The sequence below is a fragment of the Eulemur rufifrons genome, chromosome 29 (assembly GCF_041146395.1).
Source record: "Eulemur rufifrons isolate Redbay chromosome 29, OSU_ERuf_1, whole genome shotgun sequence".
Lineage (NCBI taxonomy): Eukaryota > Metazoa > Chordata > Mammalia > Primates > Lemuridae > Eulemur > Eulemur rufifrons.
In genome coordinates, this window is record NC_091011.1 from 10,010,277 (window position 1) to 10,082,365 (window position 72,089).

The following is a 72,089-nucleotide window of genomic DNA, read 5'->3' on the forward strand; positions in this document are numbered from 1 at the left end:
AAATTAAGACATTCTCAGATAAACAAAGGTTGAGGGAATTCACCAAGACAAGACCAGCCCTCCAAGAAGTACTCAAAGGAGAGTTACACACGGATCAGCACAAGAAAGATCCACGAATGTAAAACTACTCAAGAGCTAAAGATCAAATTCCAGATACCACAATGGCTCAGGGGAGAAAACATCGCAATGAAGTTCTACCCAACAAGCTGAACAAAAAACTGTCTCACTTATCAGTTTTCTCAATAAATGTGAATGGCTTGAATTCCCTGCTCAAGAGACATAGACTGGCCCAATGGATAAAAAAACACAATCCAAGTATCTGCTATCTTCAAGAAACCCACCTAACCTGCAAAGATGCATTTAGACTTAAAATAAAAGGATGGAAATCGGTATTTCAAGCAAATGGTAACCAAAAGAAAGCTGGTGTGGCAATCTTAATTTCCAATAACTTAGCTTTCAAACCAACAAAAATAATAAAAAACAAAGATGGCTACTACATACTGGTCAAGGGCACAATTCAACAAGAAGCCATGACAATAATCAATATATATGCACCCAACCTAGGTGCACCTAGATTCATAAAGCAAACCCTACTAGATCTGAACCAAATGATAGATAACAATGCTGTAATACTGGAGACTTTAACACCCCACTGACAGTACAGGACAGATCCTCTAAACAGAAAATAAACAAAGACATAATGGACCTAAATAGAATGCTAGAACAAATGGGTATGGCTGACATCTATAGGACATTCCACCCAAAGTCCACAGAATATACATTCTTCTCATCAGCTCACGGGACATTCTCTAAGATTGACCATGTCCTAGGACATAAAGCATGTCTTAAAAAATTCAAAAAAATAGAAATTATACCATGCATCTTCTCAGATCACAGCGGAATAAAATAACAATGAACACAAACAGAAGCCCTCACTCTTACTCAAAGTCATGGAAGCTAAATAACTTTCTCCTGAATAATTATTCTATAAAGGAAGAAATGAGGATGGAAATCAAAAATTTCTTTGAATTAAATGACAATGGAGATACAACTTATCAAAATCTATGGGACGCAGCTAAAGCAGTCCTGAGAGGGAAATTCATATCCATAAATGCCTATACCAAAAAGACAGAAAACCTGCAAATAGACAACCTCACAAATAGACTCAAAGAGCTGGAGAAAGAAGAACAGAAGGACCCCAAAACCCAGCAGAAGGTGAGAAATTACTAAGATCAAATCAGAATTAAATGAAAAGGACAACAAAGAAACTATAAGGGAAATTAATAAAACAAAAAGTTGGTTCTTTGAAAAGATAAACAAAATAGACACACCTCTGGCTAGACTAACCAAGAGCACAAAAGTAAAATCTCTAATAACCTCCATTAGGAACATGAAAGGAGAAATCACAACCGATGCTACAGAGATACAAGATATCATCTATGAATTCTACAAAAATCTTTATGCACACAAACTGGAGAATGTGGAGGAAATGGACAAATTTTTAGAAACACATAGTCCTCCCAGGCTCAACCAGGAAGAAACAGAGTACCTGAACAGACCAATGTCAAGAACTGAAATCGAAACAGCAATAAAAAATCTTCCCAAAAAGAAAAGCCCTGGTCCAGATGCGTTCACACCTGAATTTTACCGTACATACAAAGAAGAACTGGTGCCCATCCTACATAAACTATTCTCCAATATTGAGAAGGATGGAATTCTCCCCAACATGTTCTACCAAGCCAATATAACATTGATACCAAAACCAGGAAAGGACGCAACAAAAATAGAGAACTACAGACCAATTTCTCTCATGAATATAGATGCAAAAATTTTCAATAAAATACTACCAAATCGAATCCAAGTGCTTACCAAAAAAATAATCCACCACAACCAACTGGGCTTCATCCCCGAGATGCAGGGGTGGTTCAACATACGTAAATCTATAAATGTAATTCACCACATAAATAGAAGCAAAAACAAAAACCACATGATACTCTCATTAGATGCAGAAAAAGCATTTGACAAAATTCAACACCCTTTTATGGTAAAAAACGCTTAACAAAATAGGCATAGATGGAACCTACCTAAAAATGATACGAGCCATATATGACAAACCCACAGCCAACATCATTCTGCACGGGGAAAAATTGAAAGCACTCCCACTTAGAACTGGAACCAGACAGGGCTGCCCACTAGTCCCCATTACTTTTCAACATAGTATTGGAAGTCCTTGCGAGAGCTATCAGGCAAGAGAGCAAAATCAAAGGAGTCCAAATAGGGAAGGAAGAGATCAAACTCTCACTTTTTGCTGATGATATGATGCTATATCTGGAAAACCCCCAGGATTCAACCATGAGACTCCTGGAATTGATTAACGAATATAGCAAAGTCTCAGGCTACAAAATTAATATATACAAATCAAAGGCATTTATATATGCCAATAACAGTCAATCGGAAAACCAAATTAAAGACTCAATACCCTTCAAAATAGCAACAAAGAAAATAAAATATCTAAGTATATACCTAACTAAAGAGGTAAAGGACCTCTATAAGGAAAACTATGAAACACTGAGAAAAGAAATAGCAGAACTTGCAAATAGATGGAAAAATATACCATGCTTGTGGATCGGAAGAATCAACATTGTTAAAATACCTATACTACCCAAAGTGATCTACAGATTCAATGCAATCCCTATTAAATTACCAACATCATTCTTCACAGACGTAGAGAAAATAATTATACACTTTGTATGGAACCAGAGAAGACCCCGTATAGCAAAAGCAATTTTAAGCAACAAAAACAAAATGGGAGGTATTAATTTGCCAGACCTCAAACTATACTACAAGGCCGTGGTTCTTAAAACAGCCTGGTACTGGCACAAGTACAGGGACACAGACCAGTGGAACACAACAGAAAATCCAAATATAGAACCATCCTCATATAGTCACCTAATTTTTGACAAAGCAGGAAAGAATATACTCTGGGGACAAGAATCCCTATTCAGTAAATGGTGCTGGGAGAATTGGTTAGCCACTTGTAGAAGACTGAAACAGGACCCACAGCTTTCACCTCTCACAAAAATCAAATCACGGTGGATAACAGACTTAAACCTTAGGCGTGATACAATCAGAATTCTAGAAGAAAATGTAGGAAAGACTCTTACAGACATTGGCCTAGGCAAAGAATTTATGAAGAAGACCCCCAAGGCAATCACAGCAGCAACAAAAATTAATGAATGGGACATGATTAAATTAAAAAGCTTCTGCACAGCCAAAGAAACAGTCATGAGAATAAACAGACCACCTACAGAACAGGAAAAAATATTTGCATACTACACATCACATAAAGGACTGATAACAAGAATCTATTTAGAACTCATGAAAATCAGCAAGAAAAAATCAAGCAACCCTATCAAAAAGTGGGCAAATGACATGAATAGAAACTTCTCGAAAGAAGATATAAGAATGGCTAACAAACATATGAAAAAATGCTCAACATCCCTAATCATCAGAGAAATGCAAATCAAAACCACAATGAGATATCACTTAACCCCAGTGAGAATGGCCTTTATCAAAAAAACCCAAAACAACACATGTTGGCGTGGATGTGGAGAGACAGGAACACTCATACACTGCTGGTGGGACTGCAAACTAGTGCAACCCCTGTGGAAAGCATTATGGAGGTATCTTAAACAGATTCAAGTAGACCTGCCATTCGATCCAGCAATCCCATTATTGGGCATATACCCAAAGGAAAAAAGGTCATTCTGCAACACATGTACCCGAATGTTTATAGCAGCACAATTCACAATAGCAAAGATGTGGAAACAACCCAAATGCCCATCAATACATGATTGGATTAGTAAGCTGTGGTATATGTATACCATGGAATATTATTCAGCTATAAGGAATGATGAAGATACGACATCTCTATGGTTCTCCTGGAGAGAGTTGGAACCCATTCTATTAAGTGAAGTATCCCAAGAATGGAAAAACAAGCATCACATGTACTCACCAGAAAACTGGTTTCCCTGATCATCACCTAAATACACATCTGGGAACGACACCAATCGGATATCAGACTGAGGTGGGGGTGGGGGAGGAGATGGGGGTATGCCTACACAATGAGTGCATTGCGCACCGTTTGGGGAATGGTAACGCTTGAAAGTGCTGACTCGGGAAGGGGGGGTGGGGAAGGGAGGGATATATACTTACATGATGGGTGCAACGCGCACTATCTGGCGATCAGACACGCCTGGAGCTCTGATTTGGGGGGAAAGGCGGTACATGGGCAACGTATGTAACCTGCAATTCTGTATCCCCCATAACAATAAGATGAAATAAAAAGAAAAAAAGTATCCAGAGACACTAGTAGGTAGGTGACAAGACCATGCCATTAGGTAGTGGGCACAGGAAAGCAAAGAGGGGTACACCCTTGTGAGTGTGTACATGTGTGTTTGTGTGAGTAGAAATAAAATGTGTGATTTTATGGTATGATAAATTTGAGGTGCTGATGAGAAATCAATGATATTCAAACAAATGCAATCTTGAAACCTCAAATGGACATTTGCTAGAGCTGTAGTTTAGAAATCCCCTGCCTCCTGGTGTTCGAGGAAGCTACAATTAAGGCTGAACTGGCCCAGGGGTAGTTGGAATAAAAAGGAAGAGAAACATTAACAGATTCTTCGAAATCTGAAAAAGTTAACTCCTCCAGAATAGCGATCTGAATGCATCATAACGTTCTCTAAAGGGTCACATATTAAGACATTATTAAAATCTATAAACTCCATAAGAAAGTCCTCTATGTTTAAGGTAAAATAATAGTAAGAAAGAGAAACTTGACAAACTATACCCTGAGCAGTTGATCAAGGCCAACACCAACAGGAAAAATCTTGTTGATAGTATGTGTCCTTGGAATTATGTGATGAGAATGTCATTTTATCTCTGTGGTCTTCCTCCCAATAATCCTTAACCCCAGTCTAATTATGAGAAAAACATCAGCCAAATACCAAGTGAAAGACATTCTACAAAATATTCAACCATACTCTTCACAAATGTCAAGGTCTTTAAAGACACAGAGAATCTGAGAATGTGGCACGACCAAGAGCAGCCTACAGAACATATCAACTACATGTAATATGGTGTACTGGATGGGATCCTGGAATAGAAAAATGACATTGGAAAAAACTACAGAAATCTGAATAAAGTATGGACTTTAGTTAATAATAATCTAACAATATTGGCTCATTAAACATATCAGAAAGATGTTAATAATTTTTAACTTAAAAAATACCCTATATCTTCATAAAGGTCACTGTGCTAAAAAATTTAGAGTTTATTTTTCATTTCATTATATTGTCACTCTCTGAAAATTAGGACCACTTACTCCAATGGACTTGTTTTTTAACAAAATGAATTCATGTCATGATTCTGAATGTTCTCTGAAAAATCAACTCACAAAAGGCAGATTAATTGGAGAAAAGGCATATGAATTTATTTAATGTGTGTACATGGGAGCCTTCAGACTCAACTCTCCAATGGGATACAAAGCATATATACCATCCTGAAGTTACAGAAAGAATGGGGGCTTCGATCTGGGAAAAACAGGCTATGAGAGGGGGGAAGAGGAATTCTGTTCAGTGGCAATAAATGATTATCAGTGAAAATTCAGTGGGCTTGAAGAACATACAACGGACTGGCGCAAAGTATATTGGACCTGCAGAATGGACAATGTTTGTGACAAAACTTTATCCAGGTTTGTCGACAGACTTTAGTCTTCCTTCCTGCAATATGAGTTCAATTAATGATAGCTCAGGGAAGGGACTGGACGGCATTGTTTTTCCTATTTTGTAGGTCTGGACATCAGGCAGATAAGGGAACTTTGGAGAACAACTTCATCTTGTGCTTTGGGAGAGACAATGGGGGTGGGATCATCGGAAAGAACTTCAGGCTCCTTTTTTAGTTGGGTATGTACAAAGCACCATAGTTTGGGGTATCAGTTTCTGAGCCAGAATGTATTGAGTCCCTATGTATTGAGCTCATACTATATTGTAGGCTTTCTGCCAGTTTACTGGAAATACTTGGCAATAAAGATCAGACTTTGTATGAATAATTTTAATACAAATTAGAGATACCATATCCGAGGGAACAATGAGGCTGTAAGACAGGCACAGATTAATGCTACACATTTTGGAGTAAATATTAGTGGGAAACCCTCGTAACACAGATGGCATTTAAGTGGGTGATGAAAATGGGCATGTATGAGGAAGCAGTTAAGGACATACTAGGAGGAGAAATCACATGAACAACGTGGAGAGGAAGAACCAGACAAACTGACCCCAGATAAGGATAAGGAGAATGTGTGGCTGGAGAGAAAGGTAGGAATGACGGAGCTGAGGAGGTGAAATGTGAAACTCCCTCAGGGGGCAAGATTCCAGTGCCAAGTGCTCTCCAGTTTCGGTTTATTGAAGTAAATGGGTCACAGTAGATGTTCCAGAAGTTGGCATATCCTACAGTAAAAAGTCTGATGTTAGAACCACACACATTCCCTCTATGAACTAGGTCAATGCCTCCAAATCTTAAAAATAGAAAAATAACACATAATCATTCCCTTTCTTCCAAGGAATAAAGTCTTTTCCAGCTTGAAAGTCTCTTCCAGCTTGAAATATGATAGGAAACAGAGAGGATTGCCTGGGAAGATCCCAGTAAGCAGAGCCAGGACTCTGGAATTAAGGAAATGCTGTAGTTGGATGTTTGTCCCCTCCAAATCTGATGTTGAAATTTGATCCCCAATGTTGAAGGTAGGGCCTAACAAGAGATATTTGGGTCATGGAAATGGATCTCTCAGAAATAGATCCTTGCTCTCCCTGGGGGGAGGAGGAAGAAGTCTTCTCTTTGTTATTATAGTTCCTGAGAGAGCTGGTTGTTAAAAAGAGCCTGGCACCTCCCTATCTTTCTTTCTTTCTTCCTCTCTTGCCATGTGATCTTTGCACACGCTGGCTCTCCTTTGCTTTCTGTCATGAATGGAAGCAGCCTGAGGTCCTTACCAGAAGCTGGAATTACCCCATGCTCCTTGTACAGCCTGCAGAACCATGATACAAATATGCCTCATTTCTTTATAAATTAGCCAGCCTCAGATATTCCTTAATAGCAACACAAAACAGACTAAGACAGGAAAAGACTGCCAGTCAGCAGAAAGTGGGAAAGCTACGTTTGAGACAAGGAGAAGTGGGAGGAGAAAGGGACCTGCCTTAACAGTGTATATGAATAGTTCTGGTGGGCAGATGGTAGAATTATGCTGAACACACTTTTAACTTTGACTCAAACTTTACAAAGCCAATTCATGTAATCAAAACATTTGTACTCCTGCAATATTCTGATATTTTTTTTTAAACAGAAAGTTGGAAACCATGCTGCAGATTGCTGGCTAGTTAACTAAATAAATATGGTCACCACCTGATTAAATTGAAAAGCTTCTGCACAGCCAAAGGAACTGTCACAAGGGTAAATAGACAACCTACAGAATGGGAAAAAATTTTCACATGCTACACATCTGACAAAGGACTGACAACTAGAATCTATTTAGAACTCAGGAAGATCAGCAAGAAAAAAAATCAAACAACCCTATCAAAAAGTGGGCAAAGGACATGAATAGAAATTTTTTAAAAGAATGGCCAAATATTTCCATTTCTTTAGTGAATTTTTCCTCCAAATCCTGTATTTTTTTTTGTGTTTTCCTTGTGTTGTTTATCCATAGATTCTTGTATATTATTCAGCTTGTTTATGATCCATAATTGGAATTCTTCCTGTGACATGTTGGTGTTTTGAGTCTGGTTTGTGTCAAATGGTTGAGAGCTGGTATTTCTCTTTGGCGGTGAGCTTTCTGTTTGATTCTTTGTGCTTCCTGTGTTTTTTCGCTGGGCCCTTCCCATCTAGATTAATTGTTGGATCTTTTCTTATAGATTTAGTCTGGTTAACAGCACTCTTTGTGCTCTATTCTTAGGCTGTGGAGCAGTCTAGGTATATTGCTTCCTTTGGCAAGAGGGGAAGACTGTTGTGAATTGTTTAGAGATTTTTCTATTTCAGTTGGGGGACTGCTTCTGATGGGTCCAATCCTAGAGGATTGGAGTGATCCAAGACTGCTTTGGAGAGTTAGGACACTGTGTTGTGGTCTTTCAGAAGGCAGGCAGGGTCCACACTAGTAGTAGACCGAAATTCTCTTTGTTTGTTTGTTTCCCTTTGGTTCTTCCTCTATAGGGGTGGTTTCTGTCTCTATCTGCAGGAAAGATACTAGCTGTGGGGAGTGGATGGTGCCATTGCTCGCTCAGCGCTCACATTCTCTAAGATTGACCATGTCCTAGGACATAAAGCATGTCTTAAAAAATTCAAAAAAATAGAAATTATACCATGCATCTTCTCAGATCACAGCGGAATAAAAGTAACAATGATCACAAACAGAAACCCTCACTCTTACTCAAAGTCATGGAAGCTAAATAACTTTCTCCTGAATAATTATTCTATAAAGGAAGAAATGAAGATGGAAATAAAAAGTTTCTTTGAATTAAATGACAATGGAGATACAACTTATCAAAATCTATGGGACGCAGCTAAAGCAGTCCTGAGAGGGAAATTCATATCCATAAATGCCTATATTCAAAAGTCAGAAAACATACAAATAGACAACCTAACGAATAGACTCAGAGATGCTGAAGAAAGAAGAACAGAACGACCCCAAACCCAGCAGAAGGTGAGAAATTATTAAGATCAAATCAGAATTAAATGAAAAGGACAACAAAGAAACTATAAGGGAAATTAATAAAACAAAAAGTTGGTTCTTTGAAAAGATAAACAAAATAGACACACCTCTGGCTAGACTAACCAAGAGCACAAAAGTAAAATCTCTAATAACCTCCATTAGGAACATGAAAGGAGAAATCACAACCGATGCTACAGAGATACAAGATATCATCTATGAATTCTACAAAAATCTTTATGCACACAAACTGGAGAATGCGGAGGAAATGGACAAATTTTTAGAAACACATAGTCTTCCCAGGCTCAACCAGGAAGAAATAGAGTACCTGAACAGACCAATATCAAGAACCGAAATCGAAACAGCAATAAAAAACCTTCCCAAAAAGAAAAGCCCTGGTCCAGATGCATTCACACCTGAATTTTACCATACATACAAAGAAGAACTGGTGCCCATCCTACATAAACTATTCTCCAATATTGAGAAATATGGAATTCTCCCCAACACGTTCTACCAAGCCAATATAATATTGATACCAAAACCAGGAAAGGACGCAACAAAAATAGAGAACTACAGACCAATTTCTCTCATGAATATAGATACAAAAATTTTCAATAAAATACTAGCAAATCGAATCCAAGTACTTATCAAAAAAATAATCCACCACGACCAAGTGGGCTTCATCCCAGAGATGCAGGGGTGGTTCAACATACGTAAATCTATAAATGTAATTCACCACATAAATAGAAGCAAAAACAAAAACCATATGATACTCTCATTAGATGCAGAAAAAGCATTTGACAAAATTTAACACCCTTTTATGATTAAAAACGCTTAACAAAATAGGCGTAGATGGAACCTACCTAAAAATGATACGAGCCATATATGACAGACCCACAGCCAACATCATTCTGAATGGGGAAAAATTGAAAGCACTCCCACTTAGAACTGGAACCAGACAGGGCTGCCCACTGTCCCCATTACTTTTCAACATAGTATTGGAAGTCCTTGCGAGAGCTATCAGGCAAGAGAGCAAAATCAAGGGAGTCCAAATAGGGAAGGAAGAGATCAAACTCTCACTTTTTGCTGATGATATGATGCTATATCTGGAAAACCCCCAGGATTCAACCATGAGACTCCTGGAATTGATTAACGAATATAGCAAAGTCTCTGGCTACAAAATTAATATACACAAATCAGAGGCATTTATATATGCCAACAACAGTCAATCAGAAAACCAAATTAAAGACTCAATACCCTTCAAAATAGCAACAAAGAAAATAAAATATCTAGGTATATACCTAACTAAAGAGGTAAAGGACCTCTATAAGGAAAACTATGAAACACTGAGAAAAGAAATAGCAGAACTTGCAAATAGATGGAAAAATATACCATGCTTGTGGATCAGAAGAATCAACATTGTTAAAATACCTATACTACCCAAAGTGATCTACAGATTCAATGCAATCCCTATTAAATTACCAACATCATTCTTCACAGACGTAGAGAAAATAATTATACACTTTGTATGGAACCAGAGAAGACCCCGTATAGCAAAAGCAATTTTAAGCAACAAAAACAAAATGGGAGGTATTAATTTGCCAGACCTCAAACTATACTACAAGGCCGTGGTTCTTAAAACAGCCTGGTACTGGCACAAGTACAGGGACACAGACCAGTGGAACACAACAGAAAATCCAAATATAGAACCATCCTCATATAGTCACCTAATTTTTGACAAAGCAGGAAAGAATATACTCTGGGGACAAGAATCCCTATTCAGTAAATGGTGCTGGGAGAATTGGTTAGCCACTTGTAGAAGACTGAAACAGGACCCACAGCTTTCACCTCTCACAAAAATCAAATCACGGTGGATAACAGACTTAAACCTTAGGCGTGATACAATCAGAATTCTAGAAGAAAATGTAGGAAAGACTCTTACAGACATTGGCCTAGGCAAAGAATTTATGAAGAAGACCCCCAAGGCAATCACAGCAGCAACAAAAATTAATGAATGGGACATGATTAAATTAAAAAGCTTCTGCACAGCCAAAGAAACAGTCATGAGAATAAACAGACCACCTACAGAACAGGAAAAAATATTTGCATACTACACATCACATAAAGGACTGATAACAAGAATCTATTTAGAACTCATGAAAATCAGCAAGAAAAAATCAAGCAACCCTATCAAAAAGTGGGCAAATGACATGAATAGAAACTTCTCGAAAGAAGATATAAGAATGGCTAACAAACATATGAAAAAATGCTCAACATCCCTAATCATCAGAGAAATGCAAATCAAAACCACAATGAGATATCACTTAACCCCAGTGAGAATGGCCTTTATCAAAAAAACCCAAAACAACACATGTTGGCGTGGATGTGGAGAGACAGGAACACTCATACACTGCTGGTGGGACTGCAAACTAGTGCAACCCCTGTGGAAAGCATTATGGAGGTATCTTAAACAGATTCAAGTAGACCTGCCATTTGACTCAGCAATCCCATTACTGGGCATATACCCAAAGGAAAAAAGGTCATTCTTTAACAGAGACACATGTACCCGAATGTTTATAGCAGCACAATTCACAATAGCAAAGATGTGGAAACAACCCAAATGCCCATCAATACATGATTGGATTAGTAAGCTGTGATATATGTATACCATGGAATATTACTCAGCTATAAGGAATGATGAAGGTACAACATCTCTATGGTTCTCCTGGAGAGAATTGGAACCCATTATATTAAGTGAAGTATCCCAAGAATGGAAAAACAAGCATCACATGTACTCACCAGAAAATTGGTTTCCCTGATCATCACCTAAATACACATCTGGGAACGACACCAATTGGATGTCAGATTGAGGTGGGGGGCGGGGGAGGGGATGGGGGTATGCCTACACAATGAGTGCATTGCGCACCGTTTGGGGAGTGGTAACACTTGAAGGTGCTGACTCGGGAAGGGGGGGTGGGGAAGGGAGGGATATATACCTACATGATGGGTGCAATGCGCACGACCTGGGGAACAGACACGCCTGGAGCTCTGGCTTGGGGGGAAAGGCAGTACAGGAGCAACGTATGTAACCTGAAATTCTGTATCCCCCATAACAAGAAGAAATAAAAATAAAATAAAAAATAAATAAATAAAAGAATGGCCAAAAAACATATGAAAAAATGCTCAACATCTCTAATCATCAGGGAAATGCAAATCAAAACCACAATGAGATATCACTTAACTCCAGTTAGAATGGCCTTTATCAAAAAGTCCCATAACAATAAATATTGGCGTGGATTTGGAGAGACAGGAACGCTCATACACTGCTGGTGGGACTGAAAACTAGTGCAACTTCTGTGGAAAGCAATATGGAGATACCTTAAACAGATACAAGTAGATCTACCACTTGATCCAGCAATCCCATTATTGGACATCTACCCAAAAGAACAAAAGTCATTCTATGACAAAGACACCTGCATCCGAATGTTTATAGCAGCACAATTCACAATTGCAAAGATTTGGAAACAACCCAAACGCCCATCAATACATGAGTGGATTAATAAAATGTGGTATATGTATACCGTGGAGTATTACTCAGCTATAAGAAACAATGGTGATATATCACCTCTTGTATTTTCCTGGAAAGAGTTGGAACCCATTCTACTAAGTGAAGTATCCCAAGAATGGAAAAAAATAAGCACCACATGTACTCACCATCAAACCGATTTCACTGATCATCACCTAAGAGCACATTTAGGAATAACATTGATCGGGTGTCGGGCAGATGTGGGTGGGGGAGGGGATGGGTGTATACCTACATAATGAGAGCGATGCGCACTGTCTAGGGGATGGACATATTTGAAGCTCTGACTTGGGGCGGGGGCGGGGGTGAGCAAGGGCAATATACGTAACCTAAACTTTTGTACCCCCACAATATGCTGAAATAATAATAATAATAAAAGAAAAATAAATATGGTCACCAGGATGTAGGCTTTTCCCAAGTTGTCCCAAGTTTGAGTGTTTCCATATTGAAGAGAGAAAGCTGGAAGTACAACATGGGACTAATATTTTTTCATTAATGTTTTCCTTGAGATAATCGTAGGTTCAAATGCCTATGTAAGAAACAATGCTAAGATATCAGGTGCTGCTTTTACTTAGTTGCCTGGATAGTTTTACAAGAACGTACCAAACTGCTTTTCACAGTGGTTGTAACATCGTATATTCCCACCAGCAATGTATGAGTAATCCAGCTTTTCCACATCCTTTTCTGTATTCAAAATTTTCACTATTTATTTTAGCAATTCTTACAGCTGTGTAATAATATCTCATTTTCACTGGCATTCCCTGTAGTTTAAAGTTGTTAAGCATCCCTTCATGTGCTTATTCACCACCTGTTGTCCTGTTTGGTGAAATGCCCCTTCCCGTCTTATCTTTTTTTTCCATATTTGGACATGGACTGGTTTTGTTGCACTTTGTTTTGTTTTGTCTACTCCTGATTTCTGAGGGTTCTTTATGTATTCTAGATGCTAACTTTGTCAATATGTAGGTTGCAAATATTTTTTTCCCAGTCTGTAGCTTGTCTCTTTTCCTGAGAGAAAAAGATTTTGATTTTGATGAAATCCAACTAATTCATTTTTCTCTTATGCTTTTGGTGTCAAATCAATGAACTTGGCTCTGCCTTGGATTCCAAAGATTTCTCCTATTTTTTTTTCTATAAGTGTTATAATGTTAGGTTTACATTTAAGTCTGTATTCCATTTAGAGATAATTTTTGCATAAAGTGTGATGTTTAGGTTGAAAATCAGATTTTTCCCATGGGTTCTGATAGCTCCAGGAGCATTTTTTGAAAAGGATATCCTTACTCCGTAAGAGCACATTTTCACCTTTGTCAAAAACCATTAGGACATATTCGTGTGGGCCTATTTCTGGGTTCTACGTTCTGCTTAATTGATCTAAGTGTCTGTTCTGCCTATAGCAACCCTTCTACTTGAAAAACTTACATTAACCATTTTTTAAGTTAGATTTGCTTGCAACAAATTCTTTTAGTTTTCTTTCATCTGTGAATAGTGAATGTCTTTATTTTTCCCTTGTTACCTGAAAGATTACACACAATATAGAATTCTTGGTTGACTTTTTTTTTAATACTTGAAAAATTGTGTGACACTTTTTTCTGACCTCTATGGAAAATAAATCAGCTGTTATTTGAATTGGTATTTCCCTATAGGTAATGATCATTTCTCTTTGGCTGCTTTCAAGATTTTTCATTTGCTTTTAGTGTTCTAAAGTTTATGATCTGTTCTTTGTGTGGATTTCTTTGAGTTTATCTTCCTTAGAGTTTGCTCAACTTCTTGGATTTCTAGGCTTGTGTATTTCTCCAAATTTGGGAAGTCTGACCCCATTATTTCTTTGAATACTGTTTCAGCCCCAGGTCTCCCCTCTCTTTCTGAGATGTCAATGAAACAAATTTTAACTCTTTGTTATTATCTCAGAGCTCCTTCATACTCCTCATTTTCTAGTCTATTTTATCTTTTTTTGTACAGATTATTTAAATTCAATTGATCTATCCCCAAGTTTGTTGATTCTATTCTCTGACATCTCCACTCTACTATTAAGATCATCAAACTCTTTTTTTGGTTTTGATTATTACATTTTTTAATTCTATGATTCTGATTTGGCTCTTCTTTAATAATTTTTATAATATTTCTTTGCCAAGACTTCCTATATTTTATTTGTTTCACAGAACTTTTAATTTTTTTATTGAATTGTTTATTATGATCGTTGTTTTAAAATTCTTAACATCTTATTCATCTCAGTGTTGATGCCAATTGATTGTCTTTTCTCATCCAAGTTGTGATATTCCCATTTCTTGTTATGCTGGAAGATTTTCTATAGTATTTTGGATACTTTGCCATTATTTTTATGAGACTCTAGATTCCCCTCTACCCCTTCCCCCCTCCTTTTTTTTCACTTTTCCTGGCAGTCACCTGTTTAGGGTTAACATGCTTCTATTGGTAAAGGAAACCTGAGGAACGTTAAGCCAAAATATTCTCATCAGCATCCAATCAAATGTTTCTATGCCCATGGTTAGAGTCTTACTTTTTCCCAATCAGTGCTATAATTTTAACACAGTCAATCTGATAAAACTCCAGATCAACTTGTACAGTACTTCAACAAACCCAAAGATCAAATTTTGGTGCAGATTTTTAGAAACATTGAACCTGAAGCTACGAGAGATATTTGATGTTGTGGGACATATGTAGAAATTCTCTAGTTTTCCGACCATGCCTTGCTCTGGAAATTTAAACACTCAAAATTGTTTCTTTTTTTTTTTTCTTATACTCTCCTGAGTAGTGAGAATAAGTTTGCCTACCCAGTTCCTTATAGTCTCAACACCTCAACAGTAAATTTCTTACTACAATAGTCACTTTGTCTACCAAAGCTTGCAGTAGTTCTTTATTCCAGGCAAGCTAAGGTGATAATTAACGTGGCCATATGCTTACAACTGCCAGTGTCAGTTTTCCACTGCGGTAAAATCAATCCTGCCTTCAAAACCAACTTGGTTAGATCACCAATCCTGAATTCCCATTTTTTAGGTTCTTATTACCTCCAAATTCCTCCTGAAACCAAATACTGTATTTGTGAGTGCTCATTTAGAGAAACAAAAGCCTCTCTAGATATTTTGAATAAAGATATAATTAATACAGGCAACTAACGTCTTATATAACCATTGGAAAATCTGTGGGGAAAAGGTCAAAAAGCCATTTTGAAAAAACCTAATATGCAAAGAGTGTAGGTAGGGAAACCAATACCAGTGATTCCAGCTGGTAACAGAGCCAAAGGGGAAGATTATCAGTGGGACTTCTGGAGTCACTGAAAGCCACAGTCACTGACCTTAGCTGCTGCCTGGAGCTGGTGCTGGAGGAAAACGCTTCTCCTTTCTTTTACCTTCGAAATAGGGTATGGACGCCTCACATGGTTGAAATAAGAAATTGCAAACTCAGACAGAGATTCTGAGAAACACTGATCCAGGATCCACACCTGCCATGTGAAAGCAAACACAGGATGCGAAGGAGTTAATGCTGTATTCTCAACAGGGCGTCCAGCACTAGGGACAGTGGGGTGGCTGCCTTGGGAACTTGGAATCTGCAGCCTTTCTGCAGCTTCTCTTGCTGTCACTCTTCCCATGGCAGGAAACACTGACATCTATTTTTCTGCCATTTCACATTTAACAATTTCTCCCATGCTTTTATTCATATTTTACATGAATGAAATGTAAATACTTTACCTGCTTTTTTCCCCTCTCCCTCTTTCTTAGACTTCAAGATATATGCTTTCATTCATTACTTAAATTTGAAAAATATTGAGAAAAGACTCTAATTCCTTTGGATAAATCCTACCCTTCTTTTCAGCACAATTCTTTCCAAAACTGGAGCTCTGATTATATTACTTTTCAGAAATCCTGTAAAGTCTCTTTTACTCTAACACTGCTTGTCTGACACCAAGGCTCTCTCCAATCTGACCACTACTTTTTATATAAGCATATTTTGTTTTTTATTGCTCTTCCACACATGCTCTAAATCAAGTATACATGAGTCAATTACTCAATACTATCTAAAAACTTGTTCTTGCTCCTAATGACACAGACTTTGCACATGCTCTCCTCTCCAGGGGCATTTCTAATACTATTTATTGGTATTGACTTTGAGCCATACCCTGGCCATAGTGCAGTAGGATATACAGACAAGAAAACAAGCAATTACAACTCAATAGCCAAATGCAATGATAGTGAAGAATACAGTGTGATGGGACATGAAGAGGACATATGGCACCCTCTTGTTACGAGTTACAAGTACGGCCTTTTGGTCAAGGCAATGCCAGTCTGGCTTGTGATGAATCTGCAGTAGAGTGTCAGGCAAGAGACAGGATGAGAATTTTAGGAATAAATGTTAAGACAGGCTGGGCACGGTGGCTCACGCCTGTAATCCTAGCACTCTGGGAGGCCAAGGCGGGTGGATCATTTGAGCTCAGGAGTTCGAGACCAGCCTGAGCAAGAGCGAGACCCCGTCTCTACTAAAAAATAGAAAGAAATTATATGGACAACTAAAATATATATAGAAAAAATCAGCCGGGCATGGTGGCACATGCCTGTAGTCCCAGCTACTCGGGAGGCTGAGGCAGTAGGATCGCTTAAGCCCAGGAGTTTGAGGTTGCTGTGAGCTAGGCTGACGCTATGGCACTCACTCTAGCCAGGGCAACAAAGCAAGACTCTGTCTCAAAAAAAAAAAAAAAAAAAAAAATGTTAAGACAAGAGGAAAGGGAAAACTTAGTATGCTCAAAGGATAAGTAGATTAGGATAAAAGGAATAAAGAAGTTCCTGTCTACATACAGAAAGAAATGAGGTTGGAAGGACAAACAACAATCATAATGTGAATGAAAATAAAATCTTAAGATCCCCCCCTGCCCGCGGCTGACTGAATGGACCCCCTCTTGGCCAAGGGGATACCCAGCACTGTATTACAGACATGTGTCATCAGCCGCCCTCCCTTCTTGGAGCCATCCTTTGTAACTCATTAACAGGCCTAAGTGTATGCAAGACAAACCTACAGGTCCTCAATTCACTTAACAAATCACTGAGTCTGGATATACAGCTGCTGACTTGTCTCTGATTAACGGATTTCTTTATATTTTAACTTAAAACATTCCAAGGCTTTAGACAAAGCTTCATTTATTTAACCAACTACAAATCAAAGAGTCTTTAAACCTACCTATAATCTGTAACATCCTCCCCCTTTGAGATCTCCCACCTTTTCTTTATAGCCCAAACCAATGTACACCTTGCATGTATTGATTTACGAATTTACGTGTTACTTCTGTCTCCCTGAAATGTACAAAACCAAACTGTGACCCAACCACAGTGAGTGCACTTGCGCATGGCTTCTTGGGGCTTGGCTCCAGGTCATGGTCCTCAAACTTGGCTCAGAATAAGCCTCTTTAAATTATTTTATACAGTTTGGCTTCTTTTCCATTAACAATAATATCAAAGATTGTGTGGTCCTACTTCAAAGCCTGGGCTTTATCTCAAGGATAATAGACAGCTTTTAAAAAATGTTAATCAGGAGGATGACATAATAAAATTAGAATTTTATGAATTGACACAAATAATCCTTCAAAGAATAAATTGAAAAAGATTGAGCTTGGACACTTAGGAGATTGTTCTATTAATCATGAGCACTGTTAAAGGGAAAATTATTCAGTGATATGTGTTGAAATGTGGTAAAGAAAACTTTGTTTAGTTCCATTGCAATTGGCACAGGGACAACAGACATGGGATTTTGCAGTGGGGGAGAGAGGCTGGGCCAACTCCCAGTGCAGCGCAGGGAAGTAGGAATGTTAGCCAAGGAGCAGGATGGTGGCTGGTACATGGAAAATTACTATGAGGAAACACCATGGATAAGGGGGAATTCTGGCTAAACCAACCCAACAGAGTTCTTGCTGAAGATAGGCCAGTGTGATCAGACATCATGTGAGAGATAGCGGAGGGTGAGGAATCTTATCAGATATCAAGGGGGATCAGATACCAAGGGTGCAAGGTTTTTGCTAAACTGACATAGCAAGGTTTTTGTTAAAACTGTTTTTTTATGATTCAGTGCACAAATGAGCATAGGAGAAGGTTCAGAAGCCTGACTAAATTTTGGTCAAGCAGAGAATCTTTGACAGAGCCTGTGCTAAAATATTTGAGAGGAGAGAATCATCAAAATCTTTGGGAGATAAAATAGACGGGACCTACAGTGAAGATGGGGGTCAGAACTGTGCCCCTGTGGAGACGCTGGACCAGCTGTCAGAGGGAACTACCGATAAACAGCTTGTGGAGAAGCTGAACTCAGCATGGGACCAGTTGAGTTTAAATAGGTTTATTCTGAGCCAATATGAGTGACTGTGGCCCAGGGCTACATAGTCCCAAGAGTTCCGACAAAGTGTTCTCAAGAAGGTCGGGTTACAGCTTGGGAGACAGAGATTGCAGGAAACATAAATCAATGCATGGAAGATACACATTGTTTGGCCTGAACAGGAGGATACCTTGAAGCAGGGGCTTACAAGTCATAGGTGGATTTAGAGTCTTTAATTGACAGTTAGTCGGCAGAGTTAATCTTTGTCTAAATGCTTGGAGTCAGTAGAAAGGAGTGTTTTAAGATAAGGAGGTCTGCTAATCAAAGAGCAAGACATAATATACCTACTCAAAGTGATCTGTTAAGCACATTGATGGCCTGCAAGGGTGACTTGACCTTTCCCCTGCATGGCCTTAGGTCCTTGCCACAAAGACTCTGTTTTGTCAGCCTTGTGATCTCTATTTTAACATCAATGCTGGTCAATTGTGTCTAAACTCCAAAAGGCAGGTCGGTTCTCCCTTTTCCTCATGGCCGGGAACTCAGTTTTAAGGTTTTTCTGGGGTCCCCTTAACCAAGAGAGAGTCTGTTTGGTTGGTAGGAGGCCTTAGGGTTTTGTTTTCATTTTACAAGTCTGAAGTTTTTGTGAGCACTCCTAGTGACGATATCCAGTAGCTAGTTGAACATGAGTATGGAGCCAAAGAGAGAGGGATAAAGTGGAGATATTGATTTGAGAATTACTATAGACGACAGACTAAAGCTCACAAATAGCCCACTAGCGTACCCTTAAAGAAAATGTATATTTAAAATCAGTAGAAGAAGAATGCAGCAACGCAGACAGAAAAGATGTGAAGAAACAGGATAAAATGATTTGGAGGAATCCAAGGCAGGAGAGTCATTCCATAAGGGAGGAATGCCTGACACTCGGATGCAGCAGAGAAACCTGAAAAAGTGCCACTGAATTCAGCAACCCTGAGACCGTTCATGACCCTGGTGAGAAGAGAAACAGTTAAATAATATAAACAGATTCTTCTCTAGCATCTCTATCTACCATGCTTTTATTTATGACACATTCCAAGCCCAGGCATTTGTTAGAGATGCCAGAACAGTCATGCTTCACTACTAAGGCTAAACCAGATCCACTCTAACAAAGCTTATAATCTTTAAGTAATTCAATGCCTGTCAAAACAAAATTCAACACACTTTAAAGCAGAGAATCACAATCCAGTCACTCAAGAATGTAACATTCACAAGTTCCAGCCTCCAAGTGAAACTTATTAGACTTGTGATGAAGCAGAGAACTGCGAGCCATAGCCACGAAAAATACCAGTTAATGGACACTGTAATAAAACCAAAAGTGCCCGAACTGATGGAATTAGTAGGCAAGGACTATCATACAGCTATTTCCAATATGCTCACCTAATTAAAAGATAAACATAACAAGAGAAATTGAAGATATAAAAAAGTCAATGAAACTTCTAGAGATAAAAAATACTATATTTGAAATAAAAAAATATAACTGGATGGGACTAACAGCAGATCAGTAGCTACATAAGAACAGAGGAAAAAAGACTAAAACATTTTAATACACGCACCTTCTTGAGTTGCAGCCAATACCAAGAAGCCTAAAATAGTTATATTTGGAATCCCAGAATGAAGGAGAAAAAATATTTGAAATAATGGCCATTTTTCTCCCAATTTGATGAAAACTTTATTTCTGCATATACAAGAATTTAAGAGAACCATAAATAAGATAAACACAAAAAGTACCATAGCTAAAAACACTATCATAAAATTATGGAAATTCAGAAATAAAGAAAAAAAAAATCTTAAAAGAAACCAGAAAAAAAATAAGCATTACATACAGGTGACTAATGATGAAAACGAACACTGGCTTCTTCACAGAAAACTTGTCAACCAGGAGAAAATGAAACAATATTTTTAAAGTGCCAAAAGAAGAAAAAGAACAAAGAAGTGTATGTCTGATGAAATTATTCTTTAAAAATGAAGTTTGAATTAAGACATTTTTCATACCAAAAAAAAAAAAAAAAACTAATGGAATTTATAGCGTCAGTACCTCTCTTATGTAACAATGCACCAGCCAGAGATCCTAGCTGGTCTCACAAGGCAAAGACCAAAAAATATATATAAAACGAATAAAAATTTTTATATGACATCATTGCATATATAGAAATTCTGTGGAAAGTATTCAAGATTATTAGAAATAATATGTAAATTTATCAAGATTACAAGATTCTAGGATAATATTAATATATAAAACTCAATTGGTTTTAACAAAATAACACCAATTTTAAATTTTTAAAAAAGATACTCTATACAATAGCATGATAATATAAAATATTAATATATAGGAATAAGTTGAACAAAATATGTGCAGACTTCCACAGTAAAAATTATAAAAGTTTATTGAGAAAAATCAAAGATTAAATTAAAATTTAAATAAATTAAAATATTTGAAAGACTGAATTAATTAAGATATGCTTTGTTCCCAAAGAGATTTCCTTACTCAACATATCTCTAATAAAAATGTCAGAATTGTAATAGTATAAATTGATAAGGTAATTTAACATTATATGAAAATGGCAAGGTTTCAGAAGAGCCAAAACAACCTTAGTAAAAAAGAATAACTTTGGATTATTTACACTGCATAATTTTGGATCTTATAATGAAGCTTCTGTGTGATATTAGCACATCAACGCAGTGACATGAAGGGTCCAGAAATAGACAAGAACACACGCGATCAATAGTTTTTACCAATGCTGCCAAGCCTTTGTTTACAGAACTCAGCAGTAGATGCCCATTCCTAAAGTTGAGCAAGATGCCCAATACATGACCACAGCTCCAGGAATATTTACTGAAATGGATGGAACTAGAACATGAAATAAACGAGAAAGGAAGAAGCTTGTCCCTTTAAGTAATAGGTGTGTGAGATGGGGAATGCGAAACTAGGAAATCCCAAAGGAATGTAGCCAGTGGGTCATGGGCTGCCGGGCCCAGGGCAGGGAGATCGAGGCAGCCTCAGCTGCAGGCCGCCTGGGGCCGCACCCTGGGAGTCTCCGCTGTGTCCCTTTCCCTCCTCACAGCTGCTTGGCTGAGACTTTCAGGCCTGAGAAGTCAGGAGATTTCTTGCAGGGAGGAAGCGGGCGCACACCTGCTTGCGGAGGGAGACAATGGAAGTTCAGGTTTCCAGTCTCCTTTCTTTCCTGTCATTTCCAGAAAGGATTTAGTAGCAAAAAAAAAAAAAAAAGGCCTGGTTGGAGAAAAAGGAAACCTGGATTGCGTTTAAACATTTGGCAAAATGCTCCAGTGAAACGATCTGGGCTTGAAGATATTTTGGAGTGTAATTAATTGCAAATTCAATTTCTTTAACAGTTACAGGGCTATTCATATCATCAGTTTTAGATTGGGTGAGTTCTGGTAGTTTGTGCTTCTGGAGGAATCGGTTCATTTCTTCTACACTGTCAAATTTATATGTGTAGAGTTGTTCCTAGTATTCTCTCAATTATTCTTTTAATGCCTGCAAGGCCTCTAGTGACATCCCCTGATTGAGTATTCATCTGTGTGATTTGTGTCCTACCTCTTTTGTTCTTTTCCAGTCTTACTAGAGGTTTGTCAATTTTATTGATTTTTTTAAAAAAACCCTTTATTTTCTCTACTGCTTTCCTACTTTAGATTTTATTTGGTATGCTTATCTCTTTATTATTCCTGCATTCTACTTGCTTTAGATTTATGATGATCTTCTTTTGAAGTTTCCTCAGGTAGGAGCTTACATAGTTAATTTGAGTTTTCCTCTTTTCTGAAGTTTAGTGATATAAATTTACATCTCAGCACTGCTTTAGCAGTATTTTCTATGTATTTTATTTCCATGTATTTTATTTTCAGTCAGTTCAATATATTTTTCAATTTGCTTCCCGAGAGATTTCTTCTTTGAACAACCCATGGATTATTTAGAAATATGCTGTTTAGTTTACAAGTATTTGAAAATTTTCCTGCTATCTTTCTATTAATATTATAAATTTCTAGTTACACTTCTTTGTGTTTGAGAATACACTGTATGATTTCAATTTTGTCAACGTTGTTGAGATTTGTTTTATGGCCCAGGATATTGTCTCTCTTGACATTTTTCTCTGGATACTAGGAAAAAATGTATGTTCTGTTCTTTTGGGGTGAAGGGCGCTATACATGCCAATCAGATCCTTTTGGTTGACAGTACAGTGAGTTCTTCTATATCTCTGATGATTTTCTGTATAATTCTTCTGTCGATTGCTAAAAGAAGGTTGTTGAAGTGCTCAATTGTAATTATATATTTGTGTCTTACACTTTTCATTTATGTAAGTTTTTCTTTTGCATATTTTGCAGTTCTGTCCTTTAGTGATTATGCTATGACTTTTTGAAGATCAGTCCAGAATGTTCTTCTTTGTCTCTGGTAATTTTCTTTGCTCTAATGTTTATTTTATCTCAGGTTGTATAATCATTCTCTCTTTCTTTGATTTAATATTTATTTTCTCTAATATTATATAATCATCCCTTTTTCTTTTGATTGATGCTTGCATGATATATCTTTATGCATCCTTTATTTTCAACCTGCTTATATAGTTTCTTGTAAACAGCATATAGTTGGTTCATGTTTTAAAATCCATTCTGAAAATCTGTATTTTAATTGATATATCGAGACCATTTATACATAATGTAATTTTTGAGAAGTTAAGGCTTAAATGTGCCAATTTATTTTTTGTTTTCTTTTCTCTCTGTTTTTAATTTCTCAGCTTTCATTTTCCTGAGTTTTTATGTGACTTAAAGATTTTTAAAAATTCCATTTTTATTTATCTGTAGTGTTTTCAAATGAACCTCTTTGTATATATTTTAGTAGTTTCTCTAGGTATTATATACATAAGTTATTAGTCTCCTGGTGTCATCCTATTATTAGTTTGAGAAATCTTCTCTCTCTGTAGTTTTTTATGTTCTTCCACTTATAACATGTGTCTTAAATGTTTCTTTACATTTATTGAGAACCACATCAGATAGTGTTTTAATTTTGTTCAATCCACCATTATTTGGAAAACTTAAGAGAAAAAGGAAAGCATATTGTATTGCTGCATGTTTGTTTGTTGTGTTTTGTTCTTCCTGCAGTTCCAGGTTTCCTCTATTTATTGTTTCCTCTCTATTTTTAGAACTTCCTTGAGCCATTCTTTTAAATTAGGTTTGATAGTGACAAATTCTCATAGTTTTCCTTTATCTGAGAATGTTTTGATTTCCCCTTCATTCATGTTTCCACAGGATATAGGATTCTGGGCTAATAGTTCTTTTCTATCAGGAGCTGAAAAATACTGTGTCACTTCCTTCTGGCCTATGTAATTTCTGATGAGACATCTACTGGAATATGGATTGATTTTATGCTATACTTAAGGTGTTGTTTTGTCTGATGGTTTTTAGACATCTGATTATGATGTACCTTGGTGTGGATTTTCTTGGGTTTATTATGATTGGGCTTCCCTTAGTCTCTTGAGTCTGTAAGTTTATATCTTTCGCCAAAATTGGAATGTTTCCGGCCTTTATTTCTTCACATACTTTTCAGGCTCTCTCTCTGCTTCTTTCATTTTTGTAGTCCAATGATATAAGTATTATATATTTTATTATTGACCACAGATTCTTGAGGCTCTGTTCATTTTTTAAAATCTATTTTCTTTGTTGTTTAGAATGGACAATTTCTATTGTTCTGTCTTCTAGTTTATTGTTATCTTCTATTACTCTGTCCCTCCATTCTGCTGTTGAGTACACCAATAGAAGTTTTTGTTTTAATTATTATATTTTTCAGTTTTACAGTCTAGATCCTTCTTTATATTTTCTTATCTCTTTGCTAAGACTTTCTGTTTATTCATTTGTTTCAAATATGTCTGCAATTGCCCATTAAACCCTTTTTGTGTTGGCTGCTTTGAAATCCTTGTCAAACAATCCTATCATCTCTGTTAACATCAATTATTGTCTATTTTTGTTAAGTATAAGACTGCCTGCTTTTAGATATTAGGAGTGATTCTGATTGACATTGTAGACATTATGTTATGAAACTCTGGACCTTATTGTTACCTTCTGTGTTAGCTGGATTTCTCTGACATCACACGGGCAGAGAAACTGGGAATGGGGTCACTGTCTTTACTGCCAGGTATGGGTAGAAGTTCTAGTTTCACCTTTTATCTCCATTTAAAACCAAAATGGAGAGTTCTCTTCTTTCCTTCTAGGTGGATGTAGGAAATCTGGTTTCCTTTATATAAGGTCTCTACTGATCACTGATATCTTACTGGTTTAGTAGGATAGATATACATTGTTGCTACTTCTCATGTGACCTCCACAGACACCATAGCTGTGAGAGATGGAGGTTGACCTCACTACAGCTGAGTGGTGGTGAAGTCCTAGATCTCTGTTGGGTCTTCTCTTACACAATTCTAGCAAGGAGGGGAAGAGATGACACATTACTGCAGGTTTAGGGAGGAGGTTCAGGCCCCCTACATGGTCTCCATTTAACTCTTTGTGGGTTAGTGACCATCCAGCAAGGATGAATGCTCTGCCTTCCTACTTAGCTTCAGCAACACGACCCAGAAAAAGACTGGAACATCTGGTTGTAGTCTGATGAGGCATTTGGCATGGCTGGAATGAAAGAATGTGGCACTACCATCTTTTTGTAGAGTTTGTAGAGGATATAGTATAAATGGGTTTTTTGTTTGTTTGTTTGTTCGTTTTTGTCTTGCTAAGCTGCCCCTTCCCTGATCCTTGAACTAAAGAGAGTGTGGTTTTCTTTGACTTTTTATCTATGCCCATGAGCATTTATGGTTGCTGGCTTCTTTAGTTCCAAGTTAAAAACATATGAGAAAAACAAAGCTCACAGGCTTCACCATCATGTCCTTCCTGGGTTCTTGAGGTCCTAAAGTCCTTGGCCAGCCTGCCTTCTTCTCTCCAACTTAACAGTCTTCTTATGTTGGTTTTACATATAATGCCCAGGGATTTTAGTTGAATTTAGTGGAGAACAGGAAAAAGTATCTACCTGTATCTGTCCAAAATCAGAAGTCCCACTCTCTACCTTGTAATTGAGGTGTCTAGATCATTTACATTTGACATGTTTATTGGTATGACTGGGTATAAATCTGTGATCTTGCTATTTACTTTCTGTTTTTCTCATATATTCTTTCTTCTATTTTCCTCTTTTTTGCTTCTTTTGGATTAATTTAATATTTTTAATAGCACTTATTTATTAGAACAGTGTTAGATTTACAGAAATATTGAGAAGATAGTACAGAGAGTTTCTATATATTTGGCACCTCCTTTCTGCTTATTAACATGTTACATTAGTATGACTTATTATAATTAATGAAAAATTATTGATACATTATTGTTAACTAAGTCCATTGTTTATTTATTTTTTCTCAGTTTTTACCAAATGTCTTTTGTTTGTGTTCTCAAATCTCACCCAAGACACCATATTGAATTTTGTTGTCATGTTTCCTTAGGGTCCTTTTGGTTCTGACAGTTTTTCATAATTTCCTTGTTTTAATGATCTTGGTAGTTTTGAAAAATATTTGTCAAATGCCCCGCTACTAGAATTTGTCTAATGATTTTCTTATGACTAGATTGGAGATGGGATTTTAGGAAGATCCCAGAGGCAAAGTGCCCTTTTCATCATAATATATCGAGAGTACATAGTATAACACAACTTATCTCTATTGATGTTGACTTTGATCACCTGGCTTCGGGTAGTGTTTGTTAGGTTTCTTTACATGTAAGATTTCTTTTTTCTCCCACTTTCTCTACTGTATCCTTTGGAAGGAAATCACTATGCATAAGATGCACTTAAGAATTGGGAATTTATCCTCCATGTCCCTCAGATTAGAGTATCTACATCATTTACTTGGATTTGAGTTATATGTACCTTTGAACCCCACTTTTTTGTTTTAGTGGTTTATTTATAACAGAATAGATATACACATAGATATTATTTTATGCTTTAGGTTATAATTCAATACTACTTTATTTATTTTGTTGCTTAAATTGTTCTAGCTTTGACTATTAGTTTCTGGATTAATTCTATTGTGGTCTGAGAACATATTTAGTGTTTGTATTCTTTAAAACTTGTTCAAGAGTATTTTATAGCCCATGATGTGGTTTATCTTGGTGAATGAGAGTTCTGCTATTGTTAGATGAATATTCTATAGATATCAATTAAATCAAATTGATTGATGGAGCTGTTTAGATCAAAACAAGCATCCTTATTTTCTGCCTGCTTGATCAATTACTAAGACGAATGGTAAAATAATCAACTATAATAGTTGATTTATCTATTTCTACTTGTAGTACTGCCGGTTTCTGCCTCACATATATTGACACTGTTGTTATGTACACACACATTAAACATTGTTATGTCTTATTGCAGAATATTTTTGTCATTATATAATGTTCCTCCATATTCTTGACAATTTTCCTTGATTTGACATCCACTTTGTCTAAAATTAATTTAGCTATTTAAGCTTTGTTTTGATTAGTGTGAGCATGGTATAGCTTTCTCCATTCCTTTATATTTAGCCTATTTTTGTCTTTCTATAGTGGGTTTATTTTATACAACATATAGTTTGATCTTTCTATTATCCATTATGACAGTCTCTGCTTTTAATTCATATATTTACATCATTCACATTTAAGGTAATTATATATACATAGTTGGTTTAATAGCTACCATTTTCTATTCCTTGCACTTGTTCTTTGTTTCTTTTTTCTTCTCTATTTTTTTGTACCCCCTCTGGTCTTGAGTATTTTATATGATTCCATTTTCTCTCCTCTCTTAACATATCAATTATATTTCTTTTTAAAAATGCTTTCAGCAGTTGCCCTAGAGTTTGCAATATATTATATATTTACAACTAAACAAAGTTCACTCTCATATAATACTATAATACTTCATGGGTAGTGCAGGTACCTTATTCCAGTGTATTTCCAATCACTCCCTCCTGTCTCTTATAACTGTGTTGCCATTCATTTTATATATATATATATATATATATATATGCACACACACATACACACACACACACTATAATCAACTAAATGCATTGTTACTATTACTACTTAGAACGAACAGCTAACTGTGCAATCAATTAAGAATAAAAAATACAAACAAAATAACAAACAGTTATTACTATCTATTTCTCTTTAACGTTTGAAGGATCATTTTATGAAATATAGAGCTCTAGGTTGCTAGTTTGTTTTGTTTTGTTTTTCTAACTTTAAATATTTCACTCCACGTTATTCTTGGTTGCATGATTTTTGATGAGAATCCAATTTAATTCTTACCTTTGTTCATATATATGTTAAGTGTTTTTACCCCCTCTGGCTGCTTTCAAGATTTTCTATTTGTCTTTTGTTTTCTGAAGTTTCATTTTGATATGCTTAATGGTAGCTTTTTGGTATTTATCATGTTTTGTATTCTCAGAGCTTCCTGGTTCTATGGTTTGGTGTCTGTCATTAGTTTTGGAAAATCTTAACTCATCATTATTTCAAATATTTCTTCTGCTCTTTTTTCTCTTCTTCCAGTATCCCAGTAACATATGGTAAACCTTTTGAAATTATCCTACAGGTCTCGGACACTGTGTTCTTTTTTTTAATTCATTTCTTGAATTTAAAGTTGGAAATCTTTTGGTGACACACTTTCAAGCTCACTGATACTTTGCTTGCCATGTCCGGTCTACTGATGAGCCCATCAAAGCCGTTTTTCATTTTTGTTATGGAGTTTTTTATTTTTAGCATTTCCTTTTGATTCATATTTAGAGTTTCCATCTCTCTGTTTACAGTATTCATTTGATTTTTCCTTTGCCTATTTTTTCCTTTAGAGCCTTCAACATAGACATAATTATTTTAAATTCTTTGATAATTCCAAAATCTCTATCAGAATTTGATTCTGATGCATCTCTTCAGATGGTGTTTTTTCTTGCTTTTTAGTATACTTTGCATCTGTTGCTGTTGTTGTTGAAAGCCAGACATCATATGTCAGGTAATAGGAACTGAAGTAAATAATATTCTAGTGTGAGATTTAAATTAATCTGGCCGGAAGGTGGGCTGAGTTTAATATTTGCTGTACATGTAGCCATCAGAGGCTTCAATTTTTCTGCTGCTCTTCTAGAGTCTAAGCCTTGCAGTTTTTTAGTTAAAATCCCTTGTTATTATATTGGAGCCCTGTTGATATTATGGTATGGTGCGAGGGGTGGGGGAAGTATTATATAATTATATAATTGTCGGTTTTTTAATGTTTTTGTGCCCCTAGGAAATGACCTTCACAACTTTTTCTCTAGTGAAACAGCTAATGTACACCATAAAAGAAAGGAAATATTCCAAATACTGTCATTTTAAAATCATGTCTGAAAGCATCATTGATATCTATGAACTGAGGTCATTTTTAAAGAGGACACTATTTTAAATTAAAATTGGAAAGACAGTTTTTACCCATAGCATAGGGGAATTTATTATGAGGACACTTTCGCATTTTGCAGGGCAGGAGGTGTGAATAGGCTATATTTCAGTGATAATTCAAAAAGAATACATAGGAAGTCACACTCAAACTTCAGCTTAAATATTTGGTGAGTGCCCTGATGAAGCAGACAATCCCCACAACAATTTTTTGAGGTAGTTATTATTACTACTTCCTAGATACCGAAACCCAGAATCAGACGATGTTTACACCCTAAGAGGCAGAGTTGAGCCCAGAGGACTCTGAAATCCGTGCATTTCCCGCTGTACCAGGCCCCTTCCATTCTGCTACGCTGCGCCCTACCCTTTGCCAGGTATCGACCACCACAGTCCTGGGGAATAGCTGTATCAGATCTCAAAAATGCAACCAGTGAAAGAAATTGCAACTTCTCTCTTTTGAGGAGACAGCGATGTACTTTAGATAGGATGATGTGATCTTCCCAGGAGACAGGTGCCTCCAAAATCACTGCTGTTGACCACGATTGTAGTTTATTAACCAGCCCAGATGGCCAGAAGTGCTTTCTTTCTATTATGTTCTTTGATGCCCAGTTCCAAGAAAAATAATAATTCTACACACAAAAAAAATCAGTATATGTGATTTTAGTTCCACATGAAGAAAAAGGAGAGTTAAGTTACATTAATAAAAGGTGCTTTCCTTGAACACCTATTTGGCAACAACTTGGAGAATTTTCATAATGCTTTGAATAATTAAGCACACCCTCCTTGGTACAAGATATTTGAGCTGATAAACAGGGATTGTGTAATACTAATTTGCTTTGCTTACTCCAGAGTAGTATATCATCTGTTTTCTCCACCATTCTTCTTAAAAAATGAGAACAAAAATAAGAGATTTGCAAAAGAAAAAAAATTATAATTAATTTGTTGATTGTGACCTAAATATAGGCAAAAAAAGTCTTGTTTTATACTGCAAAGCTGTACAGTTTTACACAAGCACTGTCCTTGAACAGCTATTGTTTTTTAAATTCATCAAACAGAATATTTCCATCTGTCTCGGAAGGGTATTGATGGTTCATTTACCTTTTGAATAAAATCAAAGGTGGAAGTGGGGTTTAGAGGGACTATAAAGGCATCTGATTAAAGCATTACTCAGAATTTGGCTTATTTATTAGAATAATATTCTCCATTCTTGATCCATTTAAGTGATGATGTAATTTGCTTTTGCTCAATATAACTTAGAGGCAAAAAGTAAGGTGAAATGTCTCAAAGCCAACAGTATAATCTACAAGAAGCAGCAGAAGAAATAAAAGTGACGATGTAAATAGATGCTTCACTTGTAGCCAGTATGACAGGACACTAAATCTAAAGTCCAGCTGAACTACTTCCCTTTGATAGATGTTAAATTCTAAAAAGAACTTTAAAATGATATATTTTAATGTATTTGAAAATAACATTTTAAAAATATTTTAAAATAGCATACTTTCTAAAATTATTAAATATTCATACTATATTTCTAAAAATATATTATTTTCCAAGAACAGGCATTGAACTCTGAAATTTATATTGATGCTATAAATGAAAGTGCAGCTGGAAAGAAGGACTTTGGGGGGGTTTCTTTGGAGAAAGTGCTGCCGAGACCTTTTCCCTCGCCACCAAGGCAGAAGCGTACACGCTGTCTGCTCCCTTCAGCTCTCAAGAGAAAGTCTCGAGGTTGATGACCAGGAGAGCTTTGATATGGTGACCAGCCATCTGCTTTGCTCAGGACTAAGGGACTTCCTGAGACATGGGACTTTCAGTTTCAAAACTGTTAAAATCAGGGACAAAACAAGAGGGATCAATTGCCTTCAAATTGGACCTGGAAATGAGGAGGTACCAGAGTCTGACCCATGACTGAATGCTGCCCAGCCATCCCGCTAGGAGTCCCTGCTTCACGTAGTCTCCCAAGCCCCTGGGCTATACTTTGAGCCTTTCTCCTTTCTTCAAACTTCCAATTCGTCCTACCCTCATTAGATGACTAGCTTGCTTATTTCACTGAACAAACGATACAATCAGAAGAGAACACCCACCAGAACTTCCGCAAGTCTTTACGCCATATCTGAACTGAGTCCTCTGCCCTCCCTCCTGCAGCCCAGGAGGACCTGTCTGTGCTCCCCCGATGCCTGTGACACCCCATTACCACTCCCCTAGCCAAAGACACATGCCAGCAATTCTCTCCTCTCTCTCATAGCACCAGTTTTGTTTTGGTTTTTGTTTGTTTGTTTGTTTGTTTGTTTTTTGTAGCATTTGCTTCTAGGTGGTTCTCATCAGCAAAAAAACATGTTGCTATCTCACCCATCTTAAAACACATACACAAACACACAAGATTCCATTTTCCACCCCACTTATCTCCCTGTGTCTCTGCTTCCCCTTAAGGAACTTCTGCAAATTTTCTATTCTGACTATGTGAGTTTTTATTCCTTCCATTCTTTGTTAGCATTACAGTCAGGCTTTTGTCCCTGATGTGCCACCAAAATTACTCTTGAGTAGGCCATTAATGATCCTGATTTTGTTGATCAAGCCTGGGTCCTCATCTTCTGTGCCATATTTGACACATTTAACCATTCCCTCCTCCTGAAAATACTTTCTGAATTGGTTTTGAGGAAAGCATATTAATCTTACTAAGAAATCTACATGTAGTAAGCACCTATTTTGTATGCAGCCCTAATTAGTTATTCTGAGTGACATCTTTAGAGCATGAAATACATTTTCTGCTGCCAACCTATAGACTCTCTACAGATGCTTCCCTGGCAGGTCCTTCTCCTGCTTTGCAGGAAAGAAAAAGCTTAACTTTGACTTAAGATCAAAGTGTTAATAAATGTTTTGAACTGAGCATATTAACTTCTGAATCAAGAATATCTTTTGCAAACTGAAATTACCATGCAATTCCCTATTGCTTTCAATAGGGACATTCTCAGAGCTTGCAAAAGTTTTTGTCCAGCAGCTCAGAAAAACTTCTGACACTGAAAGATATTAATATTTAAAAAGGACAGTGACAGGTAAAAATAAAATTGAAGTTTGACAGCATTCCATATGTCATGCTATTCTACTTATTGTTTACAATCCCATTCATATCCTTCTAATACAATAAATATAGATTCATAAAATTATGTATTTGATACATGCCAGTGATGTCAAACAGGAATGGTGTCTTGTTTCTGACATCCCCTGTTCTGACATAGTCCTGTCCTTAAACACATCTTTCAACTCTGTAGTAATGGGCCAGATTCCTCTAGACAGCATGCTCAGCCTTGCACGGGCTGTGCTATGTGGAGCGGACTATGATAGTTAATTTTTGTATAAACTTCTCTAGGCCATGTATCCAGATGTTTATAAAGTCAAATATCAGTCTTGACATTGCAGTGAAGGTATTTTTTACATATAAGTTACATTATTTTCTTCCTTTCTTTCTTTATCTCAACAGACATAGGGGGCACAAATGGTTTTTTGTTACATAGATAAATTGTATAGTGGTGAAGTCTAGACTTTTAGGGTACCTATCACCTGATTTATACCCAGTAAGTAATTGTTCGGTTTATTCTCAGTGCCTCCCCGCCTTCCTTTTGATTCTCCAGTGTCCACTGTGTCACTCTGTATGACCATACATACCCATAGCTTAGCTGCCACTTAAAATGAGAACATGCGGTATTTGATTTTCCATTTTTAAGTTACCTTACTCAAAACAATGGCTTCCAGTTCCATCCAAGTGGCTACAAGAGACTTTATTTTATTCTTGTTTTATGGCTGAGTAGAATTCCCTGGTGTGTGTCTATGTGTGTGTGTACACACATAGACACACACCCCCCATGTTTTGTTTATCTCTTATCAATTGATTGGCACTTAGGTTGATCCCATATCTTTGCAATTGTGAATTGTGTGGTGATAAACATACAAGTGCAGGTGTCTTTTTGATATAATGGCTTCTTTTACTTTGGGTAGATACCCAGTAGAGGGATTGCTGGATTGACTGGTAGGTCTACTTTTAGTACTTTGGGAAATCTCCACACTGTTTTCGATAGAGGTGGTGCTAATTTACATTGCCACCAACAGTGTATAAGCATTCCCTTTTTACTGTATCTGCAACACATCTGTTGGTTTTGACTTTTTAATAATGGCCATTCTGGCAGAGGTAAAGTAGCATCTCATTGTGGTTTTAATTGGCATTTCCCTTACAATTAATATTGTTGAACATTTTCTCATATGTTTTTTTGGCCATTTGTTTCTCTTCTTTTGAAAAATGCTGTTCATGTCTTTTGCCCACATTTAAATGGGATTATTTGCTTTTTTTTCTTGCTGATTTGTTTGAGTTCCTTGTATTAGTCCTTTGTGAGATGTATTGTTTGCAAATATTTTCTCCAGTTCTGTAGGTTATCTATTTACTCTGCTGATTATTTCTTTCATCATACTAAAGCTTTTTAGTTTAATTAAGTCCTATTTATTTATTTTGTTTTTGTTGTATTTGCTTTTGGGGTCTTAATCATAAATTGTTTGCCCAGGCCAATGTTGAGAATCATTTTTCCTACGTTTTTTTCTGGAATTGTTATGGTTTGAGGTTTACATTTAAGTCTTAGTTTTTATACATGGTAAGAGATAGGAATCTAGTTTCATTCTTCCACGTGTGGCTGTCCAATTTTCTCAACACCATCTATTAAATAGGGTGTCTTTTCTCCAGTGTATGTTTTTGTGTGATTTGTCAAAATTCAGTTGGCTGTAGGTACATGGATTATTTCTGGATTCTCTACTCTGTTACATTGGTCTACGTCTCCATTTATACCAGTACCATGCTGTTTTGGTTACTGTAGCTTGTACTATAATTTGAAGTTGGATGTTGTGATGCCTCCAGATTTGTTCTTTTTGCTTAGGATTGCTTTGGCTATTTAGGTTCTTTTTTGGTTCCATACAAAATTTAGAATTGTTTTTTCTAGTTCTGTGAAAAACAATGGTATTTTTATAGTAATTGCATTGAATCTATAGATTACTTTGGACAGTATGGTCATTTTAACAATATTCATTCTTCCAGTCTATGAGCAGGGGATTTTTCCATTTGTGTCATATATGATTTCTTTCATAGTGTTTTGTAGTTCTCCTTGTAGAGGTCTTTCACCTCCCTAGTTAAGTATATTCCTATGTATTTTTTTTTTTTTTACAGCTGCTGTAAATGGTATCGAGTTCTTGATTTGATTCTCAGCTTGGCTGTAATTAGAATATAGAAATGCTACTGATTTTTGTACATTAATTTTTTATCCTTACACTTTATTGAATTCAGTTATCAATTCTAGGAGTCTTTTTGGAGAAGTCTTTCAGATTTTCTAGGTATAAGATCATATCATCGGCAAACAGAGATAATTTGTCTTCCTCTTTTTCAATTTGGAAGCCCTTTATTTCTTTCTCTTGCCTGATTGCTCTGGCTAGGACTTCCAGTACTGTGTTGAATAGGAGTGGTGAAAATGGGCCTCCTTGTCTTGTTGCAGTTCTTAAGGGGAATGTTTTCAACTTTCCCCATTCAGTATAATGTTGGATGTGGGATTGTCATATATGACTTTTATTTTGATGTATGTTCCTTCTATGTCGAGTTTGTTGAAGGTTTTATTATGAGGTGACGCTGACTTTTATTGAATGCTTTTTCTGCATCTATTGAGATAACCACATGAGTTTTAATTATGTTTATGTGGTGAATCACATTTTTTGATTTACATATATCGAACCATCCTTGCATCCCCGGGATGAAACCCAGTTGAGCATATTACATTATCTTTTTGATGTGCTTTTGGATTCATTTTGCTAGTAGTTTGTTGAGGATTTTTGCATCTATATTCATGAGGGATATTGGTCTTTAGTTTTCTTTTTTTGTTGTGTCCTTTCCTGGCTTTGGTATCAGGGCAGCCCCCTCAATCATATGAGCTAATTCATTAAAATAAATCTCCCCACCCCATTGGTTCTCTTTTTCTGAAGAACCCCAACCAGTACAGATGGTTGTGTGTGTGTGTGTGTGTGTGTGTGTGTGTGTGTGTTGCTGGACATATGCTTTTTAAGCACCTGATTGAGAGTTCAGTTTCCTTTGGAAATAGTTTCTCTGCTAAAGCTTTTCAAAAGGAAGTTCATTGAAGAAAGCTCTTGGTGTCAACATTCAAGGAGATTTGAAGCCAATGGGGAAAGGGAAGTTTAGAAATGTAATGTCGTCACAACACAGGAAGCTTTCAAACTGGAATGGCCTCAGAGGTATCCTCCATGAGGCAAGGGGCCAGGCCTTTATAACCACTGCCATCAACCAGTCTCAGGATGTGGGTGCCTCTGGGGAGAGACAGGATCTTGAACTCCCTTTGGCTCAGGCAACTCCTGGAGAAGACCTGGGCTGGGCTGTCATCTCTCACTACTTTCAGCAACTGGGATAACAAGTGCTGTGCTCCTAAATGGGGGCTCTGGGTTGTGCACCCCATCATCCACGACAAAATTTTAGGATTCCAATGCACTAACTGATACAGACATGTTTGTTGAAATTTATTTAGCCATTTAGTAGAAACTTAAAATTTGTTTATTCAAAGAATTTTGGACACACCAGATACTTATAAAAATAGTAGAGTTCACCCAGCTTCCCCTAACATTGACATTTTACATAATAACAATACATTTATCAAAACCAAAACACCAACATCAGCACAACACTATTAATGAAACTGCAGACTTTATTCAGATTTCCCCAGTGGTCCCACACATGCTCTTTATCTGTTTAGGATGATCAAGGATATCACAAGTAGTTGTCCCCTCAGTCTGGAGAAAGACAAAAAGCATCAGGACAGTTAAGGATGATGTTATTCAGACCATTGCAATAGGAAGAACAGTCACCAGTGAAAAATTTCAGAAAAAGAAGTGGGTCTGGGATCTTATAGTGGCAGGCGGACAGGTCATGATGATCATCAAGGACATTGGAGGTGAGAATTTCTGGGAAGATGGGGGCTTGCCCCACCCTCATGGTTCTAGAAACACAGGGCTTGGGTGAAACTCAGCATGGTCCTCTCCTCCTTGCTGTGAGAACTCCTTGGTCTTCCTTTATCTTTCATGACCTTGAGTGCCAGTCAAGTATCTCATAGAAAGTTCCCAATGTGGGTTTCCCTGGTGTTTGCCCATGATTAGATGGGGTGAGGACCACACACATGAAGTGCCCTTCTCAACCCAGCTTTGCAGGTGCATGGTATCAATGCATCTTATTATAGGCGATGATGATCTTGGTCATCTGGTTAAGGTGGTGTCTACCAGGTTTCTCCACTGTAACATGACTATGGTCTCATTTCTTAAGCACTTTTTTTTTTTTTTTGGAACATCAGTTATGCTCCAGATACCATGTAGGCCCTGAGGCTTTGGGTTAGAATGAAACCTGCTTGTTGCCTCCAAGTAGCTCCTACAGTCCCATAGGGAGACAGAGAGGTGTGTAAATCGGGGGGAGGGCAAAAACAGTCTAAACTTGGGATGGAATGTTCTCAGCCATCAATTCCCAATGGAATCCAAGGGTACAGAGTGCGAAGGTCCACAGCAGATCCTCCTAACATAGTCGCTGTTAACCAGGGGCCCATTGCAGTTGGCATCAATCAAAATCAACACTGTTTCCTACATCTGTGCAGCTGTAGATTGTCAGAAGATTTTAAAAGTAGAAAGCAACTTTCCAAATGAAATAAAGCAGAAAACTTACCTTTTACAACCATGGCTATGTTAGGGGAAGTATGGAATCTAGCCTGAGGGAGGCGAGATTTCCACTGAAGAAACAAATGGAGCAGCATAATGACAGAGGTGGGAACGTTTCCCACAGAGAAGCACAGACAGGGACCCAGAACCAGTGTTTGCAAATACTGATTTTCCCTGTGCATACAAGGAGTTAGGTTTGTATTATAAGGAAAAGAGCAAGGAGTACATCAGGGAAGTCGGGAACATTCCTAATTCCTTCCCACCTTCACATCCCTTAGACAACACAAGCAATCTCCATGTTGCATCATTTTTATTTTCTACACATGCCTTCAATCCATTTTTCCTTCCCTATCTATTACGTTAGTTCTCACCCTCACTAACCCCACCTCTGTGGAGCGTCTGGAATGTTCTTTGTAAAGCATGCTCTCCCCCGCCACCCCAAATATTTTCCCCAATGCCTTCCTGAAAAAACACCTAAGTCCCTTGCCCCTCTCCAGCTCCACAGCACACCCTTCCCCGGCCCAGCCTCTCCACCCCAGCAGCTCTGCATGACTGAGATTTCCTCCCGCCAATGCTGCTCACCTCCACGTGTTCATCATTTCATTCCTGCCAACCAGACTGCCTAACACAACCCCTCTTCTATGAACCTATTTCTAGTTACCTTTTAAACTTTCCCTCAGGGCTGCTGACCCGGCTTTCTCTGGATTGTCATGCCAAGTGTGGCCTTTGGGGACACTGGCCTCTGTCACTCATCAACCATGTGACATCGTTGACAAGCAACTCAATCCCCCTGAGCCTCAAGTTCCTTATCTAGAAATATAAGGAAAGTAATAGTATGTACTTTTGATGGTGGCGGAGATAATCTAGGTGCAGAGAGCCTGACACATGCTGAATAGCAGCATCATCTCACTCCTGGCGTTGCTGCTGTCAGTTCCTATGACTGTCTCCCACACTGGACTCTGGAATCCCAAAGGGCAATACTCATGCCAGAGTCACCTTTGAATCTCCATTAAAGAACACAGTTCCTGCTACATGGTTGCATTCAATAAATATCTAAGAAAGAAAAATGGAAGAAAAACAAAGAATTAATTATATTTTTTGTAACACTATCAAACCAAAGTTTCTTATATGCCTATACAGACTACTCATAAAGTCAATTTCATGTACAAATGTGAATCACTGGTAAGCAGTGTTGATCAACATTGGACATACTGAGGTCCAATGTAAAAGATTATTGGATTTAAGGGAAAGAATCAGAATAGAAATAATTGCTAAACTCTGTTTTCCTTTAACAATGTCTTTCCGTAAATATTTATTTAAAAAAATAATGAGGCAGTGGAAGAACTTCTGAATGGAAAAAGCTCTGCTAAGCCAGAAATGCCAAAAGATTTCTAAATTCTAGACCTTCTCTCAAGAAATGTCTCAATCACTGTAAAATAAGCTTTGGAAAATGCCTAATGTTCATCCAGACACATTCCTTGATGCTAGAATGACTTCAGGTTCTGTTTGACCTTTAGTCCAGGGTTCCCTATAGAGAACAGCTGCACAGCGATTCCTGAGCTGTCACCCAGGAGAGCAGGGAGCTGGGCTCAGTGTCACCCACGCCCTGCTGGTCAGCCAGCCTGGTGCAGGGAAAGTGGGCTCCAAGAGAAACGCATCACAGAGCTCAGTTCTTGCTAAAAGATGTTCTGCACTGCAGAAAGATTCACTCCATAATGTAAGAAATCCCATAATGCATTTAAAATGTAATTTTGTTTGTGCATATTTGATTTCTGTGGAAAATTTTAGAGTTGGGCATTTCTAATTTAACTCTATCAATATATAATAAGCAGTTACTAACAGCATCCTACTATCCACGTTATCCCTCATTTATACAATTGTCCCTATGTCAGAGTGTTAACATAGAGTAAATATTTTCCACCTCTTTTTGCTTTCTTCTATAATGAACCCCTTGAAGGAACCGTTTATGTTCTATGCCTCCAAGTTTGGGGGGAGAGCATTCTCCCATCCCATCACGCTAGGTTTCCTTCTTTCCAGTGAAAATGCTCTCATCAGAGTCACTAATAAATTTCACTTTATCAAAACTAATGAGAACTTTTTATTATACAGTCTTCATGATACAGGCCTTTGGGGCGCATTTGACATAGCAGACGCATCGCTTTTTGCTTTGCTGGCTTCACCGTCAGGACCACTTGTCCTGGCTGGGTTCTCCCGAGCCTCATTCCTTCCTCTACCCAATTCCTGAAAATGTGCAGGCTCAGTCTCCCCCTGTTCTCACTTCCCTCTCTGCTTGGAAGCCAGCGCTGTGTGCTGATGTTGTCCTAATTCTCATATTTCCTGCCCAATATTTCTCCTGCACCAGATTAGCACATGCAACTGTCTACTGACTTCTCCACATTTGGCTAATAACTGCTCATCCTTGACACCCCAAATCGAATGCTTATTTCCCCACACCCTTCGTGCTCATGCATGTTCCTGCCCCCAGGTCCCCCGACCAGAAACGGCTTTCCCTGGAATTTCCAGTCCTCAGGGACTCCTCTTCTTCTCTGGTCCCCGACACACACACATCTCCAGCCTCCTAGTGGGACCTGTCCACACTCACTGGGGTGCTGCAGATTAGGGGGTCCGGGCCCCCACACTCACCTTGCCCCTCCAGTCACTTCAGAACAACTTTCAGTGGCTTTTTATCATTGTTAGAATAAAATCCAGTTTGGGCATTTGTGTCTTTTAAATAATTTCTCCATTTTGACACTTACGGTGTCAAGTTTATTGGCATAAAATTTTTCCTAATATCCCCTTATTTTCATTTTCATGTCTGTAAGATCTCTACTGGTGCCCCTTTTACATTTCTCTCTCCCTTCTTCCATCTCCCTTTTCACCTGCCTCCCCTCTCCTAGCTAGAGATTTGTCAATTTTACTCACCTTTTCAAAGAACCAGCTTGGAGTTATTCCTGGATTTCTCCAGCAGCTCGTTGCTAAATGCCATGGGTTCTTACAGAGAGGAGGGGGGTCTGGAGTCTGCTCGTCATGACCCTCCAGGAGCTGGCCCAGAGCACCTGGCATCCCCGGCTCTGTGCATGGCCTGCTGGGCCCTCTCCTTGTCCAGCGCGCATTTCCCCAGCTCTGTCTGCTTATCTAAATCACTCAGTGAAAATTGCTGTGTGAATACCTGATGAAAACATAAAGGTGAAAAACTGTCAACCAGCCAAATGCTACCAAACATCAAGGGTGACAGTGTTCTTCAGACTGGAAATCCCTTTCCCACCCATCTCCTAGGCATTCTTCAAGACTCAAAATATGAGACGTCACCTCATCCAGGTGACTTCCCAGATTCGAGCCATCGAAGGCACTCTCTTCCCTCTTGGATGGGCAGCGACTCCCAATTATCCATCTCGAATGGCACTTTCACCTTCTGCTGCTCCTCACCGTGTCTCTCGTGGGGCGGGCACCGTCTGAAGGCGGACATTGTCCATGTGTAGGTGACCTTGCTCAGCACACAGCCAGCCCATGGGGTGGCAAAAAAGAACAAAGAAAAGAAATCAAAGTCACCAGGCTACTGGCTTTGAATGTCAGCTTTGTCGCCTATAATCTCTGTGACCCCTGAGCACACTCATCCTATTTTTCGTGCCTCAGTCTCCCGTCTCTCAAATACAGTCACCTGTACCCCCCTAGCAAGGCGGTGGGAGGACTGTGAATTAAGATGGGAAAGCCACGGTGCTGGTCTGACGGAGAGTCAGCATTTAACAAACGGAGCTCTGCTTTGTGAAATAAACCGCCACGTTTTTGGCCACACTCACTGAGTTAAAAACAATTTTGCCGGGAACTTTGCTCTCCTTTGACCATGCTACCCCATCCAGCTGCTCTGTGAAGGGGCTGGAGTCATGATTAAAGCAGAGGACGCCGCACTAAATCTGGGTTCTGGAGTCAAAGTCCTGGGTTTGCTTTGCAACTTGGTGTCCTCCTTTCCGGAACAATTTTTTTTTTTCATGAAAATTAAGATGATGAAGACTTCTTTGCAGTGTTCCCATAACCTTCCTCCTGTCTCTTGAGAACTTAGGCCCACGCCTGAGGATCTGCCTGCAGCCCACCTGCCCTCCCCCACCCCCGCAGCCCGGGGATGGCTGCCTGGTCCTCTACAACTCAGGCTGCAACCGAAGACAGGCTTCATGCAGACTTTTAGCTGCAAGCATAAGGAATTCACACAGGTGACCTCAAGGACGTGGGGTTGGAAGTGTTTGTGAGAGCACCCCTGGCACTTGGCACTAGAATTGGTGGGAATCACATGCAGACCAGGCGTGTGGGAACCGGCCCTGGAGAGTGGGAGTGGGAGAAGGATGGTCACTCAGGATCCCAAGCAGCCCCAGGGTGACACTTTAACCAAGTTACCCACTACTAGCAATGCTTAAAAACTCCCCTAGTCTTTATTTCTATTTCTGATCCTACAAAAAACTTACTAATTTTCTAGCTCAAATATCAAGGAGGGGAGAGACACTAAGTGTGTGAATTTATGCCATTCATCTGTGGGCAGAGGACCCCCCCTCAGAGCCCCTCCCAGGCTCCCTGCCAGCACCCATGGGTCCATTGGCTGAGCTGAGTTCGTGCCCCCCACCTACGATTCCGCCCTGTCAGCCCTGCCTCCCCCGAGCCCAGCAGGACGGGAGCTGGGCGAGCCGGGCAGTGAGCCAGCGCACACTCCGTGTCTCATGTAGGCCTGAAATACGGCACCATTACGCTGCAGGCTGGGGGAGCCCTCATTTTTCACCTTGGGTCTCAATTCATTATGGTTAAATTGGTGAATAATTTATCACAATTTCATCCAGCCCTATACCACGCCAGGCAAAGCCATCGGTGCTGAGAATACCACAGAAAACAAAAGACGCAAGACTTCCTGTCCTCCTGGAGCAGGCGTGCTGGGGAGGCAGGGAGACAGGCAGTGAAAGAGGTTGGAACAAAACAGTGTAATAATACATATGGAACAAGAGATGGGATGGGTGCTAGGGAGAAAACAATTAAGGAAGGGTCTGAAACGCTGGGCGGGGTGGAGATTAATTCTAGAAGGGTGGGTGGAGAAGATATTGCTGAAAGGAGACTTTTAACAAATTTATTGTGGTAAAAACACTTAACATGAGATCTACCCTCTTAAATTCTTAAGTGCACAATACAGTGTGGTTGATGACAGGTACGACGTTGTACAGCACATCTCTAGAAGCTCCTCACGAGCTCAGCTGAAACCAGGACTATTGCACAGTGGCTCCCTGTCCCAACCCCCGGCCCCTGGTAACCATTGTTCCATGCTTTGATTCTAGGAATTGGGCCCTGTTAGATTCCTCACATGAGTGGAGCCATGTGGGCCAGCTTGTTTCACTTAGCTGGTCACAACGTCCCTCGAGCTCACCCATGTTGTCTCATATGACAGAATTTCCTTCTTTTTGAAGGCTGAATAATGTTCCATTGTGGGAATGTGCCACATTGCAACATTACCCACAATAGCCACGATGTGGAAACAGCCAAGGTGCCCGTGGACGGATGAAAGGTAATGACAAGGAGACTGAGTAGAGGCCCGTTGGAAATTCGGGGCAGGCCGTGGGGCGGCACAGGAACAGCCTGCAGTGGAGGGGAGGGGGCAGTGCCGGTGCGGAGGGAGGGAGGGAGGGTGCGTGCAGAGGGTGGGGCCTGGGGGGCCCACCTAGCTCCTCCTCTGAGCAGGACCCTTCTCTCCTGAACAGAGGAGTAACTTGGCCAGAGTCATTTTGTCACAAGATCAATAATATAAGAGAACTGGAAGCTTCTAGTTCATTTAAGAGCCAAAAAGTTCTTAAATGGGAAACTGGGAAATTATGACACTGTTTCTGGTAAACTAGAGTTTAAACTGTACCCCTGAGGAGAAATTGCTACACAGAGCTCACATCTAAAGTGACACACGATTAGTTTGGTCCTGAATTCGGATGACTGATGAACACTCCTTGCCAATGCCAAAGGTTGTGCATCCGGCTCCCAGGTGAAACTTGGCAAAGTCAGTTTTCTGTCTGCGCCCAACTCCCCGCTCTGGATGGCTCTGCCCACCTCCAGGGCCCCTTGCTATGCACATATCTCATCAGGAAATGTCACCTCTTCTAGGGAGACTTCCATAAACCCAGAGGCACAATGAATCTCTCCTTGATGTTTGCAGGAACTGCACCCCACTTTGTCACAACACTGCACTAGAACTGTCCCCGCCTCCTCCACTGTGGAGCCTCGGGACAGGGCAGGTCTTATTCATAAACACAGAGCAGCGCCTTTGGTGACATATTCGAATCAATGGGCAGTCTTTGCAGCCTCACTCCTCTTGCTGTTGTCACATCCAACTGGTTTATGTAAGTGCCATAGGAAAAAAAGACCTATTTTTCAGCCCCTGCAGAAGCAGAGGGAGAGATCAAAAAGCAGCTGGAGAGGAGCATTTCAGAAAGGTTGACGGTAAACTCCACCTCTCATTCCCTCACATCCTCATCCTGTGGGCTGACGTTGAAGGATGAGGAAATCCCACAGGGCCGGGATTTGGGGAATGGGGTATATCACACGTTTCCCAGGAGCTGAATATATATTCCTCCGCCCCCCTTATTGTTTCCAGCTATTTCAGTAGTAACAATAAAATTCATTTTTGAGCTTCAGATCATCTATAGAGTGCTAATATTGTAAAAGACATTCCAAGAATAGTGAGTTGGAAGGTTTTAATTAATTGTGGGATAACTGTTCTATATTAAAACCTGGCTTTTTTTAGAAAAAAAAAAAAAGATAATTGCAACAGATGAATGAAACATGTTCATTAAGTATGAGGCAATGGAAATACTGACACAGTTGTTACAGAAGAGCAACTTCCTTCCTTAGAGAGTAGTCAGGATTTATAGACAAAAAAGTTATTGTTTCCCACACACATGGAAATCTTGAAAAGTTAAAATCAGATAAAAGGAAGATCATGACATAGAGTTTTTAAAAGGATGCAAAACCATGGTGGCAAAAATTTATGCAATAGTTTAACAGAAATATTAACAAACAATATTCATTTTCCTATGAAATACATAAGACAATAATAACAGAATAATAGGGGGGGAAAGGGTGCTTCAAAGACACTAGACTGTAAGAAAAGCAAAATCTCCACCAGAACATGTCCTGGGCCCCATTAAGAGGACAGCAGTGGTGGCTTTCCACATGGATCTGAAAAACCCAGACACAGAGATTGTCAATGTGAAACCAATCAAGACATCAAAAGTGGTATGGGGCAGACCCACCTAGAATATAATGGCCTTTTCCCCTTATAAATCTGTCTTACAGGGAGACAATCAGACTACCAAACTACATTTCATCCTAAACCCAGGTCATGAATACTTCTTTCACTGGGAAGGAAGATTTAACCTCTCAGACCTGAAGTTTCATGAGGGGTACAGCCATCCCTTAGACCCAGCAAAGCAACACCTTTCCTTATCTTCCTAAATTTCTGCTTTTTAAAATCATTTAGTATTTTACTTCTAAAAGTCTTTCTTTAAATGTTCAGTTGAAGAACTATCTCTTGCTCAGCCTCCCACGTGAATCCAAGGCTGTGGCTGGCAGTACCTCAGTGCGGCAGCCGAGGACGTGCCTGAGGCAGACAGCCCCACTGGCCATGGCCCTGGCCTCCCCACACCACGCGGCCCGGCTGGTTTCTGAGCGTCTGGGCACCTCCGCTCTCCAGTATGTAAAATGGGGATGAGAATGGCATTCACCCACCACACAGCATGGTTTATGAGGATTAAGTAAATTCACACTTGCACAACTTGAGAAGAGGCTGAACATTTGCTATATTGATGACAATGATCATTATCAACTGACCAGCCACTAGATTAGAAGTAGACAGGGAATCTAGTTCTCCTCCTTGAGTCAGGGCTTACACACAAAAACCTGAGTGCCAAGTGGCAAGCAGAGGCAGGAGGACAAATGAGAGGCTGGAGATTCCTAGATTCTCAGGGCGGATTGGTTAGATTCTCCACTAACTTCTTCTATTGGATTAGATTATTTAGTTCATTAAAAAGAATCTTGTGCTCATGATGTATGTAGCTCATTCAGAGGAAAAGACAGAGGTTCAGGGAGTCACAGCCTGGCCCAGTCCCACTGTTCCTGGGGCCCACATGTGCGAGTTCAGGGCTGCAGGTGTATGGTAGTAAAGAAAAATGGGACATGCACGTCAGATTACGGCTGCGATGAGAGCACACAAGAAAACAACGCAGTTCACCTGGAGCATTAACAGTGTCTAATCTTGTTGGGGACATTGATGAAAGAGCCAGAATCTGAGAAAAAGGGAGTGGGAGCTCTTATCAGCCATAGGGACAGAAGAGGAATTGGGTGGCCCGTGGGAACACAGCAGCGTGGACTCAGAGCCGGGCACAGCCGCACGCAGGAAGAGGCACGGCAGTGAGAGGTGAGGACGGGGCTTTGCTCTTCAACTCCAGCCCGCCAACGTGTGTTCGGATGGTGGAGAAGAGTCCAGAGGGTCCCCGGCACCTCTGCTGAGCCTGGGCGTAGCAGGGAAGCCCAGCCACTGCGTGCCTGAGGACCTGTCTGTAGGAAACGTTTCCGAATAAAGCACCAGCAACGCTTCCCACACATTTTTCCCACAACAGAAAATCAGCTCGAGGTCCCGCTGCAGCGTCACGCTGCAGATTAAGCCGGGAAGTCCGGCGCGGGCAGGAGGGAAGCGTGCGCGCTGCAGTCTGCAGGCCGGAGCCTGCGTTTCCAGCAGGAGCTCCCTGGAGACCGCGTCGTGAATGGGCCTTTGTTCCCGCTGCGGGCTCTGGTCCCGGCCATTCATGGGCTCGGGAATGAGGAAAGGTGGGGACGACCTGCCTGGATGCGGATAAGTCTTCATTACCTGCGGGCACAAAGGGCTCCTTTCTGAAATCCTCTTATGTAAGAGGCCGTGCTGGCGCGGGGAGCGCCCAGACATTCACAGGAAGGTCAGATAACAAGAGCCACTCCGTCAGTGGGGCTGTGACTGGGAACAAGGCCGCAGGATCGTGCGTTAGAGAAGACGTCTGAATGCGGCCTGAAGTCCCCTTGTTCTGCTCCTGACACCCTTCCCGCGCTGCTGGGTGAAGCCGGTTGCCTTGCTCTGAGTGAGCCCAGCTGGCCTGTGTCCTGCAGCCTCATTCATGAGCCCCAGACGCCCTCTTTTGTGAGCCCCAAGGCCATTCTCACCCAGGCAGTGAGACGGACGCCGGCCATGAGAGGAGGCCGTCCTTGGCCCGTGTGCGCTGGACTCCTCCGTCAGGACGTGTTGGCCAAGCACTGCTCCTCTGAGCCTCTCTCCATCTCTCTCTCTCTGTCTCTTTGTCTCTGTCTGTCTCTCTTTCTCCTTTGGTCTGTCTTTCTACCTCTCTCTGTCTGTCTTTCTCCCTCCCTCTCTCTGTCCCAGAAAAGACTCTCCAGAAGATTTATTGGAATCTCTTTACAAGCAAAGGCCAAGAAACCCCTCTCCTGCCTCTGAGAGCAAAATGTACCCTGGCTGTGGAGGTTCCAGCTCTAGGCGAGTCCTGGGTTGGGGACCTGTTGGGAAGGATTAGCAGCCAACGGTTCAGATCAAGGAGCCCCATGCTTGATAGAGGCCTAGAGCGGAATCTCCCCCACACCACCCACTGGGCCAAGGAACAGGATGTGTCCTGATAGGAGAAGACAAGGATGCAGGAGAGAAGAGGAGCCCCAGGGAGCGCATGGTGCAGGCCTGGAAGAGACAGTGGGGCCAGGGTCCCTGGGGGCACACCGCAGCCCACCGTCTGGAGGGACACACTGCATCAGTCTGGGCTCCAGTGCTGCAGAGGGTCTGCCTGGAGGTCTCTTTCCTGCTCTGGGCCCGGCACATCTGGATATAGCTTTGTACACACCAGAGTGTTGAAGGTTGCTTGATGTCAATGGTAATACACAGGCAGAAAAAGTTGTGATCACCAAATCACTTTATCCTACTTTATTTTCATGTTTTAGCTGTGTATGCGATGGCAAGAAACTGATCAGAAACAAAACAAAAAAGTCAGTTGAATTTTCTTTCTGAGAACACCGGGCTCACCATTTGATGCTCTTTTAGTGCAAGGAGCAGCTTCTTATCTCAGTCCTGGCCCTTAAAGACCATAGTTGGAGCCACCAGACCCCCCTTGCCTCTGCTTATATTCTAATCCAGACTATCTAATGATTTCTTTTTGCTAGGGGTAGACAGTTTCCTCTACGGTAGGTCAGCTATTTGGGGGTTGCTTAGTTTTGTCTAATCAGAGGGACACGGCCACTATTGGCTTGACTTGGAAGCTGGAGACCCAAAGTTGCCAGGCCTGTACATGTATTAACCATGTCTTTTATTTTCTGTATTTTCTGATGCTTTGACACCTGAGGCCTTGCTGACCCTGAGGGACAGCCCTCCCTTGGTTAGCCAATCCCTAGAGAGAGTAAACAACTCGCCCCAAAATGCAATTTTCAAACACCAACCAACTAATCCAGAGCCCACACCCCAACCACCCCCTTTATGGCTCTCACGCTCTGGGCTACTGCCTTCCTGCCCTAATCACTTCAGGGCTGGGTACCAGACAACTGGGGACAAGCCCTATGCCCTAGCACTCTGAAATTATTCAAACCATCCGATCTTACGCCTGTTTTTCCTGCCACACCTGTTACTTCCCGTAGAAATCACAATCGAAGCTCTTGCCCACATTTTTCCTGGCTCCCTCTGCCCCCTGGCCAGCCCTGGTGCTCCCCATGTGGCCTCACAGGGCTTGGCGGGTCCCTTTCCCTTAGGAACTATGAGGAACAAACTGTCACCCAATGACAACCACCTCCTGATCTGTTGGCCTCAGTATCCTTGAATAATAAAAATCCCACATTTTGAAACAATGGACAAGGCTACAGGACACCTCCAAGCCTCCCTCTCTGCAGCTTTGTCTTTGGGCCGGTTGCTGGGTATGGACGGCCACGAACAGCCGCCTCAGGGCTGTGTCCCTCCTCCACCTTCCTCACCCCCACACTTGGAACAGCCATGCAAGGCCTTCCTGACACCCTAGGACCCCCCGCGACACACCCTCGCCTTGCACAGGTCTCTGCCACCGCACCTTCTCTTTAGTGGGCTATCGGGCTCCTGCTGCATTTGTCTCCTGAAAGTACTAGCTGGTGACAATAGGAAAGGACAATAGGGAGAGTTTTAGTGGGAAAACTTGAAAAGGATGGACCTCCCCCCAGTTCCATGTCCAGACTGTGCAGAGACACCCGAGCTCCTGGGTAAGAGTAACAATGTCTGCTGCAGCCGTATCCGGTCGGCCCCAGCTGGGGAAAGAGACCTTCTGGAATTGATGGTGGACGGAAAGCTCATGGGCGTTGGCCGAAGCCCCTCCACGGGGGCGCTCTGCCAGCCGGGCTGACCCCTCCTCACACACCAGGCAGCCACTGCCGGGGTCTCTACCGAAAGCGGCTGGGTTCTAGCCTCTGATAGAATGGTGCCCAGACGCCTTCGCATGTTGAGATTATTGTATGATTATAATGCAGTGACTTCTTAAGGAGAGTGATGCATTTCCTGATGTTCTTTAAATTGTTTTTAAAGGCTTAGTATCCCCTTCCCCACTGTCTCACACTGTTGATTTTTTTTAACCAGAAGCCCTCTGCTCCCTTCTTCTTTACAAAAGCCTCTAACGTGGCTCCTGTATGGGGACAGGGGTATGACAAAGGCAGCGGGAGGTGGTTCCTGTGAGGAGGAGGGCGTGGTCCTGCCCATGGCCAGGGTGTCATCAATGCCGTCCGACCCGCCTCAGCCGGGGCTTGGCACGGGAGTGAGCATGTGGCCTGGTCAGTTAATAGGACATAAGGGTAAGCTTTGGGGCTTCTGCCAAATGCCTGGCTCCCTGATAAAAGGAGCGAGCGCTGAGATGGCAAAGCCCCCATTTTGTCCCACGGCCTCCCTTCCTGGGGCACTGCCACGAAGGCAGGGTGCTTGAGCAGGCTTCTTGAAAGTGCGACGCTGGGACGTCTTCTTGCTGGGACGCCTGCAGCCCATGGGGCCACCCTGGAGGTAAGAGCAGCAGCTCGGGTTTCAGCCCCTGTTCGCTGGGTCCTGTGATATTTGCAGCCATACGCATCTTAACACACCCAAGCGTGATTTCTGTGACATCTTATTCTTTCACAGCGGGAGCCTTTAACAGCCATTCTCTTTACGCAGAACTCCCTGGACTGACTTCTGAACCGCACAGCGGCCGCAGGGCTGTGCCAGCTCACTCACAGCGCGGGGCTGACTGCCCCTGAAGGGCACCTCCACTTGTCTCAGTTGAGTTTCTGTATTTACATGTCTCCACCCAACCGTGAGCCCCTCCAGGACAGAAGGAGGTGGTTTTATCTCAAATCACCCCCTGAGTGTGGGGCATGGCACAGGATCCTGCTTATAAAAACCTGACGGATTTAAACTTCTGTTCCTAGAAATGAAACCTAGTTCCCCAAAGAAATTGCCTGCCTCAGACAGTGACATTTGATTTCGAAGTTGAAAGTTCAGCAGTGTATACCGTAGGAGCAGCTGGGGCTGGCCAGAGGGAAGCACAGTGTGAGGTCATGCTGTGCTCATCCCCAAGGAGCCACCAGCACCAGCTCCCTGGGCCCCCACATCCGGGGCTCCTTCCCACTCAGTCTACATGGGACAGAAATGCATCTCCCCTTCACCCCCGAAAAGTTGTGCTGACCTCCTATGCCAGTTTATTGGGATGGAATTTCTTCTCCTTAAACCATTGAACCAAAGATGGAAATGCAAACCTGTACTGCCTGGGAAATAATGCAAATCCTCTCAACTCTGTCCAATGCTCGCTGAAACTGACACCGCCTTCCCCAATTCATTTATTTTTATTTCCATAGCATTTCCTGGCAATGGCCAGGAATTTATAGTAAAATTCTGGGAAACAGGAGGCCGGATTCTGTTGGTTCCAGGCGTGTCTGGGGCAGGCTCTCAGGCAGACACATCCAGGGAGGCCGCGGCTCTCTCGCAGGGTCGGTGGGTGGGCAGGGCCTTCCCCACTTACTCACTGTCTCACCTCTCAGAAATGACCTCTGGACATATTCTCTGAAAACAGTGCACTAAATAAGTGAGCTCTTTCATTACACATATGAAATGCATCATGTGCAGGGTGAAGGAGTCCAGGAGATGCCACCCCAATATCTACTGTTTTGTTTTGTTTTGTTTTGTTTTTGTTGAGACAGAGTCTCACTTTGTTGCCCAGGCTAGAGTGAGTGCCATGGCGTCAGCTTAGCTCACAGCAACCTCAGACTCCTCGGCTTAAGCGATCCTACTGCCTCAGCCTCCCGAGTAGCTGGGACTACAGGCATGCGCCACTATGCCCGGCTAATTTTTTCTATATAGATTTTTAGTTGTCCATATAATGTCTTTCTATTTTTAGTAGAGACGGGGTCTCGCTCTTGCTCAGGCTGGTCTCGAACTCCTGACCTCGAGCGATCCACCAGCCTTGGCCTCCCAGAGTGCTAGGATTACAGGCGTGAGCCACCGCGCCCGGCCTCTACTGTTTTTATATTTAATTACTTCAAACTGAAAGCACTTAAAAAACAGCAACTGCAAGGAGATGCTTTCTCTGAACTCCCTTATCTGCCCCAAGACAAATCCCCCAAAAGGAACTCAACTGTCATCAGTCCCGTCCCTGGAGTGTCATCCACCAGGGAAGGTTAACTCTCATCACGAGAGAGGAGGCCAGGAATCCACGCCACACCCAAACTTTGTCACAAACCATCATCCGGTCTTCTAAGGCTCCATTGATATTTGCCCCAAAATCATTTACTCTCCACCAGTTGCCTACCTTCCACTCCCCCTCCCCTGTGAACAGGACATGTAAGCTCCTAAATCTCACTGGCTTGGGGCATATTTGCTTTTCATGTGTTACGTGCCCCCTGTGCACGCAGCAAACATGCACACCTTTTCTCCTGTTAATCTGCCTGCTGTCAGTCTATTTCAGAGGCCCAGTTACCGAGCCCTCAGAGGGTGGGAGGGACGTCTTTCCTCCCCTGCAGGGGAAGAGAAGAAGAAGGCTCCCACTGATGCAGCAGCGACAGGAGGACAGCGCCCATGGAGCAGCTGGGGGGCTCTGATGCTGGGGGAGGGCTGGGAGCTGCCAGTGGGAGATGTCACTTGACAGGGTCCCCAAGGAAAACTCACCACCAAACAGAACAGAGCAGGGCAGGGGAGAGAAAAGAGTGGCTCTAACGGGGTGGGACGTGTGGAAGAACATGGCTGTTGAGGAAAGAGGAGCTGCTCACTAGTTAGGAAGGGGGTGTCTGGGACAGGGGGACATGCCCAGCACAAGTGGAGGGGCCAGCATGGCAGAGGTGAGCATTCGGGGGAGTCCTGGGGCCTGGCCCAGCACCCCAAGACCTCAGAAGTTGACTGTATTTGGAGGCAGGGCCTTTAAAGAGGGGATTAAGGTAAAATGAAGTCATTAGGGTGGGCCCCAGTCCAATCCGACTGGTGTCTTTGTAAGAAGAGGAGATGAGGACACGGACACACACAGAGAAGACGGGGTCTACAAGCCCAGGAGAACACAAACCTGCCCACACCTTGATCTCAGACTTCCGGCCTCCAGACTGTGTGAGGCTACATTTCTGTGGTTTACGTTGCCCACTCTGTGGCCCTTTGTCGTGGCAGCCCTGGCTGACCACTGCAGGCCCTATTCAGCCACCTTCTCACGTGTGAGCTAAGCTGGAGCCCACTTCCGTTCCGTCCAGTGAGGGAGCTGCCGTGTCTGTCCCCAGCTGTGGTTCTCCGAGAGACCGAGTTTCTCCATTTCCCTGGAACTGAGTGGGTTTTGTGAAGCTGGGCCTGGGATGTGTGGACTTGCCTGGCCCAGCGCTCCAGAGCATTCCACAAGGAGGTCGAGGTGCAGCAGGGTTAAGGCCATGATCAAGTGAGATCAAGAAAGGTGCAAAGAGGAGACAACATTGTTACAGAAACTCGTGCAGGGCGGCTGTGTCAGCCGGCGCCTTACGCGGACCAAACAGAGCACTGTGCTCCTGTCAAAATGTCAGCTCAGTCAGCGGTTTCCTGCGTCCTGGGCATCCCGGGAGAGGACTGAGCCCAGGGCCACAGGGCCAGCACTCCCCACATGGGCGTGGTCTGTGTGTCTGGTCATTCCAAACCCAGGGCGTGTGGACCCGGGTCTGCATCCAGGGAGCTTTGCCGGCCACAGCACAGCAGGGTGGTTCTGTGGTGCCAGAAGGAGAGGCTGCTGTGCCTCCTAAGTGGGTCTCGTGGGAAAGAATCAGGCAAACTTCCTGAAGCAAACGTCATCTCCACTAAATCCTGAAAAGGCCAGGATGTGGTTGGGCAAAGCAAGGGAGGGATGAACCCGCAGGTGGAGCCGCACATTCAGAAGCAGGTGAGGCTAAATGGGGCACTTTGAGGGGTGCTCTCAGCTTGCTCAGTGTGAGGACAAATAGGATTTCCTCCCCAAATGCATGACTTGGCCATCCCAAAAGTGCCCCTGGGGCACCTCCCCCTGCCTACTCCTGCAGCTCCATAGACTCAGCTCACTGTTGCAGGACTGGGACTTGGCCACAGCCCTACACAGCCTGCTTTCTCCCTGCCAGCAGGTCCACGTGACTCAGGGAGGCTGCTTCTGCCCAGCTTTCAGGACTGTTCTTTAGAGCTGAGTCTATGACATCATTCTGCCTTCCGCAGATGGTGATGGTAGAGGGTCTTTGATTTAAGGACTACTCTTTCTTCACTCCTTGGATACAAGTTGGTGATGATGGGCTTTTGGGGACCACGGCTGCTCTCTAGGAGCCAGAAGGAGAGGAGGACAATGTGACAAAACCAACATGCTGAGGGTGGAAGGCACCCTGGAGCCCGGTGCCCTCTGGGCAGCTGGAGCCCTGCTCCAGACTTCGCTGTGCAGGAGGGTGCCAGCCGCTGAGGACCAGGCGGCGCTGGTCTCTCTCCTGCCCCCTGCCCCAGGCAGGTGCCACCCCGACGGGGATCCATCCTAGGGGTCAAAGGCTCCTCGAGGGTGGATCAAACGTCTTGCTTGTTCAGTGCTTCCCTATTAGTATTCATGAGATGAGTGCTCCATGGATGAAATGGCTTCATCAGCGGCTCACAGGTCCTGTCCTGCCCCATCCCCACGGTGTCACACGAGAGGTGGGTGCAGCACAGAGCTGATCTGCCCCTGGGTGGGCTGAGCCTCAGGCTCCTCAGCTGTTAGAGGAGTTGGTGGGACTAGAGTGTTGCTATGCTTCCTTCCAGCTCACACTCTGAACTTTAGAGTAATTTAATGAAAATGCTGGGCTTCTTCTGGGCCTCACCATTTTCCTCCACTGGGAAATGGGTTGAGAAATCTGTGCTTGGTTTTAATTACAGACTTCGCCGTTGTCTAACATAATCACTGCCTTTTTACAAGCACATGTTCCTCTGTAGTTTACAACTTTCTTTCCTTGTCTTTGTCTCTTCCTCCCACCCCCTGCCCTCACAACACTGTCGGTGATGGGCCCATGCTTGTCCCCACGTTCTGGTGAGACAGCCACGGCTCAGACCCTTTCAGGGAGTTCCCCAAGGTTGTGCATCTGACACCAAGTCAGACATGGGCTCCGACTGACCCCACATGTTAGTCCTCTGTAGGCTGCCAAGAGCAAGACTCGCCTTTCTTAACGAGTATCCCAGAGAGGGCAGCGGTTGGGTTTTACCGTTCTGCGATGCTCCCTGGAGGAGCGTTATTTAGGTTGCATTGTAACAGGCTCAGCTCCTGTTGAGAGTGGTGGCGATGCACAGGCCAGCACCCCAAGCTGGGTTTCCAAGGAAGCAGGTTGAGAAAACAAACAGAGATGAGGAAGGTGGGGAGAGAGGCATTTAGGGTCAGGGGGAATTCCCAAGCCTGAGGGGATGGCTGCACAAAGGCACCAGGAAAGTGACTTGAACTGCACCAAAGAGCAATTCTCGAAGGGCCTGGACTTGAAAATGTTCAAACAAGGAAATAGTGAGGAGCTTTTGCAGCCCAGGCCTCTGTTTTTACGGGAGACCAAGGCTGCTGCAGGCTGGAAAGTCCTCTCGGTCTGGTGGTCTGTGATCAGGGTGATGCGAGAGTGAATGTGACCCAGGGCTGCCCGGGGACCACTGGAGACCCTCTCTCAGGGCCATGCAGGGCCCTTGAGCACCCGGGAAAGGTGATGGTCAGAGGGGCCTGGGTAAAGTCGCTGCTGTCTCCCTAGGAGTGAGACCACCACTCGGCCCTCCCTTCGCCCATCCGCTGGTGCTGTAGGAGATTTCCGACCGGTTAAGCTTAAGTTTCGTTTTGCTGCTTGCCGATAGTCGGGATTCCGTCTGCTTCAGTAGGAGCCCACCCCTGCCTCACAGCTTCCCAATTCATCATTTTAACAACTGCCTTCCTTTTTCATAATTTGTACGTATGATCAGCGTCCCCCTTGACCCTGAGCTCCTTGAAGCCTCAAAACAAATTCATCTAAAAGCCTTTTTCTCTTGCCCCACCCCATAGACTTTGGCAAAATGCCTGGCACGTATTAAATGCTCATTAAAGGTTTCTGCAAAGTAGAAAAATATAAGAATGTGGTTCTGAATCATTTCTCTCTCTCTCTCTCTCTTTGAAGACATGAATAGAAATCATTTAATTTGAAATAGGTCCCCCCAGGCAGTTGCACGCTATGACAATTCCTGAAGATATGTAAAGGCATCATCTCCACTCTCCTGAGAGGAGGGGCACGAAAGACTAACAGAATTCCTCTTGCTCAGTCATCTACCGAGAAAGTAACACTCGTCAGCCCGCGCTGCACTTGGCAGCCTGTGATTTCATTTGCCATCTTTCTAGAGAAAAGGTAAATTCTAATTACACAGCAGGAATTTCAGGACTAGGGAGGGGTAGAAGGAGAGCACTGCCCTGAGAGAGGCCCGTGGGCAGGTGAAGGCTGCAGGACACCCCAAGAGTGGGCCAGGGCTGGGGGGAGGCAGCTGGGATGGAGTTCCCTCACGAGAGTCAGTGCCGGAGGATGCGCATGTAACTGTTCTGGTTTCCAAGTTTAGTAAGATAGCTCTCTGATTCATGATTTTTTTATTTTACAAATAAAAAGATGTGACTATAAATGTAAGGGATGAAGGATAGGGCACATACAGTGGCTACAGCACCCTGTATCCTGGCCCTGCAGGCTCCCAGCCTCCCATGGCCTGAAGGCCTTCCACACCCTCTCGGCTAAGCAGGGGTGAGCCATTGCGGGGCATTCAGAGGGGCAGTAGGGGAGCGAGTAAAGAAAATGCATTCCTGTCCATGGAGCTTGGCTGGGAAGGAAGAGGCCAGAATGTATAACAAGAAGGGGTCTGGGACCTGGGCCGTGTGTGAACTTACATGCTTGTACATGTATATGTGTGTTCATGGATATGTGTGCATGACCATGCAAGTGTGTGTGCACATGTGGGTGTATGATGTGTACTTCTGTGTGTGTGTGGAGCGTTTAGGAGGAGGAAGCTATAGTCTGCTGTTTTGTTATTGGTAAAAGATGGTAGAAAGGTCTGCAGAACATGAATCCATCTGAAAGAGAGAATGAACCAAACTTGTAAAACAGGAGCATCTGCTCCTGTTGCCTGTGCTAAACTGAATCCCATCCACATGACAGACAATACATTTCAAAGAATAAATTTGTATCTGAACCAGGAAACAAAGAACGGAGAATAGAAGGAATTCTTGGAGGAGGGTAAACAGGTGGAAGATAATCGACGGAGGAACCTGGGCTAACAATTCCAGCCAATGGTGCCCTGGAGAAAGCCGTCGCAACAGCAAGTCACGCTGCAGGGAAAACACAGGGCATTTAGCTAAACACACACATTGGAAGCAATGAGGTTCCAGGCCTTCCCCTTGAGTTCCAGAAATGGTTTCCTTGTTCAGCAGCAAGGCAGCGACTCTGAACGTCCAGCATCCAGAAGAGATGAGGCCGGGCCACCTGCAGGCCACTCTGAGTGCTGGGTCCCACTGGGGCTGAGAGCCACACCCGCCAGGGCTGTGAGATCAGGATCCCGGGCTACAGAAGCGACACGCATGCAAGCTGCCACACGTTTGACAGAAACCAACACGATGAATAAGCCCACAGAACTAAGTAAGATTAAATTTGAAATTTGAATTAAGATTAATATCTTCAAAGAGATTTGAGAAGACAGGCTGCTATTACAATGATAGCATAGTGCTCTTACAAATTACAGCGATTTTTTTTTTCAATCAATAGATGGGCCAAAAGCAACTTTTTTAAAAAAAAGAACAAAACAAATTAATAAACCGAAAGATCCAGAGAAAGAAGTCTTCTAAAAAATCAGAACAAAGGGGCAAAGGCGTGGAAACTGCAGCAATGACAGCAAAAACAAACAAACAAAAACCCCCAAGTGAAATGAGCTGCAGAAGTCCCAATAGCCAAAACCAGCCCAGAGTGGAAGAATATGGGAGCCTCAGGTTTCACAGGGCCTACTGAGGGCCACAGGGACTAATTCTGAAGACAGATGCTGACAGCCTCGGCGTGGGCCTCCTGGGTGTTCTGCCCGGAGGGACCTGCTGTCCAGCTGCAGGGGTGTGGGCAGCAGCTCTGAGTTTCAGCTCACAGGCAGGGGCAGGGGGTCAGCAGCGGGGGGCTCCACGTGGGATCCAGCTTCCTGGAATGGAGTGCACACTGTAAGCACAATAGGCGAGGGGGAAAAGGCTCCTTCCTCCACCTGGTGCCCCCAAACCGCCCCCTGCCTGACCGAGGCTGCTGGGGCACAGGGCAGCTGTACCCTGCACCCTGCCCAGTCTTTGCTCCCTGTCCCTCGCAGGTGCTGACTTCAGGTGAGCATCCCACAGCCACGCTCCATCTAGCTACAGCTGACAGCTAGACTCATGGAGACCTCCTGAGATCAAGGAGAAGAGAAACTGCCAAAAGCTTCTGAGAGCACGTGAGAACATTAGCTTATCTACAACAGAAGAGGAATGAAATTGGCTGGAAATCCACGGCACTATAAACCACAAGACAATGGAGCGTTGTCTTCAAGGTGTTGTGAAGCTAACATTAGATAGATGAGCATTTGTCGGGGAAGGAGAGGAAGAAGGCGGGAGGAAGAGGAGGAAGTTTTATACATACAGAGACTTAGAAAATGGTCATGCACAGACCTTCTCTAAAAAATTATTCGAGACCATAATCCAGCAAAATAGAAAGTCAACCTAAAGAGGAGATGTGTTGGGCTGGAAGAAGCAATAGTGGGCAGGTACACGGAACCCACTGTCGTCTCTGTGTAATTACTATGGCACAGTGAAGAAAAGGCCTCTGGAACTGAATCCTCAGATAATTTCAACCTGGAAATTTGAAGCTCCTGAAGCAAAACTCAGGGAGAAAGGGGGAGAGGCAGGAAGGGGGAGAGGCAAGAGGGAAACAGGGATGGAAAAAACAATACATTTTTTAAAAACAAGAGGAAAATAAATGAAATAAAAACATTTCCATAGAAATATGTAACAAGAGGAAAACACAGGAAAGGGAGGAGGATAGAGCAAGAGTGTGAGGCAGTTTTTCAGTCCTGAGGTCACCTACAGACATGAGGAAGGGTCTCTCCCCACTGTGACCTTCAAGTTGTGACCAGCGTCATCCAGGGTCATCCAGGATCTGGGCGGGGCTTGCTGACTGGGCAGGTGGGAGTACCCAGTGCACGAGGCAGTGGAGGACAGTGCGGGGAGGATGGAGCTGTCTGGGTTCGTTCCATCCCTGGGTCAGCTCTGAGCCCAAAGGGCTGAGTTGATGGCCAGTCAAGCAGACCACCCAGGCAACCACCGTGACCTGAATCTCCTTTCAGGGTGGGGCGCACCTGGAACACTCCCTCCTCCCCCATGCAGCACACCTTTGCCTGTGATCCTCCAGAATGAAGGTACATTTGACCTAACTTGTCCAGAGTAAAGCTGCACTCACAACAACATCCACTCCTCCTCGGCAACGGGTGTCCCTCCCATATCATTAAGTAACAATCTTTAGGACTAAAATTAATTATGAGAATTAGGAGGGTTGAAATCCTTCAGAGAGGGCTTAGAATTTTCTAAGCATTCTCATCCCCACAGATTGGGGTTTTCAGGACTAAATCACTGTCCACACATTGGCATAACCGCTTCTGCTCTTTCCAGCTGTTTCTTTACTCAAGAACACCCACATTGCCCTCAATTTCTCTGGTGGTGTCAGGGCCAGTGAAATGCAATGCAGTGTAACCTGCTACTTCTCCGCCTTATGTTGAACTCACCAGCTTTGTGCTAAATCAAAGAACATCAAATCTCTGAAAGGGCAGACTAGAGACACCCCTTTCTTTTTTGATACAAAGATTTCTGAGACAGAGGGAATTGTACAATAAGACTGGGCACAATAACTATAAAACCAGCTTTACAAATCTTCAGGAAATTCTCCTCTCTCAGCCAGGCTGACACCTTGGACTATTAGGTGTTGTGTATTTAGGGCTCACATCCCCCTCTGTTATTTTTAAGTTAAATTAAGTCCCAGAGTGGTCATGGCTTCTTAAAGGAGGAAGTGGAGAGGTGAGAGATGGGCCCTGGTGTCAGTAATATTCCAAACCTGTTATGTCCTTCAAGATTCTCTTAGAAACAGAACCACCTGTCTCCTAAGATCTCCTATTGGGTCTGCTCCACTGGAGAACCCTGACTAAGGCAGCAGTTTTGGAAGATAGATAGATAGATATGGATGGATGGATAGATATAGATGGATAGATAGATAGATATAGATAGATGGATGGATAGATAGATATAGATGGACAGATAGATAGATATAGATGGATAGATGGAGAGAGAGATTTGGTCCCCAAGGGTGAGGAGGCTGACAAGTCCTAAGACCTGCACCTGGCAGGCTCCAGACTGAGGAAGAGCCAATGTTTCAAGCCGCTCTGCAGGCAGGAAAAGGCAGCTGCCCGCTGGACAGGCAGGTGGGGTTCCCTCACTCTCAGCCTTTCTGCTCTTTCATTGGAACCCTTGGGACTGCATCATGCTCACTCACTGGTGAGGGTGAATCATCTGCTTTACTCATTCTGTGGATCCAGATGTCAATCTCATCCAGAAACACCCTCACAGACACACCCATAATAATGTTTGACCAAATATCTGGACACCTGGAGCCCAGTCAAGTGGACGTGAAATATGAACCATCCCACCCACTGTTTCAGTCCTTTCTGTGCTGCTGTAACCGAATACTTGAATCTGGGTAATTTATTCTTTCACAGTTTAGGAGTTTAGGAAGTTCAAGATTAAGGTGCTGGGAGGTTATGGCCCTATTTCTCTTCTCCCAAGATGGCACCATGAACACTCCTGCCCCAGAGAGGAAGAACATTGTGTCCTCATGTAGCAGAAGAGGGAGAGAGAGAGAGACAGAACTCACTCCTGCAAGCCCCTGTTATGACAGTGCTACGACTTGAGTGTGTGTGGCCTCCAAAACTCACACTGAAACGTAATACCCAAAGTGGCAGTATCGAGAGGTGGGACCTTTAAGAAGTGACTGGGTCCTGAGGGCCCTGCCCTTATGAATGGATTAATCCATTATGGGTTATCACAAGAATGGGACTGGTGGCTGTATAAGAAGAAGAAGAGAGACTCAAGCTAGCACGTTCGGCCCCCTTACCACGAGATGCCCCCCGCCACCTCAGGACTCTGCAGAGGGTCCCCACCAGCAAGGAGGCCTCCCCAACTTCCCTGGCCCTGGGGGCAGCAGCAATTCTAATTCTCATCAGATTTGTCTTGTAGCATAGTTTTTCTCTTTCTTGCATTAGCTTGTCAACTCTTCGGAACATAGATTATGTCTGTCCATTTAGTATTCCCCCAGGAAAGGCCCAGATCTTGGTAATGACAAATGAAAGAAGAGGGTTAATAATGAGTGAGTGAAACACGCTCAGACAGGAAACTGGCACACGTCTCATTTCCCCTGGGGAAGTCAGAATTGGTGAGCTCATGTCCATGCTTGGGGCTTTGGCATATTGAGAGGCCTGATGGCTCTTCTGGAAAACATTCCTGCTATATGATCCAAATGTTTGTGTCTCCCCCAAAACTCATATAGTGAAATCCTACCCTGCAAGGTGATGGTGCTAGGAGGCAGGAGGTGGTTAGGTCATGAGGGTGGTGCCCTCAGGAATGGGATTAGTGCCCCTATAAAATAGCACCTAGAGGGGTGCCTCACCCTCTTTCTACCACGTGAGAACACAGTGAGAAGCCACCTCTGTAAACCCAGAAGAGGGCCAACACCAGACAATAAGCCGGCACCTTGATCCAGAGTTCCAGCCTCCAGGACTGTGAGAAATAAATTTCTGTGGTTTTAGCCACCCAGTCTGTGGCATTTTGTCGTAGTAGCCTGAGCTGACTAAGACTATATGTGTTCATAACCTCAAACCAAATCCTTGAGGGTAATTGCTGAAATAATTGTTCACAGTCAAGTCATTCAGTGTTATACGAACAGATTAATTATCTTCAGGATGCCCATCTGAATTCTCTGAACAAAGATCAAGCGGAAAAGAACAGGAGACTCGGAACAGGGTTCTCTTTAATTGATTTTGCCCCTATTGAGAGGATGGATTTCATTCCACAATCATGACGCCCCCCCCTTTCTTTCTGTCATCTGATCCTGCAAAAATCCAAGCCCCAACATCCAGACTAGATGAGTTCTAAAGTGTGGTTCTTTAAACCTGGTACCTACCGCTCCTCCGTGGCGTTTATCACAATCACGAGTTGAGGACGAGCTGTGAAAGCAGCTGTTCACGGCTAGCGTGTGTGCTCCACGGGGTCCTGCGCTGGGCATTCTGGACCGAAGCATGTGTCCAGCATCCAAAACAGTATCTGCTACTTAATCTGGCAAATTAATGAAAATCAGATGCAAATTAAAAATCATGCTGAGCTTTTTCTCTGAACACTGCAAAGGAAGTTCAGGTTAATTGGTATGTGGCCACAGATCCCAGACACCTGCGGTGGGTGGCAATCCATTCCTTCCTTATCCAAAAAAGGAGCATTTGGAAGACTGAGGTCTTTAGCTTCAGAGGCATGATCTGAAAATGAACAGAAATGAATTTTCTCTGCCATTATGAATCTAGAATTCCTCTTTCCCAGGTTAAGCATACTAAGAAAAGGCCAGGTATCCCTCTGTGTTCAATAAAAAAGAGTAGGAAAAAATCAAACTCTCAGAATTCTTCCTTTGGTGATTAACCAAGGCTGAAATGAAGCCGTGTAAGTTCCTGACATGAGCTGTGTTTGAAACTGGAGACAGGCACAGCCTTGGGGGTGGGGGCCTGTCCCCCCCAGCCCCACCCACCCCTACGAATCACACTCCATGTCCACTGGAGACCAGGTGTTGTTCTGCGGCTCTGCTATCACCAGCGAGCATGATTAGATGTCGGTCAGGGAGCACAAAGTTTCAGTTATGCAAGACGAATAAGTTCTAGAGATCTAATGGGCAACAGTGTGAATACAGTTAACAACACTGTATTGGATACCTGAAGCTTGCTAAGGGGGTGGATCTTAAATGTTCTCATCCAGAAAAAATAAGTACCTGAGGTGATGGAAATGTTAATCAGCTGAGTTATGATGAATATTTCACAATGTATATGTATATCATATCATCAGATTGTACATCTTAAATATACAGAATTTTTATTGGCCGACTATACCTCAGTAAAGCTGGAAAAAATTAAAATAAATAAAATACTAAGAAATGTCGAAAACGTACTTTTATCCTTTATATGCTCGTACAATTTATATGCAGGTTCCCTGAGAGCAGGTCATATCTAGTTATTTTTATATGATTTCCAACAAATAGAATACTACTCAGTGCATGCCTTGTGTCTAATTAATTCAGCCAACTGAAAGAAAGAGTGGGGAGAGAGAGCTCGAGAGTGCAAGAGGGTGAGAGAGAAAGAGAGCTCACTCAGATCCCGGGAAACGAAATGTGAGCTGCCGGAGGCTGTTACGTTCAAGGAGCACCAAGGTGACACTTGAGATAATTTGGGGCAGTTCCAGCCTATATTTCCTGTTATTGTTTTGAGTTTTGTAGAACAGGAGACATTAACTCCAAAATGACTAGATAGTTTATATATAATATTTAGTAATTTAGCATCATGCTTACTTTGAACAGAAAAAGAGACTTTCTTTAGTCACTTTCAAATGTTTTCTAAATTAAGCTAATATAAAATTTCATCTTCATACACTTCTATCATATAAAGATATTTTTCATTTAAAAATGAAATAAAGTGAGAAAATAGAATACTGTATACAGACATTTGTAAAAAAGAAAAAAAAAACAATTTACTTCGTTGGCCAGTCTTTAGTTACAGAAATGTTTTGTAAGGCGAAGAAGAAACATAATTTTCTATCCTACAGTACACATGATCCTTCTGAAAATATTGATTTCTGCTGCCATCCTGCTACTGATTTTGTCTGCTGTTTTATTTTGTGGTAGTGGTAGTAGTTTATTTTTACTGACTGAAATACCAAGCCCTCCCCATGCGTGAGGTTGCTTTATAATTCTACCTGTAGTCCTCACCACACTTCTCCAAGATTTAATCTGTTATTCTTCGCTCTCTGACGAATAAGGCCAAGGTCAGAGAGGTCAAGCCTTGAAATTCTACGGCAGCTCAGATGACTCTCTGTCCGGAGGCAAAGCGTCTACCCCTCCACTCTCTTGTGCTGTTTTTGTTCATCAGTGAACACCAGTCAAAATAGCAGTTTAAACACAAAAGGTATCAGAAGTTGAGGATCTTTTGGGGTAGCTGATTAGGGCCTGTCTGATCACCTGATGGTAAAATAAGCACAAAACTAGAAAGATCAGTTGCTCCGCTTGCGTCAGTGTGCGAAGGCAGAGCCTTCTCTTCAGACAGAACAGTCAGAATGATTTGCCCGTGAATGTGTTCTCCAGAGCTAAGGAGAATGTTATCAACACGCTCTGCTCCATGAAGGGGGAGCAGGTGGTCAGTGCCAAGCTTCGGGCAAGCAAGGATGCACCGAGATAGCGTGGCGGGGAATCTAAACAACGTACCATTGAAATTTCGTAGTTGGCACCTGCTTCTCCATTGGAAAGGTACATGGAAGACCAAGGACAAGGCCAGGATTTTGGAGGACAGCGGTGGACAGTCGGGGCAGGGCAGGGGTTCTTATGCCAGCCCATCGGCCAGGGACAGGTGACAAAGGTAAACCTGGGAGTGGCATGGACCCCTTGCTCGGCAGCTGTTTACCACGAGAAAAAAATCCTTGGGTGTCGGCACCTAGACGGGGGGAGAGAGTGGGAAGAGGAGGGAGGTGGGGACACAGCCCTTGAGCTGGGCTGCAGGAGGGGCAGTGAGGCTGGGCCTTGAGGTGATGGGCGCCCCCAGGCATCCAGAATGGAGAGTGCTCTGCTCAGAGCTGGGCATGATGATGGTCTGGGGAGGGTGGGGTTGTGGCATGGCCAGGCTGTCCTTAGGAGGCCTCAGAGAGTGAAGGGGACAGACCATGAGAAAATTAATGGGAGCAGGGGATGAGGGTGGGAGTAGATGGGCTTCAGATTTGAAGACCAGAGAGGGTAAAAAGGTCTGAGATTTGGGAAAGAAGAAGAAAGGAAGCTCTCCTTATGAGGGCCTGGCTTAGATCCCTGGCCACCAGGTCACTCTTCCTCCAGCAGTGAGTTCTTCCCCTCCCCCACCCCTTCTCCTTTGTGGTCTCTGTCTCTCTCTCTCTCCTCCCTCTGCCCCTCTCTTTGTCTCTGTTTGTCTCTCTCTCCTCCCCCCTTTGTCTCTCTATGTCTCCTTCCTACCGTCTCCCTCTCTGTCTTTCTCTGTCTTTCTCTCCCCCCCCACCCCCGTTCATTCTCTCCCCCTTCGCTCCCTGGAGGGCGAGACACCACAGCAGATCCAGGAGAACCACTGACCACCACAGCTCCTTGCCCATTCCTTGGCTTTACCCATGTCCGCCAAGCACCAGGGAAGGTGCTCCAAGAGCTCAAGGTGAATCAGAAAGTTGTGCTACTTCCTCTAACTGAAAGGACCCCGAGAAGACAGTCTCCAGTGACAGGCCGGTATGCGCGTGCCCTACCTGTGCCCTGTGCCCTTGGCACTGCCCGAAGGCATCCCTGCCTCCCACGTGTGCGCGGGAGGCACCCAGCAGGGACTTGGTTTCGCCTGTTTTCTTCAGCAGTGACTCAGCCCCAGAGCTGCAGGTCGCCCTGTGATCAGCGCTGCAGGGACAGCACCGGAAACCCCGCAGGACACTGGAGGAAGAGGGGCCATCCTTGTGACATGGGTCTGCCAGCTCTGTGACCACCCGGTTTTGTGAACTTACATACATCACTGTCCCTTCCCACTCTTTCTTCACCTGTGATACAGAAAGAGTGCAAGTCACTAACCTCCTCACAGACTTGTGTGAGGATCAAGCACGTTAACAGTGGTGGAACAGACTTGGAAAAATGTAAAGTTGCGAGTCAATGTTTTTATTGAGTGTAAGTCAGAATTGAGATCTTTTGAGACACATGCACACACAAGTTCATGTTTACACACAAACAAGTAGAGCAAATAGTTTGCAAAATTCCAGCAACTATCTTAGTGGCAGTCCATTAACCTCTCCTCAGAAAGAAAGAAATTTTTTTTCTCTTGAAAGTAAGCTATTGCTCTTGCCTTGTAACTTATACTAGACTGCCAAGTTCAAAACCAGTTCTTGAAAGGGCATATGCAAAACAATTAGAAAATGTTTTAAAACATGTAAACAATAATGGAAAGCCAATTTTTCACCCAAAATAAGTACTTTAAGAATGAAAAAAGTCTTTGGAGGCTTGACTCCCAATTATTGGCTAGCAAAGGCCTGTTTGCGTTTGCTTGTCTAAGTCAACATTGCATGCGTGTGTACCTTGGCTAACTCATTTGTTAATTTATGATCAAGATGTGAAACTTGCCACATGGACAAGGATACCAAAAACCAAAAAAAAAAAAAGTTTATTTATATTTGTTTCATTGTCCAAAGGGTCCTAAAAAGGTCCCAAGTTCAAGCAAAAGTACAGATAGGAAGTACAAGCAACTTCTTCAAGTGTCTATCCAATATTTCTCGTGTCCTTTCAATAGGCTGCTTGGAATTCCGCAGCTGAGATCCCACCTACTAACTTGCATGGTAGGAAGAGAATTTAGTATAGTTTTAACAAATGCCAGGGCTGGCCTGTCAGCAAATGTCAAGGCCATTAGCTGGGTAATTTTGGAGTTAGTGTCTCGGCTATCTACCTCACTGAGCTCCCCTCCACGGCCCCCTCCTACTCCAGGGGTCTGCACAGTACCTTTCAAGGTCCCACGGCCCAGGCAAGGCTGATTCCTACTGATAAAATATCCAAAAGGCAAGATACAAACCATAAAGCTAAACTGTTAATGACAGCGAGAGTCCATCCAAAAGCCTAATTCTATATTTGCCCTTGAAACAAAATTCTGTTCAAAGGATTGCCCTGCAAGGCATTGTACAGCTGGAGAACCCAAGAGTCACATAAAGAATGGCTTACTGAATTTTTCCAGATTGAAGCAAAATCTCCCAGGATGGACCAACACTCTGACTATATCCCCTTCTTCTGTACTCTCAGCAGACATTAGTCCACACTGCAGTGACCTCCCATTCCAACTGCCTTACAGAATCTCACGGTGACAAGGACCTTTGCTCACACCAGCCCTTGAGGAGAAGTACGTCCCTAGGGATCCTTGGACTTGGAAAAGACTAGGAAATGTCTTGGGGCCATGAATAGCAGATTAGAACCAACCAGTAGAAAGGAAGGTTCTAGGGATGCCCTATAATTTCTAAAAGTTCTAAATGAAATTCATTTTCAAGACTTGTTTTCAAAACTTGTACAGCCTAGAGACTCACAACAGGACTGTTACGGTCCAACACCCAGTGTAGCTAAAGCCCGGTGCCAGGAGAGGGTGTCACAGGGTAAAGTTCAAGGCCCCTCATAGAACACACACAGGCTTTCTAATGCACTTCCTGCAGTTCGCCCCCCACAGTTGGGCCCCGGTGCAGCCACTCTGGACCCATGGTTTCCTAAACGTCGGTAACTCTTTCATGCTTCTAAGTGCTTGGCTAATCTGTCTCCTCTTTCTAAGGTGACTTTCCCCACAGTTTCCTTTGGGTGAATTTTCTCTTTGTGTTTGAGTGTGAAGCCTGGAGCATGACCCTGTTCGGTGCCCATGGCTCTGTGCTTCTTGATCTCTAAGCACCTTGGGAGTACCTGGCTCCAGGAGAGCTCTCACCAGCGTGTGCTTTAGCCAAAGATTCTGTGGCATGTACATTTTTGTAGCTCTAACATAAGACCAGGCATACAGTAGGTTGCTAAATCAAATTAAATCGAATAAAGAATTAACGCAAGCAGGAATGTAAACTGAAAGAAAACCAGAGAATGCAGCCGGAAATGCTCAGGACAAAGTACGAAGGAAGTTCAAGGTCAAAAAGGCAGGCAGGGTAGCATGGTCAGTGTCAGGAGGGGTGAGAACATGGTCAAAATCCAGGTCAAGGTCCAAATAGCTGGAATTCAAGAGCAAGAGTTCAGGGAGCGGAGCTGGCAGCTCCAAGTGAAATTGCTTCAGTGAAACTGACTTCATCTTTTCTTTTAAAAATGAAGTAAAATCTTGAATCCTAGGATGTAAAGAAGTCCTCGTGGACATTAACCAGAACTGGAAGAGGTTGATATATTCATTAGCAGTGGTATTTCCTCAGGGCTTAGTCTCCAGAGACTTCAGCTTCTAATCTGTGAACTTGGAATAAGGTTGAGACAACATAACACAGGAGGATTCCTGAGCTAGAAGCAGCACTACTGAGGCTCACCATTACTTTTGGTGGGACCCAATATCATTTGGGACTAAAGTGAATGGAGCAGGACCCCTCGTGTTCTCAAATCCCACAACTGGCAGACAGAGGAGAAATGTACTCGAGAGTGAAGCAAACTCCTCCCACATTGGTTCTGTGACTGTCATGAGTGACTCCAATTAAAGACAAGGGTTGGATCAAAGAATGCCCTTGCCTGCGTTTCTGAAGGCTGATGGTTGGGGTGAGCGTGGTCTCAGAGGCAAGGGAGGTCACTGGGGCATTAAAACAGGTCCAACTTGCATTCCACAAGCCACAGGGATTCAGAATTATCTAGAGCAAACCAAGCTGACATCCTGGCCTTGCCAGCCATTGTCTTGATTCACATGTAGCTCTGTTTTAAATGCATGCTTTCACTTCTTATTATAACATTAGGACCATTTAAGATTGCAGTATTGGCCATTATAAGATATTTGTATGTTTACTTTTAAAGTATTTTTTTAAATTTATAGGAGTATTTTGGTGTAGCACTACCAACACAGTATTTTGTAACATGCTGAAAAAGTAGTCTTCAAATTATTGATCACTCTGTCATAAAAACCAGTTTATCTTGGTGGGCTATGAAAGTCACTTAAGAAAGATGTTCATTCAGAGGTAAATATTAGTTTTAGATATTGTACGGCCACAGAAGGTCTTTGCAAAAAACCTAGGACTCAGAACCAAGAGGATTAGTTATCTCCTGAGTTCTGTGACTTGTGAGATGTGAACAGGGTGGGGTCTTTCCCCTCTCCCCATTCAATTCACTCCGTGATGTCTACAGGAGGCATCACATTGCACAGAGCCCAGAATGCCACATCTAAACTCTTCGCCACAAATATCTCTTCCTAAGTCTTATATCTCTATCAGCTCTACCGGGCAGAGTCCCCCCTGTGCTCCCCCTCCTCCCACCAGTGCTCAGTTTTGCTCCTCTGCTTTCCAGAGATGTTCCCTTGAGCATGTGTGTCCTTGTTCTCAGCACAACTCCCAGATTTCGAGGGCTACTTTGAGCCCACTGGCTCGTATTCAATCACAGCTCAAAATGGCAGGTCTTTCTCTGCAAACATCATCACACGGCCACTGTGGGGAGTTCAGTGAGTGGCCATATGTATATGCAGGCAAATCCATTGTTATAGTTGGAGACTTCAATACCCATCTCTCAACAGTGGGTAGATCAAGCCGAGAGAGAATCAGTGCGAGAGATCAGCACTATCAATCAGTGTGATCTACTGACCTAGAATACTCCCTCCAACAACTACAGAATACACATTTTTCTCAAGCTCACATGGAACATTCACCAAGAATGGCCCCAAATAGACGAAATTTGGGGCCATAAAACACACCTCAAAAAATTTTAAAGAACAGAAATAAAATAAAGTATGTATGTTTTCAGACTACAATGGAGTTAAACTAGAATTTAAACTAGAAATCAGTAACAGAAAGATGCCCCACAAATAGTTGGAAATTAAACAGAACACTTCTAAATAACTCATGGGTTAAAGAAAACATTTCAAGAGAAATGTTAAAATATTTAACTCTAAGTTAAAATGGAAATACACCTTATCAACATTTGTGGGATGCAGCAAAGCAGTGCTTAGAGGGAAAGTTCTTGCTTTGATGCATACATTGGAGAAGAAGAAAGATATAAAATCAATAATCTAAGTGTCCAACTTTAGGAAACTAGAAAAAGAAGAGCAACTTATACGTAAAGCAAGAAAATAAATAACAAAAATTAGACCAGAGATCAATGAAATTGAAAATAAAATAAATAGAGAAAAATCAATAAAATCAAAAGCATGTTCTTTCAAAGATTGATAAAGCTGATAAGCCCTTAGCTAGGCTAGCTAAGAAAAAGAGAGAGAGAGAGAGAAAGAGACAGAAAAGCACAAACTATCAGTATTAGGCTGGGTAATGACCTCAATGGGGACCGGGGCGGGGGGGCCAGACTGTGAGACTGTGCTTGTGCTTCCGCTGTGTCAGTTTTTTCCTTCTAATTGAGTCTCGAGGTCTCTCTCATGGGGGCGGCTATAAACTCTAGCCCTGTCCTGCCCCAGGGATTGGGCCGTGGATGTTTCCAGTGTGACTTTCATGAGATGCTTCTTTATCCTGGCGGACGGACCAATGCCTAAGTGTCACCAGTGACCAGGTGTCCCTCTCACGGGAATCTTGTTTATACTGGCGGACACCCTTGTGGCTCTTGTCTCACCTGTGTCCAGTTATTCCACCGAGACAGCCGCTCCCCAGGCCGGCCCTGACCAGCAGAGACATTAGGCCCAGGTGTGCGGGGCAGGTGAGACACAGAGGCGCCACTCAGTGAAACACATGACATAACAGAAGCAGGTCCCAGAGAGAGGAGGGCAGCACGCCTCACGGGGCCAAACGGAGGGGACAGCTGCACGGGAAACACACACTCAGCCAGCAGGCGGGGAGCAAGAGAGAGAGCCAGGGACCTGGGGGCCAAGGCCTTCATGGGGGTCCAGGACATCACCCAAACAGGTTTCCCAAGAGGACCCCTAACTGGTGTGTTTAGAGCAAGCAGCCACCAGCTCCGTGGAGTCACGCTGTGACTGAGAGGGGGTCACTGCGGCTCAACCGCACAGTCCACGCAGGGTGTGGGGTCAGCGAGGTGCGCTGAGTAGGTTGCATGGAGCTGTCCCTTAAGGAGGTGGTTGGTGGGAGGCTGCTGTGTAAGGCAGACATCTGGTCAACCACCTTGAGGAACTGGGAGGAGGCTGAGGACTGGAAAAAGTGTCAAGGGTGACTAAGCCCTGCCTCTGGTACGAGAAATTGTAGGAATTAACTCCAGCTTCCTGTACCAGTCTGCACATTAAAATCACAGAAATATTGCTTAGAAACACCAATTCCTGGGCCACCTGTGATGATGTTAATTTAGTGGGTCTGCCATGGGATCCAGGACATTTCATATTTAAAATGAGTATACATTTTGGCCCTAAGACCTTCCATTTAGATGACTGCAACCACCATTCTTTCAAGTAAATGACTCAAATACTTGTTAGAATCCACATCCACATCCTTTTCTTCTGACTGGAACTGAGGAGACTATTTTCCCAGCCCATCCTAGAAACTTATGACTCATTGTCACTTCCCTGTTACAAACATTACCCCTACCCTGTGGTTTGTGTGGAATGTGATTCCAGGTACTGATCTCATCCGAGAGGTTTACTTTATATTTGCATAGCCATCTATTGTCCTTGTCAACGTTGTTTCTGTGTTTTCCTATGTATCAACACATATGCTTAAATTACGAGTACATTGCCTGTGAGCTAAGAGAAGTCTAACTTGATACAAATGAACCGGGATGTCAGCTAATTTAACGGCCGGAGTAATGAAGGGCGTGGCATGGTAAAGCTTGTGTTAACCCGTGTGCTCCTCAACTGGGTGTCTGAGGAAATATAAACCCCTGGGATCTTGTTACCCGCAGATGCTGGTTCAGGAGATCTAGAATGGGAGTGGGGATGCTATTCTCAGGTGATGTGGAGGCATCACTCACTCCAGGAGATGCAGGTGCTCTTTGTCTCTGAGGCAAATCATTACTTTCCCCAGGTGATGTGGGTGCCCTTGGCCTCTGATGAAGACATCACTCTCCCCAGGTGATGTGGATGCCCTTGGCCTCTGATGAAGACATCACTCTCCCCAGGTGATGTAGGTGCCCTTGGTCTGTGATGTCGGCATTACTCTCCCCAGGTGTGTGCCGTTGGCCTCTGTGCCCTACACACCCATGAGCATCCTTCACCCTTCTCATCTAGCACCTCCCCTGTGGTGAGGAAGGCAGGGGCAGCCCTTGGGGAGGGTCAGCCAGTAACAGACAAGAGCATATCAGTTTCGTGGTGAAGACGTTCAGGATGGTGAACACACAGAGGCTGAAGACCATAGCCAACGTGGAGGGCCTGTCCCGGGTCAGCTCTGCCATGCCAAAACAATGGCGTAAACTGAAAAACACATTTACCACGTCAGGGTGTGTGGCAACATGTAGACTAAACATCTTGATGATTTGATTTTCAATTTCCACTTTCCCTCCAGATGTTTTTTCATTTATTTGCTCAAAAGTAGATGTTCTTGCTTAAGGAAACACATGCATATTTTTTTACTTCACACAGACATACGCCTACATATAACTTCACCCAAAAGGTTCCATAGGAAGATGATCATTGCCCAGACAACAGGACATGCCACTAGACTCTTAAATGACAGGCAGCTCCCCCCAGCCCTGTATTCCTTCACTTAGTATGGAGCAAGCGCTCAGCTCGGAGGAGAGAGGAACAAGGAGAAAGTTCTGTTCCTGACACTTGAGAAGCTTCCAGTCTCAGGCTATGGGAAGGGCAGACTACACAAACACAGCAGCCGTACGGTGGTACTGCACGCTGCGGCAGAGCAATGCCCAGTGCACGGAGACCCCTGAGGAGGAAGGGAGGGAAGGACCCTGCTGGGAAGAATTAGCTACGACTTTGGCAAAAGAGGAAATTACGAAAGCTATGTAGAAACGTCTTCTATAGCATGTAAGTGAAAACAGGGTACAAACTGGTATGTGTTTCTCCTTTTCAATTGTATGAAAAATATGCTTATCTGAGAAAGATGATAATAGTTTTCAGATAAAGGAGATTACAGGTGATTTCTGGAAGGGGCTTAAATTTATTTAATATAATGCATATTAAAGAGGAGCTACAAATAAAAGTATCGAAAGTAAGTTGAAGTATATACAGCTAGATGTAAGGAAAGTAAGATGGAATTTGGTACTTTTTTACTATGACAACAAGTCAAGCCACTTTGCTCAAAGAATACATACTTTTTTAGAGACTTTTCAAATTGACTTGTTCTCCTCTGGGTTAACTGTGTGTTTCTTTCCAGAGTTAAAACCTAAATTAGATGGTGTTTCTAGATCACTCTCTAATCTGTGATTTCCTTGGGAGAGTATTTCAACCAATTCTCTCATGTTTCAGGAATTAGCAGAGCCAAGAAGGAAAAAAAAGGAAAAAGGCAGCTCCCTCAGCATGAGCAACTGTGCGCTCACACCTCCGCAGAGTCGTGTGGTTAAAAAGCCAGCATCACCCTGAGTCACAGCCTGGTCTTGGGATGACACAAAATAGCTGAGTGTCCGGGGACTTGGAAGCCAGGAGAGACCTAGAGACGCAGCTGAGCAATGTCACATCACCACACAAGTGAAGTGAGGACGACATTAATATTCACACAATTGCTATGGGAACAGTTTTGTAAACTGTGGTGAAACACAAATGTCACTGTGGGTGGCTCCTGAAGTCCCTAACATTTATTGGGTATGGATGATGTAAAAGCCATTGTTTTAAGTAATAGCGTCTAGGGCCTATCTGTTGGGCAAACGGATGTGGACATGGATGGCTGCAATAAGGCCCCACCACAAAGTTACAGGGGGTCTGGAGGGAGCGTCCCACCAAGGGGGAGG